Raw genomic sequence first — 72089 nt, 5'->3', positions numbered from 1 at the left:
CACACTCTTTTTTAGATACCTGCAAACTGGCATCTTCGCCAAAACATACTTCCCTTCATTTCCACTCAAGCCCACTAAGTGTCCAGTTTGGAGGTGCTTAGATCTTAACCTGTATCTGAAGGGCACAATCTCCAGATTATATGACATAATACAAAACGTTGATCAGCCTTCCTTTGCAAATAAAACATCCACATGGGATCACGACATGGGTGGCGAGCTACCCGATGATATATGGCAACACAGTATTAAACGTATCCACACCTCATCATTTTGCATAAGGCATGGTCTCCTTCAGTTCAAAGTTTTGCACCATCTCCATTACTCAAATGACAGATTGGCAAAAATATATCCAAATGTTGACCCCAAGTGTTTGAGATGCCACCAGAGTCCAGAGACTGCGGGACACGTTTTGGTCATGCCAATCTTTGAGTGGCTTCTGGGACCCCATTTTTGAGGCACTCTCACATATGTGTAATACAACTGTTAGCCCCAACCCATTCACTGCCATTTTTGGTGTACTTCCCCTAGACCAGAATGCTACCGCACATCAGGCGCATGCAATAGCATCATTGCTAGCTCGCCGCCTTGTCCTCTTTCACTGGAAATCTGCAAAGCTGTTCTCCTTGCAATGGGTCAAGGAGGTCATGTCATCTCTGCCTCTTTTTACATTTTTTATTTACATTCTTTATTTAACCAGGTAGGCCAGTTGAGAACAAGTTCTCATTTACAACTGGGACCTGGCCAAGATAAAGCAAAGCAGTGTAACAAAAACAACAACACAGAGTTACACATAAACAAATGTACAGTCAATAACACAAAAAAAAAAAGAAAAAAAAAAATAAAAACTATGTACAGTGTGTGCAAATGTAGAAGAGTAGGGAGGTAGGAAATAAATAGGCCCTAGAGGCGAAAATAATTACAATTTAGCATTAATACTGGAGTGATAGATGTGCAGATGATGATGTGCACGTAGAGATACTGGTGTGCAAAAGAGCAAGAGGGTAAGTAATAATATGGGGATGAGGTAGTCGGGTGTGCTATTTACAGATGGGCTATGTACAGGTACAGTGATCTGTAAGCTGCTCAGACAGCTGATGCTTAAAGTTAGAGAGGGTGATATAAGACTCCACCTTCAGAGATTTTTGCAATTCGTTCCAGACATTGGCAGCAGAGAACTGTAAGGAAAGGCGGCCAAAGGAAGTGTTGGCTTTGGGGGTGACCAGTGAAATATACCTGCTGGAGCGCGTGCTACGGGTGGGTGTTGCTATGGTGACCAGTGAGCTGAGATTAGGCGGGGCTTTACCTAGCAAAGACTTATAGATGACCTGGAGCCAGTGGGTTTGGCGACGGATATGTGGTGAGGGCCAGCCAACGAGAGCATACAGGTCGCAGTGGTGGGTAGGATATGGGGCTTTGGTGATAAAACGGATGGCACTGTGATAGACTGCATCCAGTTTGCTGAGAAGAGTGTTGGGGTCTATTTTGTAAATGACATCGCCAAAGTCAAGGATCGTTTTACGAGGGTATGTTTGGCGACATGACTGAAGGAGGCTTTGTTGTGAAATAGGAAGCCGATTCTAGATTTAATTTTGGATTGGAGATGCTTAATGTGAGTCTGAAAGGAGAGTTTACAGTCTAACCAGACACCTAGCTATTATAGTTGTCCACATATTCTAGTTCAGAACCTTCAAGAGTAGTGATGCTAGTCGGGCGGGAGCGTGCGGGCAGCAATCGGTTGAAGAGCAGGGAGGTGTGGAGGGATGGGAGGGAGGTGGAGGGAGCGGTAGAAGGAGGGGTGGAGGTGTGGAGAGAGGGGTGGAGGGAGGGAAGGATAGATGGGAGAAGGAGGGGTTGGGGGTTGGGTGGAGGGATGGGAGGGAGGGGTGGAGGGATGGGAGGGAGGTGTAGAGGTGTGGAGGGAGGGATGGAGGGGTGGAGGGGTGGAGGTGTGGAGGAAGGGGTGGAGGTGTAGAGGGAGGGGTGGAGGGATGTGAGGGAGGGGTGGAGGTGGGGGTGTGGAGGGAGGGGTGGAGTTGTGGAGGGAGGGGTGGAGGTGTCGAGGTGTGGAGGGAGGGGTGGAGGGATGGGAGGGAGGGGTGGGGGTGTGGGAGGGAGGAGTAGAGGGATGGATGGGAGGGAGGGGTGGAGGGAGGGGTGGAGGTGTGGAGGGAGGGGTGGAGGAAGGGAGGGGTGGAGGGAGTGGAGGGAGGGGTGCAGGGATGGGAGGGAGGTGTGGAGGGAGGGGTAGAGGGAGGGGTGGAGGTGTAGAGAGAGGGGTGGAGGGAGGGAAGGATAGATGGGGAATGAGGGGTTGGGGTTGTACTGTTTTTATGTTCTCATATCTGAAAATCTATAAATAAAGTAAAACATATATCATAATTGGGCCCAGTTTTTTTGTGTGACTTGGGTGTGGACATGATATAAACCACATTTCCTCATATTTGATCATACACAGACATTTAGTATAAAATATTGTATATGTATTTATAAATGAGGCCCCAGGCTTTTGAAGCACCTCAAGGACCTACAGCAACTGTAACTCTAACTTGATTTATTTCTGTCTCTGATGGGCAGGCTGTCTGGTAGCATGCCCAGAAAGACTGTCACTAGAGTGGAGGAAGCCAAAGCCATATACTTTGCTGTGTTATGGGACTTTGGGGGTCATTCATAATTTTTTTCACTTGTGTAATGTGTTCACTGTGTAACGTTACCACTAACATGACTCTTTTAATGTGTGTCCGCCACACAGTGCGCATGCTTTGTTTTTTACGTTGTCGAGAAGTAGTTTCTACTAATTGAAATCTGAATCATAATTGTGTGTCCCAGGGCTACGCCCAGTATTCTGTACTCTTCTATATATGGCTAATACAACAGCCAGGTTACCATCGGCTGGCTCAAGTTCGGCATTCCCCTCTCCTACTTCCTGGTTGCCATGGGAACTGTGGCCTACAGCTACATGGTTGGTGATAAGGAAGTGAGTACCTTTATGATTACTGCTCTCACTGGTCCTCAATGTGGTCCTCAAAAATAAAACAAATGTGCTCATTAAAATAATATATTTAATGAAAACATGTCATCAATCATTTTATTAAATGTTGGCAACCATTTAGCCTAATTATAAAATGGGTTGTTTGGATGCTGGATGCTGATGATTGATAGGAAGGAGTTGTCCATGATAATCCCTGGGTAATGCCTGTTTACAGTTCCTTTTGAATTATTAATGCAAAATGTTCTTACATGTCTCTGTGTTTGAGTGTACATTCATTTATTAATGTATAGAGAGCAATAGTGTCTTTTTGTAGGCACTAACTCCACCATGGTTTGTTGGACAAGGCCTATGGGAAAACATTTTTTGTAGGGTTTTTGGATAAACGCCAAAAATAAGGTCGGTGGTAAACACAGGTTTAGGAGATCTTGTACATTTTGTGCTATGCGATCATTTGAATCAGCTAACATCACTTTTTGTGAATTTTGAAACATTTATGTGATTTTAAAAATCACATAAATCACAAAAAGTCTTCATAATTCATAAAGATCATATTAACTGACTGATATTTTCTCATAGAACAAAACGTATAAGATCTCCTAAACCTGTGTTAACCTCAGACCTTATTTTCAATGTATATCCCAAATCGAGAGTGGTACTCAGTAATGTGTTGTTTTGGATTTTCCCCCAAAATAACACTTTGTGTTCAGGACAAAAAGTACATTTATTTGTCACATTTTTTCCAGTATTTTGTGCCTTGTTGCAAACAGGATGCATGTTTTGGAATATTTTTTATTCTGTACAGGCTTCCTTCTTTTCACACTGCCAATTAGGTTAGTATTGTGGAGTAACTACAATGTTGTTCATCCATTCTCAGTGTAATGCTCCGGGTGTCGTGGGTGTGGAGTCAAATGCAGGAGACAGAGAGTTCAATGCTGCGCGTCTTTTAATCGCACCAATGCACCACAGGGTGCTCACAAAAACGTTACGTTCCCAAAACACAGGGAATCAAAATGTACAATGGGAAACAATCCCGACCGGACACTAACACGTGCCTATACCACAGAGCCGAAGGTTTACATAGAAATAATCCCGCACAACAACCAGGCGGGCCGGCTGTCTAATAAAGACAAACTAATTAAACATTCACAGGTGCTACCACTCAACATACAAGGAGGGGAAGGAAAAACAATCAGTGGCAGCTAATAGGCCGGTGACGACGACCGCCGAGCGCCACCTGCCCGGGAAAGGGAAACACCCTCGGTCGGACTCGTGACACTCAGTTTTCTCCTGTCTCAGTCATTAAACTCTTTAACTGTTTTAAAGTCACAGTTACAGGACGCCTGTATCTTTGTAGTGACTGGGTGTATTGATACACCATCCAAAGTGTAATGACTTCACCATGCTCAAAGGGATATTCAATGTCTGCTGTTTTATTTTTACCCATCTACCAATAGCTGGCTTTCTTTGCGACGCATTGGAAAACCTCCCTGATCTTTGTGTTTGAACCTGTCACTGCTTGACTGAGGGACTTTACAATTATCTGTATGTGTGGGGTACAGAGGTGAGGTAGTCATTCAAAAATCATGTTAAACACTATTATTGCACACAGAGTCCAAGCAACTTATTATGTGACTTGTTAAACTAATGTTTACTCCGTAACTTATTTAGCCTTGGCATACAGATGGGTTGAAAAGTTATCGACTCAAGACATTTCAGCTTTTCATTTTTTATTCATTTTTAAAGTAAAGTACAGATACCCCCAAAACGACTTAAGTAGTACTTTAAAGTATTTTTACATAAGTACTTTACACCCCTGGTTGAGACTGCATGTGTCAATGTACCTGAGGTGCTGGGCCGTCATGTGCTGTAACGTTCCCTAGGAGAGGGTGTTCAAGGCCTCAGGCTACAACAACTTCTACATGGCTATGCTACTGGTCACCTTCTTCTGCTCAACGCTGCCGCCATCTATACCATAGTCACCATCCCCCCTCTTTCCACTGTGGCCCCTTCAGGTAACAGAGAAACACCTGTATTCTGTATATGACAAGACACGCATGTAAACATGCGCGCACACTCACACACATACGCGCGCACACACACACACACACACACACACACACACACACACACACACACACACACACATACATCTGATTTCCCAGCCTGGTTTGGGAAGGTGTTCAGCTACACCTCCAACCCTGGCCTGGTGCTGCCTTTCCTGCTGCTCATGGTTTGAGTAGTCAGGGCTATTGCTTCACATGGCAGTCCCCAGGCTATAGAATGTCTACCTATTCTATGTGGAAAATATACAAGATGCAATATAAAAAATAATATTTGGTGTTTGTCTCCCCCCCACACACACAGAGTTATGCCATTTATTTCAGCAGTCTACATCCAAAAGCTACAAACAAGCCAACCAGGAGTTCAAACTGGTAGTCTTAACAAAAAGGTTCTCACACTGTCTTTATCTATTTTAGCCAGTGTTTGTGGTACTTGCACTGACATAGTCTGTCCACCAGGGAGCAGCAACTGCCAGAGTATTTAATTTCACTGTTCAATAACAAGGGTCCCACAGTTTACCTGCATGCAGTTTACATTATCTGAAAATGTAGTTTATAGTTTACCAAGCTACCAATTACTTCACTCTGGAAGAAGTTAAGCTACACTAAAGCTACCCTTAAGAAAAATATTGTTTAATTAACTGAAGTTACTTTGAATGTCATAGACTACAAATTGCAAGAACAGAGCACTCTGGAGTCAGATGTTAACATAATGTGTAATTTAGCCTATTAAACACAAAAACATTTCAAGTGAGAATTAGGCAGGTCTGATGGCGAAAAAGATAGGAAAATATTGCCTACTTCCCTCATATTTTATTTTTGCCAAAAAAGTAGTGTGTAGTTCCAGTAGTTACAGCTACACCCCTACATGGCAAACAAGTAATTAACTACTGAAAACACTACCTAGATTTGAATAGAGTTAAACTACCACTAAGCTTCTGCAAAATGTAGTTGAATTACTAGTTGAACTACATGTTATAGGGAATAGCCAGGGATTTAGGGTATGACAGTATATCTAAACTACAATATTACAAATATCAAAAACATAAGCAGGAGGCAGACAAGTAGCATTTTGACATGTCTTTTTTTAGGTGGGGAATTGGAGGAAGTTATGTGATCCCTGTAATATCGGTCATAAAGTTTGGTGCCATTCCTGTACAGTAGCTGCTTTTGCCCTCCAGCAAAATAAAGAGAGCAAGAAGAAGAGTAAAATAGCAGCCCTGAAAGGAGGCTTGAAAAGCTGGGTTAGAATCGCCACGGCGACAGAGAAACAACAATGCCTCAGCAATCTCATAGGGTGAAAAGAATAGCTAGCAGTGGACATGTCATAATACCCATAAAAACATGGAAATGGTTCCAATGGTTTTTCCACCATTCATTTTTCACATTGTGAATTCAGCAAAAAATGTGAATTCATTGTGTGTTTGGTGTAGGCTTACCTTGGCGTGACATTTTGATAGCTGTGTAATTCTCTCTCGGACACGGTGACTATTATAAATATATTCGCCTCAATTTACTTTCAAATGTTCGTAATGCTAATTGTGGATAAAAGTTCCCTTGTCTGACAGAGATTTGCATGGTTATCAAAACATCACGCCAGGGTAAGCCTACACAAAACATCACGCCAGGGTAAGCCTGCACAAAACATCACGCCAGGGTAAGCCTGCACAAAACATCACGCCAGGGTAAGCCTACACAAAACATCACGCCAGGGTAAGCCTACACAAAACATTACGCCAGGGTAAGCCTGCACAAAACATCACGCCAGGGTAAGCCTACACAAAACATCACGCCAGGGTAAGCCTACACAAAACATCACGCCAGGGTAAGCCTACACAAAACATCACGCCAGGGTAAGCCTGTACAAAACACCACGCCAGGGTAAGCCTACACAAAACATCACGCCAGGGTAAGCCTACACAAAACACCACGCCAGGGTAAGCCTGTACAAAACACCACGCCAGGGTAAGCCTACACAAAACATCACGCCAGGGTAAGCCTGCACAAAACATCACGCCAGGGTAAGCCTACACAAAACATCACGCCAGGGTAAGCCTGCACAAAACACCACGCCAGGGTAAGCCTACACAAAACATCACGCCAGGGTAAGCCTACACAAAACATCACGCCAGGGTAAACCTACACAAAACATCACGCCAGGGTAAGCCTACACAAAACATCACGCCAGGGTAAGCCTGCACAAAACATCACGCCAGGGTAAGCCTACACAAAACATCACGCCAGGGTAAGCCTGCACAAAACACCACGCCAGGGTAAGCCTACACAAAACATCACGCCAGGGTAAGCCTACACAAAACATCACGCCAGGGTAAACCTACACAAAACATCACGCCAGGGTAAGCCTACACAAAACATCACGCCAGGGTAATCCTACACAAAACATCACGCCAGGGTAAGCCTGTACAAAACATCACGCCAGGGTAAGCCTGTACAAAACATCACGCCAGGGTAAGCCTGTACAAAACATCACGCCAGGGTAAGCCTACACAAAACATCACGCCAGGGTAAGCCTGTACAAAACATCACGCCAGGGTAAGCCTGTACAAAACATCACGCCAGGGTAAGCCTGTACAAAACATCACGCCAGGGTAAGCCTGTACAAAACATCACGCCAGGGTAAGCCTACACAAAACATCACGCCAGGGTAAGCCTACACAAAACATCACGCCAGGGTAAGCCTACACAAAACACCTTGCCAGGGTAAGCCTACACAAAACATCACGCCAGGGTAAGCCTACACAAAACATCACGCCAGGGTAAGCCTGTACAAAACATCACGCCAGGGTAAGCCTACACAAAACATCACGCCAGGGTAAGCCTGTACAAAACATCACGCCAGGGTAAGCCTACACAAAACATCACGCCAGGGTAAGCCTACACAAAACATCACGCCAGGGTAAGCCTGTACAAAACATCACGCCAGGGTAAGCCTGTACAAAACATCACGCCAGGGTAAGCCTGTACAAAACATCACGCCAGGGTAAGCCTACACAAAACATCACGCCAGGGTAAGCCTACACAAAACATCACGCCAGGGTAAGCCTACACAAAACATAATTAAAATACAACATTTAATTATGGATTTTGTAATGCGCGAAGGAGTGAAAATCTCGAACTCTGTTGTAATTAGTGGCCTTAACCAATAGTGAGTTGGATAACGAACTCTCTGAATATCTCAAAACTCACGGGTCAATCAGTCATTTTTTCCGTGTGGATGACCCAATGTCTGAGTTCCACAAACACATGATAGTTGAGTTCACCTACGGCACATCTATGAAATCGTTAGAACCCATATTACTTCTCAACTACAAGAGCCCTAGCCAAGTTGATGTTGTCTACGACGTGAAGGCTTTAGCTAGTGTACACCCCCGCCGCAAGTAGTGGCGCCACCAAGAGCTATCTCCAGGAACTGCAGACAATTTCCAAGTTGAGTGGTCAACCTTTTGACGAGGTACTTCAAGAGGAATTATCCAAACTTAGTAAATCTGCCATATCTCCCTTGCCGAGACAGATCCTGAATCAGAAGACTTAGCACCTGCACAACTGTATGAGAGCGGAACCCTGCCACACTCTGCTCTGCCTACAACCCAAAACCTGACCAATCCCATCTCATCACCAGTTACTCAACCGGCTGATGTAAAAATGAAATCAACATTCACTGTAAGTGACGCCAACCCCCCTGATGTGCAAAGGGTCGTTGTTAGGAATGAGGAAGCTACGTTCCCTCACCATGTATCGTCAAGACTCAGAGCATTCTCTGGTAGATTTCCGCATCCAAACAATGAAGCTGATTTTGACACCTGGGGTGCTAATGTAGAACTCATCTTAAGTGACCCTGGCATGTCAGACCTTCATCATACTAGAATCATCCTTGATAGTCTTCTGCCACCCGCTGCAGACCGTACAAAGCATTTGAGTCCTCAAGCATCAGCCACTGATTACCTTCAGCTGTTAGACTCAGCTTATGGCACAGTTGAAGATGGAAACAAGCTATTTGCCAAATTCATGGGCACTCTGCAAAAAAATGGTGAGAAGCCGTCCAGCTACCTGCAAAGGTTACAGGTTACGCGGAGCATGGCCATGAGAAGAGGCAGTGTTCCAGGTGATGAACTCGATTGTCATCTTCTGAGGCAGTTCTGTCGAGTTTGCTGGGACAATGCTCTGATAACGGACCTCCAGCTGGAACAGAAGAAAAGCAAACCATCTTAATTTGCTGAACTGTTGCTCCTCCTTCGCATTGAAGAGGATAAGCACGAAGTAAAAGTAACTTGCATGAAGCAACACCTTGGTCCTTCCTCTGAGGATACCAGTGAAACTGAGCATTTAAAAAAACAGATAGCTGAACTCAAAAGTCAGCTCACAAACCTCAAGACACAAAATCGAAACCCCCCAAAAGACCTACTACCAATGTAGCTCCTAGTAAAGCCAACACAAAACAAAATAACGGGAAGCCTGTGAAGCTACCAAGTTCAAGCAACAAGCCTAACAGCAAGCCCCAGCCTTGGTATTGCTTTCAGTGCGGTGAAGATGGCCACATCACAGCAACCCGTGAAAGTGAATCCAACCCCTCATTGGTTGCAGCTAAAAATAAACAACTTAGAGAAAGACAGCTCCAGTGGGAAGCTCAAAATTCCTCTTCAGATACCGAACAGTTAAACTGAGGCCAGCTCCTGTTGAGGGACAAACAGGAGCAGAGGATACCAAACCGCATCCCACTGTAACCAGAAGAGCCTCACTCAAACGTGTCTGCACCAATGAGCACACAGTCAAACTTCCCAAAGGGCTAGTTGGTACCAAGAGCACAGCACAAGTTACTATTGCTGGAAAGGAATCAAACTGGGCAGAAGAGAGCAATAGCATTCGCTAGCAGAGGGTTGACCTCTAGAGAATCGAAGTATCCAGCCCACAAGCTGGAATTCCTAGCACTTAAATGGGCATTTACAGAAAAGTACAGTGACTATCTGTATGGGAATGATTTCACAGCTATAACTGATAGTTATCCACTGACATATATCTTGACTTCTACCAAACTAGACGCCACAAGCTACAGGTGGTTGTCTGCCCTCTCCACCTACTGATTTAAGCTGCAGTACCGTGCAGGCAAGCAAAATTGAGATGCCGATGCACTTTCAAGACATCCTCATAGCCAGATTTCAGACGATTTCACCTTTCAGAAGGAGCAGGAAAGAATCCATCAATTTACTCTCCTTCATCTGGAAGAATCAGAATTCCAAAACAAAGTCCACGAAGATGTAGTCAAAGCAGTCTGTGATCGGCACACTGTTCACCTCACTGACCTTGAAAAGAGCTACTATCCGATCGTACTGGTTGAGTCTCTTACCTTCCACCCCAGTGCCATACCAGATGCTTTCCAGGAGGAGGAACATCAAGATGGGTTTCCAGTCATTTCTCATTTGTCAGAGAAGGAGCTGATGGAAAAACAAAGAGCTGACGCCAGCATCAGAGGTCATCACAGTTGGAAACAGGGGAGAAACCTCCTTCCACTGTTAGAGCCAAGCTCTCTGAACTCCCTCTGTTGCTGCGTGAGTGGAACCGGTTGGAGCTAAATAATAGTATTCTTTACATGAGAAGGGAGGAAGGAGCCAACACTACTTTTCAGTTAGTGTTTCCAGAAGAGCTGAGAGCAGTTACATTGAAAAGTCTGCATGATGATATGGGCCATATGGGCATCGAGCGCACAATGGACCTCATACGATCCTGGTTCTATTGGCCCTGATCGTAGTAACACAACGGATATACTGGTAATTACAGATCATTTTACCAAGTACGCAGTGGCCATACTGATTCCCAACCAGAAAGCCCGCACCGTTGCAAAGTCTCTCTGGGATCACTGTCATGAACCGGCTCAAAGCCCGCAACAAAAGGGAGACAACGTGGAGATAAGGAGTAACAAAACATATTTATTAAATAAAGTAAACTAAGTACAGTATACAATGGTGTGTGTAATCAGTAGCGTAAGTGAGTGTTTTGCATGCATGAATGTGATAATGCAGGGTGTTGAAAGGTGCCAAAGCAACCAACCAAAAGGCCACCAAGATACACAATAAAATCTGTAAAGGTGTCTGCATGGAGAGAGTCTCTTCCAGGAATGGGGAAGTGGTGTATTTATCCTGGGACACACCGGCCCCAGGTGTTTCCCATGTAGCTGACGACCCTCCCAACTCCGCCCACCGGCATCCTAATAAGGAAACAAGAACAAAGAGAGAATATGGCAGACAGAGTGGGAGTGTCGTCACACCACTTCATTGTGCATTACGGCTTTCCTGAGCGCCTCCACAGCGACCAAGGTCCTGATTTTGAATCATGAACAATCAAAGAACTGTGTAAGATTGCTGGATTCAAGAAAGTGAGAACAACACCATATCATCCAAGAGGAAATCCTGTCTAGTGTTTTAACAGGACGCTACTCCAGATGCTTGGTACTCTGAGCATGCATGACAAAGCTCACTGGCGTGACTTCATAAACCACTTGTACATGCATACAACTGCACGAAGAATGAGGTCACCGGCTACACTCCATATGAACTCATGTTCGGGAGACAACCTAGACCACCGGTTGACAAAACCTTCAATCTACCTGTTAATGCCCAGAAGAAATTGCATTCACAGTGTGTGCAAGACTTGAAGAGTCACCTGGAAGAAAACTACGGGATAGCCACCGGGAACGCTCTCAAAACAGCTGACCGAAACGAAGCCAGACTTTATAGGCATGTCACAGAGTCCACCCTTGATGTTGTAGACAGAGTTATTGTGAGAAATGTTAAACTGAGAGGGAAACATACGTTGGCTGATAAGTGGGAAACTGACATTTACAGTATGCAGTCACCAAATGTGCAAGTGATATACCAGTATGTACAGTCAAGCCTGAGAGCAAGGATGGTCCACTGCGCACACTGCACCTTGACCTTTTACTGCCTTGTGGATTCTTGTCTGCGACTACACCTGAAAAACATGTTACGTCGCAGCACATCCGAAAATCTCGCACATGCCTTCATCCAGGTGCTGATGTGACCGAAGAGGATGAGACACATTCAGTTTCTGATGACGACTTCTGGGTTGAAAAACCGAAAAGTCAAGAGCCTGTTAGGTATACCAAGGTCTATGATACTCACAGGTTGAGCAACCCTCCTTGTCGTTCCATCGAGGAAAAGCCTGATGAAGTTACAGCAGACCAAGAAGTCCTTGCAGAAGAAGATGGAACAGTACATCAGACGAACAACTTACCTGAAGAACCTGAAACACCTGACAGCGAGACAAACAACTTACCTGAACAAGACTACCTACCTAAACAAGCAACTTAATTGAATTTTCTGCAGATCCTCTCGAATAAGTTTCTCTCATCATAGACAAAGAGTTACCTGTTTTCCCTGATGTCTGAAAGTGCTGAAGAGACAAATAACACACGGGATAATGTCCCTGTTGAACACGCTCCAGTTGACAAAATAATAGTAAATAGCAATATGAGGAAACTGCCAGCACTGTCCGGCGTTCTTTCAGGCAGCAAGAGACCAGAAATGCTTCAGTACTCTCAGTTTGGAAAACCCCTATCCTTTGTTATTCAGTCCTTGTTCAAAGGGTTAAATGCAGCCCTCACAAGTTCACTGATTGGATTTGATCACTCAGAAGTTAAACAAAAAGTTTTCCCCGTGCAAGCACATCAAGTGACCATGCAGCAAACAAGATGATGCAGCGGGACGTGCATACCTTCAAGAGGGGAGTGTGTAACGCAGGTCAACTACTGTTGAATACTTATCGTTACTAGTGAGATACCAGTAACCAATCATATTGTACTGTATTGCTATTGATATGTTTAAGTTGATAGCTATTACAAATCAGCTGTCAGAAGCTGCATGACGAGCAGTTTATTTTGAGCCAATCAAAATAGTGGCTTCGGGACAAGTCTCTGAATGTCCTTGAGTGACCCAGCCAGAGCCCGGACTTGAACCTGATTGAACATCTCTGGAGAGACCTGAAAATAGCTTGGCAGCAATGCTCCCCATCCAACCTGACAAGCTGGAGAGGATCTGCAGAGAAGAATGGGAGAAATTCCCCATATACAAGTGTGCCAAGCTTGTAGCGTCGTAGCCAAGAAGACTTAAGGCTGTAATCACTGCCAAATGTGCTTCAACAAAGTACTGAGTAAAGGGTCTGAATATTTATGTAAATGTTATATTTCAGTTTTTTGTTTTTAATACATTTGCAAAAAAAATCTAAAAACCTGTTTTTGCTTTGTCATTATGGGGTATTGGGTGTAGATTGAGGAGGGGAAAAACAAAGCTTTAATGTGACAAAATGTGGAAAAAGTCAAGGGGTCTGAATACTTTCCAAATGCACTGTATTATGCTAGCTCAATCTTGCTCACTCAGAGAGATAATTTAGGCTCAAGATGTCAACCCTGTGAGGTTCCACCCTGTTAGGATTTAGGCACCTAACAACTTGGAAAATGTACCCAAAAAACGTTTTGGCCAAACTCAGTTTTCTGATAGAATACAAAGAAATAAAACATATTTTGAGATCCAAATGGCACCGCATTGTAGGGACGACCTGGCAAATGAACACATGTAAAAAAAAAACTAAATGCACAATTTAAAAAGAAATGCTGCATACAACCCACAATTCTATGCAAAATGAGAGTTGTTGTTCAATGTTTTGTTTATCAATACATGATTGTGTTTCTATCTCCGGCCTTGGTATTGTTACGGTGAGTGAATGAGGACCCAAAAGCGAACTAACTTAAACAGAGCTTCTTTAATAACCAAACATAGGTAGGCTCAGATAGACCGGCAGATTCCGACAGGACAGGACAAGGTTACAGCAAACATGACGATAGTCTGGCTCAGGCATGAAACACAACAAACAAGAATCCGACAAGGACAGGAACAAAAACAGAGAGAGATATAGGGACCTAATCAGAGGGAAAAAGGGAACAGGTGGGAAACGGGGTGAATGGGTAGTTAGGAGGAGACAAGGCACAGCTGGGGGAAAGAGGAGGAGAAAAGGTAACCTAACAACGACCAGCAGAGGGAGACAGGGTGAAGGGAAAGGACAGAGACAAGACACAACATGACAGTACATGACAGTACCCCCCCACTCACCGAGCGCCTCCTGGCGCACTCGAGGAGGAAACCTGGCGGCAACGGAGGAAATCCTCGATCAGCGCACGGTCCAGCACGTCCCGAGAGGGAACCCAACTCCTCTCCTCAGGACCGTACCCCTCCCAATCTACGAGGTACTGGTGACCACGGCCCCGAGGACGCATGTCCAAAATCCTGCGGACCCTGTAGATGGGTGCGCCCTCGACAAGGATGGGGGGGGGGGGGGAAGACGAGCGGGGGCGCGAAGAACGGGCTTAATACAAGAGACATGGAAGACCGGGTGGACGCGACGACGGTATCGCGGAAGAAGAAGTCGAACTGCGACAGGATTAATGACCCGAGAAATACGGAACGGACCAATGAACCGCGGGGTCAACTTGCGAGAAGCCGTCTTAAGGGGAAGGTTCTGAGTGGAGAGCCAAACTCTCTGACCGCGACAATATCTAGGACTCTTAGTTCTACGCTTATTAGCAGCCCTCACAGTCTGCGTCCTATAACGGCAAAGTGCAGACCTGACCCTCTTCCAGGTGCGCTCGCAACGTTGGACAAAAGCCTGAGCGGAGGGGACGCTGGACTCGGCGAACTGAGATGAGAACAGCGGAGGCTGGTACCCGAGGCTACTCTGAAAAGGAGATAGCCCGGTCGCAGACGAAGGAAGCGAGTTGTGGGCGTATTCTGCCCAGGGGAGCTGTTCTGACCAAGACGCAGGGTTACGAAAAGAAAGACTGCGTAAGATGCGACCAATAGTCTGATTGGCCCGTTCTGCTTGACCGTTAGACTGGGGGTGAAAGCCGGAAGAGAGACTGACGGAAGCCCCAATCAAACGGCAAAACTCCCTCCAAAATTGAGACGTGAATTGCGGACCTCTGTCCGAAACGACGTCTGACGGAAGGCCATGAATTCTGAAAACATTCTCGATGATGATTTGTGCCGTCTCTTTAGCAGAAGGAAGCTTAGCAAGGGGAATGAAATGAGCCGCCTTAGAGAACCTATCGACAACCGTAAGAATAACAGTCTTCCCCGCTGACGAAGGCAGTCCGGTGACAAAATCTAAGGCGATGTGAGACCACGGTCGAGAGGGAATAGGAAGCGGCCTGAGACGGCCGGCAGGAGGAGAGTTACCGGACTTAGTCTGCGCGCAGACCGAACAAGCAGCCACGAAACGACGCGTGTCATGCTCCCGGGTGGGCCACCAAAAACGCTGGCGAATGGAAGCAAGCGTACCCCGAACGCCAGGGTGGCCGGCTAACTTGGCAGAGTGAGCCCACTGAAGAACGGCCAGACGAGTAGGAACGGGAACGAAAAGAAGGTTCCTAGGACAAGCGCGCGGCGACGGAGTGTGAGTGAGCGCTTGTTTTACCTGCCTCTCAATTCCCCAGACAGTCAACCCGACAACACGCCCCTCAGGGAGAATCCCCTCGGGGTCAGTGGAGGCTACTGAAGAACTGAAGAGACGAGACAAAGCATCAGGCTTGGTGTTCTTAGAGCCCGGACGATAAGAAATCACGAACTCGAAACGAGCGAAAAACAGCGCCCAACGCGCCTGACGCGCATTAAGTCGTTTGGCAGAACGGATGTACTCAAGGTTCCTATGGTCAGTCCAAACGACAAAAGGAACGGTCGCCCCCTCCAACCACTGTCGCCATTCGCCTAGGGCTAACCGGATGGCGAGCAGTTCGCGGTTACCCACATCATAGTTACGTTCCGACGGCGACAGGCGATGAGAAAAATACGCGCATGGGTGGACCTTGTCGTCAGAGAGGGAGCACTGAGAAAGAATGGCTCCCACGCCCACTTCTGACGCGTCAACCTCGACAACGAACTGTCTAGAGACGTCAGGTGTAACAAGGATAGGAGCGGATGTAAAACGATTCTTGAGGAGATCAAAAGCTCCCTGGGCGGAATCGGACCACTTAAAGCACGTCTTGACAGAAGTAAGGGCTGTGAGAGGAGCTGCCACCTGACCGAAATTACGGATGAAACGACGATAGAAGTTCGCGAAGCCGAGAAAGCGCTGCAGCTCGACGCGTGACTTAGGGACGGGCCAATCAATGACAGCTTGGACCTTAGCGGGATCCATCTTAATGCCTTCAGCGGAAATAACAGAACCGAGAAATGTGACGGAGGAGGCATGAAAAGTGCACTTCTCAGCCTTCACAAAAAGACAATTCTCTAAAAGGCGCTGGAGGACACGTCGAACGTGCTGAACATGAATCTGGAGTGACGGTGAAAAAATCAGGATATCGTCAAGGTAAACGAAAACAAAGATGTTCAGCATGTCTCTCAGGACATCATTGACTAATGCCTGAAAGACAGCTGGAGCGTTAGCGAGGCCGAAAGGAAGAACCCGGTATTCAAAGTGCCCTAACGGAGTGTTAAACGCCGTCTTCCACTCGTCCCCCTCCCTGATGCGCACGAGATGGTAAGCGTTACGAAGGTCCAACTTAGTGAAAAACCTGGCTCCCTGCAGGATCTCGAAGGCTGAAGACATAAGAGGAAGCGGATAACGATTCTTCACTGTTATGTCATTCAGCCCTCGATAATCTATGCAGGGGCGCAGAGACCCGTCCTTCTTCTTGACAAAAAAAAACCCCGCTCCGGCGGGAGAGGAGGAGGGGACTATGGTACCGGCGTCAAGAGCTACAGACAAATAATCTTCGAGAGCCTTACGTTCGGGAGCCGACAGAGAGTATAGTCTACCCCGGGGGGGGGGGTGGTTCCCGGAAGGAGATCAATACTACAATCATACGACCGGTGTGGAGGAAGAGAGGTGGCCCTGGACCGACTGAACACCGTGCGCAGATCGTGATATTCCTCCGGCACCCCTGTCAAATCACCAGGCTCCTCCTGTGAAGAAGAGACAGAGGAAACAGGAGGGATAGCAGACATTAAACATTTCACATGACAAGAGACGTTCCAGGAGAGGATAGAATTACTAGACCAATTAATGGAAGGATTATGACAAACTAGCCAGGGATGGCCCAAAACAACAGGTGTAAAAGGTGAACGAAAAATTAAAAAAGAAATGGTTTCACTATGATTACCAGAAACAGTGAGGGTTAAAGGTAGCGTCTCACGCTGAATCCTGGGGAGAGGACTACCATCCAGGGCGAACAAGGCCGTGGGCTCCTTCAACTGTCTGAGAGGAATGTCATGTTCCCGAGCCCAGGTCTCGTCCATAAAACAGCCCTCCGCCCCAGAGTCTATTAAGGCACTGCAGGAAGCTGACGAACCGGTCCAGCGTAGATGGACCGACAAGGTAGTGCAGGATCTTGAAGGAGAGACAGGAGTAGTAGCGCTCACCAGTAGCCCTCCGCTTACTGACGAGCTCTGGCCCTTTACTGGACATGAAGTGACAAAATGACCAGCGGAACCGCAATAGAGACAGAGGCGGTTGGTGATTCTCCGTTCCCTCTCCTTAGTCGAGATGCGGATACCTCCCAGCTGCATGGGCTCAGCACCCGAGCCGGCAGAGGAAGATGGTAGTGATGCGGAGAGGGGGGCGACGGAGAGCGCGAGCTCCTTTCCACGAGCTCGGTGACGAAGATCAACCCGTCGCTCAATGCGAATAGCGAGTTCAATCAAGGAATCCACGCTGGAAGGAACCTCCCGGGAGAGAATCTCATCCTTTACCTCTGCGCGGAGACCCTCCAGAAGACGAGCGAGCAAGGCCGGCTCGTTCCAGCCACTGGAGACAGCAAGAGTGCGAAACTCAATAGAGTAGTCTGTTATGGATCGATTGCCTTGACATAGGGAAGACAGGGCCCTGGAAGCCTCCTCCCCAAAAACAGATCGATCAAAAACCCGTATCATCTCCTCCTTAAAGTCCTGATACTGGTTAGTACACTCAGCCCTTGCCTCCCAGATTGCCGTGCCCCACTCACGAGCCCGTCCAATAAGGAGAGATATGACGTAGGCGACACGAGCAGTGCTCCTGGAGTAAGTGTTGGGCTGGAGAGAAAACACAATATCACACTGGGTGAGGAACGAGCGGCATTCAGTGGGCTCCCCAGAGTAACACGGCGGGTTATTGATTCTGGGCTCCGGAGATTCGAAAGCCCTGGAAGTGGCCAGTGGATCGAGGCGGAGATGGTGAACCTGTTCTGTGAGGTTGGAGACTTGGGTGGCCAGGGTCTCAACGGCATGTCGAGCAGCAGACACTTCCTGCTCGTGTCTGCCTAGCATCGCTCCCTGGATCCCGACGGCTGAGTGGAGAGGATCCGAAGTCGCTGGGTCCATTCTTGGTCGGATTCTTCTGTTACGGTGAGTGAATGAGGACCCAAAAGCGAACTAACTTAAACAGAGCTTCTTTAATAACCAAACATAGGTAGGCTCAGATAGACCGGCAGATTCCGACAGGACAGGACAAGGTTACAGCAAACATGACGATAGTCTGGCTCAGGCATGAAACACAACAAACAAGAATCCGACAAGGACAGGAACAAAAACAGAGAGAGATATAGGGACCTAATCAGAGGGAAAAAGGGAACAGGTGGGAAACGGGGTGAATGGGTAGTTAGGAGGAGACAAGGCACAGCTGGGGGAAAGAGGAGGAGAAAAGGTAACCTAACAACGACCAGCAGAGGGAGACAGGGTGAAGGGAAAGGACAGAGACAAGACACAACATGACAGTACATGACAGGTATAGCCTCTGAGATGAAATACCTTAAAACTTCAATTAATAGAATGGGGTGTTTATTTGCTTAAATCACTGAACACAACAGGCGCTTATTTTGGGGATCCCGAGTGGCTCAGCGGTCTAAGGCATTGCATCTCAGTGTTTAGACTGCTAATCTTTACTAATGACATGCCACTGCCTTTGAGTAAAGCCAGAGTGTCTATGAATGCGGATGACTCAACACTATACACGTCTGCTACTACAGTGACTGAAATGACTGCAACACATAACAAAGAGTTGCAGTTAGAGTGGGTGGCAAGAAATAGGTTAGCCCTAAATATTTCTAAAACTAAAAGCATTGTATTTTGGACAAATCATTCACTAAACCCTAAACCTCAACAAAATCTTAATGTATGTGCAAAGTTTTAGACTGAGCCAATGAACCATTGCATTTCTGTTCAAAATTTAGTGTCAAGACTGCCCAAATGTGCCTTAATAACTTTTCATGTTCAAAATTGTGCACTCTCCTCAAACAATAGCATGGTATTATTTCACTGTAATAGCTACTGTAAATTGGACAGTGCAGTTAGATTAACAATAATGTAAGCTTTCTGCCAATATCAGATATGTCTATGTCCTGGGAATTTTTTTATATACATTTTTTTTATTTTTTTATTTCACCTTTAATTTATTAGGTAGGCAAGTTGAGAACAAGTTCTCATTTACAACTGATTTTTGCAATTCGTTCCAGTCATTGGCAGCAGAGAACTGTAAGGAAAGGCAGCCAAATGAGGAATATGCTTTGTGGGTGACCAGTGAAATATACCTTCTGGAGCGCATGCTACAGGTGGATGCTGCTATGGTGACCAGTGAGCTGAGATAAGGTGGGGTTTTACCTAGCAAAGACTTATAGATGACCTGGAGCCAGTGGGTTTGGCGACGAATATGAAGCAAGGGCATTTAAGAGCAGTTGTAGGCCATGGAATGAGAGTTGTATGGCATTGAAGCTCGTCTGGAGGTTTGTTAACACAGTGTCCAAAGAAGGGCCAGAAGTATACAGAATGGTGTCGTCTGCATAGAGGTGGATCAGATAATCACCAGCAGCAAGCACGACATCGTTGATGTATACAGAGAAAAGAGTCGGCCCGAGAATTTAACCCTGTGACACCCCCATAGAGACTGCCAGAAATCCGGACAACAGGCCCTCCGATTTGACACACTGAACTCTGTCTGAGAAGTAGTTGGTGAACCAGGCGAGGCAGTCATTTGGGAAACCAAGGCTGTTGAGTCTGCCGATGAGAATGTGGTGATTGACAGAGTAGAAAGCCTTGGCCAGGTCGATGAAGACGGCTGCACAGTATTGTCTTTTACCGATGGCGGTTATGATGTCGTTTAGAACCTTGAGCGTTGCTGATGTTCTTGTTACTTACAGGCATCACATATCAACCACCCGTAAAGAAGGGTGACGTGATATGTCAGAGCATCACAGGCACTGATATTTCTCTCACACGTTTTCTTGCTCAATTGGATATTATCAGAGGCTGTGTGTAGAATTTCATACATTCTCAACAGGTCCATGAAAAGCAGTTTTAAAGAACTTCTGGTAAATGGAACCATGATCCCCAGATCAAGTGGTCCTGGAAAGCATGTTGACCTTCTCAATCGAACCATAATGAACTGAAACGACTTTTAGAGTCCAATCCACTGACTTCAACGAACACTGGCAAACACCTTAGTTTTTTCCCCGCTCGTTGTCATCATCCTCATCATCCACATCATCCACATCATCATCATCATCATCATCAGTACTTGATAGATACTGTCCTTAATAATAAAGGATATAATCATAAACACAGTAACTAATTTCCCCCATTAAATATGCTTTGCTGTCCTCTTTGATCTTATAGGGGCATAAGTCACTGTGTGTACTGTTCAGCTACAGTGGCGTCTTGAAGGGAACTTGAGAAGGACAGAGGGTGGGAGAAGAAGAGCTACTCAGAGGAGGAGGGATACAGAGGGGCTTGGGTTTCAGCATCATGCCCTTATAATTGCAGGAAGTGTGGCGTTAGCTGTGTTAACTACATAGAGCCCATGTCTCTGGTTACCTTGCATTATTCAGAAGGTCAGCCCTGAGAAGGAAATTAGGCTCTGGCATTTCAGCCACACTGGCACACTACTGCTGTACCACCCCAGCTCTAGCCCCAGCCCCAGCCCCAGCCACCTCCCCCACCCTCATGCTACCATCCTAGCGTTATGGCAATAACATTACAAACACCTTGTGATTACTGATTGCTTCAAAATGTAAGCAGTATTTGCTACTGAGACATAAGACATATGCAATAGGCTGTATAGTAGACAGCGCTAGAACACACAAACTGAGAAAGTAGACGGCAATAAAACACCACAAATTGAAACACTTTCCATCATCCCACCCTAGTCTGAATATGCTTAATCAGTTAGAACCTAGGCCTACATTGATTTATTCATAGCCAAGGTTTAACAATTTTTTCAGTTTGTAACGCTCAAAATTACACCTTCTTTAAATTATAGATGAACAAAATTTGATGTTCTTTGGGTCCATGTTAATGCAAAACAACAGAAAAAAAAACTACATTTTTAAGGTCTGGAAACTGTTAGATTTTTGAGTGTAATTCCCCTTGAATTGTTCGCCTAGTGAGAGAGGACTGTGTTTGCCTTGGACAGGATATCCGAACAATGACCGCATGGTTTTCGATTACCGGATATCTCAATGTTATAGTACTACAGACAGGCATCACTTATTAACCACCTGCAATGAAGGGCACTGATTTCTCTCTCCCACCTTGCCACCAGTCAACTTTATTTTCTTGCCCAATTTGATATTATCAGAGGTTGTGTGTAGAATTGTATACATTCTCAACAAGTCCATGACTCAACAGGTCCATGAATAGTAGTTGTGAAGAACTTGTAAATGGTAAATGTAACACTGGTCTCCAGATCAACTAGTCTAGGAAAGCATTTTCAACTTCTCAATCAAATCATAATGAACCATGATCCAACTTGGGAGTTGGAACCACTTTTAGAGATCAATCCGCAGACTTCAACAAACACTGGCAAACACCAAACTTTGTTTCCCACTCATGCTGGATGCTGGACTTATATTTTGGACGAACGTGAGCAGGTAGCCTACAAGAGACTTTTGAAGTAGCCTAATTGGATTAAAACGTTCAGCCTAGAGACACATTTTGTACTCACTTGAAAACAATAATGTAATTATTCATTACAGTGTGGTGTTGTAGGGTAGTCTTGTCTAGATAGGATAATTGCATTGTCCCAAAAGAAGATCAATAGGGAAGCTGTGTCTCATCTTCACTGTTCTTTCATGCCCAATGACACACCTGGTCTCTCCGCTTATATTGAAAATTGATGCAACTTGAATGATTTTATGTCTGGTATGATGCTAATTATACTATCGCAGATTTTGGCAAATTAGTGTCTGATATGCCCCCAATCCTCGCTCACTTTGGCTTCTTGAGTTCAGCAGCTAGTGCTCGCATCAGCAGAACTTTATTTATTTGGTAGCCAACATTTTGCTGCATCGGCCTCAGTAGTTATTTTTTTTGTTCTTAGCACCAACATTTGATATTTTTCTGTTCATTTTGGCAACTTCCATAGGAATATAAACTGGCTCACTGATGACGCTTTCTACGTTGAATTTAACCGAGCCGGACCATTTTGGTAGGGGGGCTGTTCCCCACTGTATAGGCCCAATAGAGAAAGCTGATAGATGAAGTAAACACATTAAAAGGGAGGCTACTACTAAATAAATACAGGCCAATGGCCCGCCGGCTCCGTCACTCTCTTTTCCCCCAAATTCTTTCAATTTCGCCCACCCACCTAAAAATTGCATCTGCTAAATCTGAATATAAGTACACTTGGAGGATTAACCTAAATTATCTCCCCATGAAGCATGTTGTGTGAGTGAATGTGTGAATGCATTGTGTATTCTTCATTTACAAGCTTACTTAACACTTCATAGAATTTTTTGAGAATTTTTATTTCACCTTTCCTCCTGGCTACCGCAACCCCGGCCAACAGCTCCGCACCCCACGCAGCTACTTGCCCGAGCCTCTCCTTAACCCAAATCCAGAAAGCAGATGTTCTGAAAGAGCTTCAAAACCTCGACCCGTACAAATCAGCTGGGCTAGACAATCTGGACCCTCTCTTTCTAAAATTATCCTTCGCCATTGTTGCAACCCCTATTACCAGTCTGTTCAACCTCTCTTTCGTATTGTCCGAGATCCCTAAAGATTGGAAAGCTGCCGCGGTCATCCCCCTCGTCAAAGGGGGCGAGACTCTAAACCCAAACTGTTATAGACCTATATCCATCCTGCCCTGCCTTTCTAAAATCTTCAAAAGCCAAGTTAATAAACAGATCACTGACCATTTCGAATCCCATCGTACCTTCTCTGCTGTGCAATCCGGTTTCCGAGCTGGTCACGGGTGCACCTCAGCCACGCTCAAGGTACTAAACGATATCATAACCGCCATCGATAAAAGACAGTACTGTGCAGCCGTCTTCATCGACCTGGCCAAGGCTTTTGACTCTGTCAATCACCGTATTCTTATCGGCAGACTCAATAGCCTTGGTTTCTCAAATGACTGCCTGGCCTGGTTCACCAAGTACTTCTCAGACAGTTCAGTGTGTCAATTCGGAGGGCCTGTTGTCCAGACCTCTGGCAGTCTCTATGGTGGTACCACAGGGTTCAATTCTCGGGCCGACTCTTTCCTCTGTATATATATCAACGATGTTGCTCTTGCTGCTGGTGATTCCCTGATCCACCTCTATGCAGACGACACCATTCTGTATACATCTGGCCCTTCTTTGGACACTGTGTTAACTAACCTCCAAACAAGCTTCAATGCCATACAACACTCCTTCCGTGGCCTCCAACTGCCCTTAAACGCTAGTAAAACCAAATGCATGCTTTTCAACCGTTCGCTGCCTGCACCCGCCCGCCCGACTTGCATCACTACTCTGGACGGTTCTGACCTAGAATATGTGGACAACTACAAATACCTAGGTGTCTGGCTAGACTGTAAGCTCTCCTTCCAGACTCATATTAACTTCTTATGGCTAGGCTCTACAACATTCCGCTGAAAAGGCAGCGTGTGAAATTCGAAATATTTTTTTAGAAACATGTAACTTTCACACATTAACAAGTGCAATACACCAAATGAAAGATAAACTTCTTGTTAATCTACCCATCATGTCCGATTTCAAAAGGTTTTACAGCGAAAGCACAACATATGATTATGTTTGGTCAGAGCCAAGTCATAAAAACACACACAGCCATTTTTCCAGCCAAAGAGAGGAGTCACAAAAAGCAGAAATATAGATCAAATTAATCACTAACTGTTGATGATCTTCATCAGATGACTCTCATAGGACATCATGTTACACAATACATGTATGTTTTGTTCGATAAAGTGCATATTTATATCCAAAAATCTCAGTTTACATTGGCGTGTTACGTTCAGTAATGTTTTGCTTCCAAAACATCCGGTGATTTTGCAGAGAGCCACATCAATTTCCAGAAATACTCATAATAAACATTGATAAAAGATACAAGTGTTATTCACAGAATTAAAGATAGACTTCTCCTTAATGCAACCGCTGTGTCAGATTTTTTTTTAAATGTACGGAAAAAGCACACCATGCAATAATCTACGACGCTTAGAGACCAAAGCAGCCAAAGAAATATCCGTCATGTTGTGTAGTCAACATTAGTCAGAAATAACATTATAAATATTCACTTACCTTTGATGATCTTCATCAGAATGTACTCCCAGGAATCCCAGTTCCACAATAAATGTTTGATTTGTTCGATAAAGTTCATCATTTATGTCCAAATTCCTCCTTGTTGTTAGTGCGTTCAGCCCAGTAATCCATCTTCATGAGGCGTGAGCACTAGGTCCAGATGAAAAGTCCAAAAGTTCCGTTACAGTCCGTAGAAACATGTCAAACGATGTATAGAATCAATCTTTAGGATGTTTTTAACATAAATCTTCAATAATGTTCCAACTGGAGAATTCCTTTGTCTGTAGAAAAGCAATGGAACGCGAGGTAACTCTCACATGAACGAGTGTCACGAGCTTGTGGTACTCTGCCAGACCACTGATTCAAAGAGCCCATATGAGCCCCTCCTTTACAGTAGAAGCTTCAAACAAGTTTCTAAAGACGGTTGACATCTAGTGGAAACCTTAGGAAGTGCAATTTGACCCTATAGACACTGTGTATTCAACAGGCCAAGCGTTGAAAAACTACAAACCTCAGATTTCCCACTTCCTGGTTGGATTTATCTCAGGTTTTCACCTGCCATATGAGTTATGTTATACTCACAGACATCATTCAAACAGTTTTAGAAACTTCAGAGTGTTTTCTATTAGCAACTGGGACTGAGTAGCAGGCAGTTTACTCTGGGCACGCTTTTTATCCAAACGTGAATATGCTGCCCCCTATCCCAAACAGGTTTTAACATCTCCAATCCAAAATCAAATCTAGAATCGGCTTTCTATTTTGCAACAAAGCCTCCTTCACTCATGCTGCCAAACTCGTAAAACTGACTATCCTACCGATCCTCGACTTCGGCGATGTCATCTACAAAATAGCTTCCAACACTCTACTTAGCAAACTGGATGCAGTCTATCACAGTGCCATCCGTTTTGTTACCAAAGCCCTTTATACCACCCACACTGCGACCTGTATGCTCTAGTCGGCTGGCCCTCAATACATATTCATCGCCAAACCCACTGGCTCCAGGTCATCTATAAGTCTTTGCTAGGTAAAGCTCCGCCTTATCTCAGCTCACTGGTCACCATAGCAACACCCGCCCGTAGCACGTGCTCCAGCAGGAATATCTCCTTGGTCATCCCCAAAGCCAACAACTCCTTTGGCCGCCTTTCCTGCAAAAATCGCTGACACTGGAGACATATATTTCCCTCACTAATTTTAAACATCAGCTATCTGAGCAGCTAACCAATCGCTGCAGCTATACATAGTGCATCTCTAAATAGCCCACCCAATCTATCTACCTCATCCCCATATTGTTTTTATTTACTTTTCTGCTCTTTTGCACACCAGTATCACTACTTGCACATCATCATCTGCTCATCTATCACTTCAGTGTTAAACTGCTCAATTGTAATTACTTTGCTACTATGGCCTATTTATTGCCTTACCTCCTCACGCCATTTGCACACACAGTATATAGACTTTATTTTTTATCTATTGTGTTATTGATTATACGCTTGTTCATTCCATGTGTAACTCTGTGTTGTTTGTGTCGCACTGCTTTGCTTTATCTTGGCCAGGTCGCAGTTGTAAATGTGAACTTGTTCTCAACTAGCTTGCCTGGTTAAATAAAGGTGAATTTTTAAAAATAAATAAAATCAAATAAATAAAAAATAGTGGTCTGGTTTAAAATTTCAGGGTAAGAGTTACGTACGTATATGATGGAATTTATTGGTGTGAGTTTTCCAACTGTTTGTCAAAACTATTTATTGCTGCAAAACAGGTGAATAATGGTTTAAATGTACACATTAACGCACTAATTAAATTGTCTAGGTGTGTGAGTATAAGTGCTTGTGTGTGTGTGTGGGAGTGTGTAGTATCTGTGTCTACATACATGCTGTAAGTCAGAGATCAACTGACTTTTTGATTGACACACTTTTTGTACCACTTTATTATCCCTTTAGATTTAGTCTTTCTTCTTCGGTACTAGATATTATAATCTCTTGAGCAATATCATTGGTGGTTGTCAGGGAGACAGCAAGTCTAGTAGCCCAAACACTGGTGCACCTGTCAGAGTGTGTGAGTACCTGCACAGGTGTGACAGCTGCCTGCTTACCTGAGATCTACATGGCCTGAGAGGGAGAGAGCAGGCTGAACTGAAGAGCTTAATAAGAGGACAACACTGAGCCAAAATGCCTCCTCGGAAGAAAACTGACATTGCAATTAAAATGGAAGAGGGTGGGTAGGATTTATCCTTTTTGTTTTCCAGAGTGGAAATATTTCTTCTTTTGGATTTCCTTCGAATACTGAAGAGTATTCTCTCTCGTTTTTCTCTTTCTTTGATGTGCTTGTAGTAAATATGGAACAGATGTACTACTACAGATCTTACTTTGAGACAGTTTTCTACAACAGGAAAATAATTCTGCATTAACAAGAAATGTCAATTATTATGTGGATTAAAATGAATTTACATTTTTGAAGGGGTTGATACATTTTTCATTAGGTCAAATCAAGTCTGACATTTCTAAGTGGAAATTACAAACATTAAAATACTTTTTAAACCTCAAATACACTACAAGTTTGCATTTCTCAGCAACAAAAGAGTGCTCAAATTAAGATCCTATCTGTAGATGTACTATAACATGGAACATACAATCATACTCTTAAACATGAAACAGTAAGATTGTGAGATTTTTCATGGTTCAAAGACAAAGTACAATATTTGTAGAGCTTTTGACTGACAATGTATATATATATTTTATAGTGGGAATGGATATCGATGGAGAGTTAGACAGTGGGCGTGAGGGTAAGTCATAAGAAGGAGAAAGTGTTTGATGTGTGTGTGTTTATGTGTGTTTGAGCTTATCTGTTTGTTTAATTGTCCAACAGCTGCAAATGTCGAATTTTGGAATAATGTGTTATTCTGAAAAGATGACGTTCTAAATGGGAGACACACTGTGTAAAAAATGATGACATTTACTATTCTAAATGATGAGTTCAAGGACACAATAATCCACCTCAGCTAATTTTGAACTTTTCCTGATGAATAACGATATTCAATATATCAATACAGTAAAGTTCATATGTTTTGAGCAAAATAGTGTTATTTAGACATATTTGCGAGATTGGATTTAGCAGTTCAATGAGTTGGTTTGATGGTACACTCTGATGTCATTGGTGAGCAAGAAAATATTTGCTAAAAAAAAAAAAAAGTAAAATAAAATAAAGTAAGAAAAAAAGTAACACAATAAAATAAAAATAACAATGCTATAGACAGGGCTACCAGTACCGATGTGCAGGGGTACAGGTTAGTCGAGATAATTTAGGTAACATGTACATGTATGTAGGGGTAAAGTGACCATACATAGATAATAAACAGTCAGTAGCAGCAGCATAAAAAAGGGTGTCAATGCAAATAGTTTGCATTTGACTAACTGTTTAGCAGCCTTATGGCTTGGGGGTAGAAGCTGTTAAGGAGCTTTTGGATCTAGACTAGTCATGCGGGTACCCCTTGCCGTGCGATAGCAGAGAGAACAGTCTATGACTAGGGTGGCTGGAGTCTTTGACAATTTTTAGGGCCTTCCTCTGACACCGCCTGGTTGGCAGAAAGCTTGGCCCCAGTGATGTACTGGGCCATACACACCACCCTCTGTAGCGCCTTGTGGTTGGATGCCGAGCAGTGCCCTCTGGTGCAGTTGTAGAACGTTTTGAGGATCTGAGGACCCATGCCAAACCTTTTCAGTCTCCTGAGTGGGATAGGCATTGTCGTGCCCTCTACCCAACTGTCTTGCGTTTACCCTCCATTACACCATTGGCAATAACCATGGGGAGGCTGGCAACCTGGCTGATTTAGATGTTTGTTTAATTGTTCAGGTTCTAATGTAATTTGTGTGTGTGTGTGTGTGTGTGTGTGTGTGCACGTGCGCACATGTGTGTGTGTGTGTGTGTGCGTGTGTGTGTGTGTGTAAATGTGTGTGTGTGTAAATGTGTGTGTGTGTGTGTGTCTCAGATGAGGTCAGGTGGAGAGACAGAAACAGGAAAGTCAAACTCTCTCCACGAGCTGGGGGACGGAATGGCAAACAGGCCACCAGCGAGGAGGAAGAGGAGGAGGAGGACGAGGCACAGAGGAAGAGGGCTCATAAGAAAAAGGCCAAGGTCCAAGACAGCGAGGAAGAGGATGAGGAAGAGGAAGACGAGGCACAGAGGAAGAGGGCTCATAAGAAGAAGGCCAAGGTCCAGGACAGCGAGGAAGAGGATGAGGAAGAGGAGAAGAGCATCAAGCGGAAGGGCCCAAAGGCTGCAGGCAGAAATAAAAAGGCAGTCAAGCAGGTGAGTGAGGAGGAGAGTGAGGAGGAAGAACGAGGGAAGAAAAGGAAAGGCAGAAAATTGACTAGCAAGAACCAGAAAGAAGGGCAGAACAAGGAGAAGAAGAGCGATGCTAAAGGGAAAAGTGACGCCAAAGGCAAAGGAGTGAAGGACAAAGGGAACGAGAAAGACAAGAAAAAGAAGAACGCAAAGTACAGCAGGTGCAGTATCCTTTGAGAGGGCCATCTCTCTCACATATCTCCATGCTCCACACACCATCATGCATGAAGGAGGAGTCTGACAGACTCTGTTCAGATATGCCCCTTCAATGTATTGATTAATTAGTTCAGGGAGTTGAGTCATGAAAATGGGTTATAGGGTTGCACAAAAGTGTTACAAAATAATACGACAATGACCTTAGCTCACTATTTGTGAGCTCCCCTCATCTAGCTACACACAATATCCCATAATGAAAAAGCAAAAACAGGCTTTTAGAATTTTTTGCAAATTTATAAAAAACAACAACAACTGAAATATCACATTTGCATAAGTATTCAGACCCTTTACTCAGTACTTTGTTGAAGCAAATTTGGCAGTGATTACAGCCTTGAGTCTTCTTGGGTATGATGCTACAAGTGTGGCACACCTGTATTTGGAGAGTTTCCCCCATTCTTCTCTGCAGATCCTATCAAGCTCTGTCATGTTGGATGGTGAATGTCGCTGCACAGCTACTTTCAGTTCTCTCCAGAGATGTTAGATCGTGTTCAAATCCTGGCTGGGCTACTCAAGGACATTCAGAGAATTGTTCCTACTCCTGCATTGTCTTGGCTGTGTGCTTAGGGTCGTTGTCCTGTTGGAGGGTGAACCTTCGCCCCAGTCTGAGGTCCTGAGCACTCTGAAACAAGTTTTCATCAAGGATCTCTCTGTACTTTGCTCTGTTCATCTTTCCTTCGATCCTGACTAGTCTCCAAGTCCCTGCCACTGAAAAACATCCCCACAGCATGATGCTGCCACCACTGTGCTTCACGGTAGGGATGGTGACAGGTTTCCTCAAGACGTGACACTTGGCATTCAGGCCAAAGAGTTCAATCTTGGTTTCATCAGACCAGAGAATATGTTTCTCATGATCTGAGAGTCCTTTTGGTAAACTCCAAGTGGGCTGTCATGTACCTTTTACTGAGGAGTGGCTTTTGTCTTGCCACTCTACCATAAAGGCCTGATTGGTGGAGTTTTGCAGAGATGGTTGTCCTTCTGTAAGGTTCTCCCATCTCCACAGAGGAACTCTGGAGCTCTGTCAGAGTAACCATCGGGCGGCAAGCTCTAGGAAGCTCTAGGAAGAGTCTTGGTGGTTGCAAACTTCTTCCATTTAGGAATGGGAAAGGGGGATACCTAGTCAGTTGCACAACTGAATACATTCAACAGAAATGTGTCTTCCGCTTTTAACCCAACCCCCCTTAATCAGAGAGGTGCGGAGGGCTGCCTTAATCGACATCCACGTCTTCGGTGCCCGGGGAAAAGTAGGTTAATTGCCTTGCTCAGTGTTAGAACAACAGATTTTGTAACTTGTCAGCTAGGGGATTTGATCCAGCAACCTTTCGGTTACTGGGCCAACTCACCTACACGCCAGACTGCCTGAATGATGGAGGCCATTGTGTTCTTGGCGACCTTCAATGCTGCAGAATTTTGTTGGTACCCTTCCCCAGATATGTGTCTTGACACAATCCTGTTTCAAAGCTCTATCGACAATTTCTTCAACGTCATGGTTTGGGTTTTGATCTGACATGCACTGTCAACTGTGGGACCTTATTTAGACAGGTGTGTGCCTTTCCAAATCATGTCCAATCAATTGAATTTACGACAGGTGGACTCCAATCAAGTTGTAGAAACATCTCAAGGATGATCAATGGAAACAGGACGCACCTGAGCTTAATTTTGAGTCTCATAGCGTAAGGTTCTGAATATTTACATAAATAAGGTGTTTCTGTGTAAAAATGTCTAAAAACCTGTTTTCGCTTTGTCTTTATGGGGTATTGTGTGTAGATTGATGAGGAAAATGTTTTATTTAATCCATTTTAGAATAAGGCTGTAACGTAACAAAATGTGGAAAAAATCAAGGGGTCTGAATACTTTCCGAATGCACTGTATATATATTTATATATATATATATATATATATATATATATATATATATATATATATATATATATATATATATATATATATATATACATATATATATATATATATATACATATATATATATATACAGTGCCTTGCGAAAGTATTCGGCCCCCTTGAACTTTGCAACCTTTTGCCACATTTCAGGCTTCAAACATAAATATATAAAACTGTATTTTTTTGTGAAGAATCAACAACAAGTGGGACACAATCATGAATTGTCTTGTTGGAAGACAAATCTCCGTCCCGGTCTCAGGTCTTTTGCAGACTCCATCAGGTTTTCTTCCAGAATGGTCCTGTATTTGGCTCCATCCATCTTCCCATCAATTTTAACCATTTTAACTGAAGAAAAGCAGGCCCAAACCATGATGCTGCCACCACCATGTTTGACAATGGGGATGGTGTGTTCAGCTGTGTTGCTTTTACGCCAAACACAACGTTTTGCATTGTTGCCAAAAAGTTCAATTTTGGTTTCATCTGACCAGAGCACCTTCTTCCACATGTTTGGTGTGTCTCCCAGGTGGCTTGTGGCAAACTTTAAACAAAACTTTTTATGGATCTCTTTAACAAATGGCTTTCTTCTTGCCACTTTTCCATAAAGGCCAGATTTGTGCAATATACGACTGATTGTTGTCCTATGGACAGAGTCTCCCACCTCAGCTGTAGATCTCTGCAGTTCATCCAGAGTGATCATGGGCCTCTTGGCTGCATCTCTGATCAGTCTTCTCCTTGTATGAGCTGAAAGTTTAGAGGAACGGCCAGGTCTTGGTAGATTTGCAGTGGCCTGATACTCCTTCCATTTCAATATTATCGCTTGCACAGTGCTCCTTGGGATGTTTAAAGCTTGGGAAATCTTTTTGTATCCAAATCCAGCTTTAAACTTCTTCACAACAGTATCTCGGACCTGCCTGGTGTGTTCCTTGTTCTTAATGATGCTCTCTGCGCTTTTAACGGACCTCTGAGACTATCACAGTGCACGTGCATTTATACGGAGACTTGATTACACACAGGTGGATTGTATTTATCATCATTAGTCATTTAGGTCAACATTGGATCATTCAGAGATCCTCACTGAACTTCTGGAGAGAGTTTGCTGCACTGAAAGTAAAGGGGCTGAATAATTTTGCACGCCCAATTTTTCAGTTTTTGATTTGTTAAAAAAGTTTGAAATATCCAATAAATGTCGTTCCACTTCATGATTGTGTCCCACTTGTTGTTGATTCTTCACAAAAAAATACAGTTTTATATCTTTATGTTTGAAGCCTGAAATGGAAATGTGGCAAAAGGTCGCAAAGTTCAAGGGGGCTGAATACTTTCGCAAGGCACTGTATATATGTATGTGTCATCAGCAAACTTAATGATGGTGTTGGAGTTGTGCCTGGCCGTGCAGTTATAAGTGAACAGGGAGTACAGGAGCACGCACCCCTGAGGGGCCCCCATGTTGAGGATCAGTGTGCAGGATGTGTTGTTACCTACCCTTACCACCTGGGGTCCATAGCTTAGTGCTGAGTTTTGAGGGCACTATGGTGTTGAATGGTGAGTTGTAGTCAATGAATATCATTCTCACATAGGTGTTCCTTTTGTCCAGGTGGGAAAGGACAGTGTGGAGTGCAATAGAGATTGCATCATCTGTGGATCTGTTGGAGCGGTATGCAAATTGGAGTGGGTCTAGGGTTTCTGGGATAATGGTGTTGATGTGAGCCATGACCAGCCTTTCAAAGTATTTCATGGCTACAGACGTGAGTGCTACGGGTCGGTAGTCATTTAAGCAGGTTACCTTAGTGTTCTTGGGCACAGGGACTATGGTGGTCTGCTTGAAACATGTTGGTATTACAGACTCACATGCGCCCAACACTTTCCAGTTGGTTGGGCGCATGTTCTGGCCTAGCAGCCTTGTGAATGTTGACCTGTTTAAAGGTCTTACTCTGATCGGCTGCGGAGAACGTGATCACTCAGTCATCCGGAACAGTTGATGCTCTCATGCATGTTTCAGTGTTACTTGCATCGAAGCGAGCATAGAAGGTATTTAGCTCGTCTGGTAGGCTCGTGTCACTGGGACGCTTTCGGCTGTGCTTCCCTTTGTAGTCTGTAATAGTTCCAAGCCCTTCCACATCCGACGGACGTTGGAGCCCGTGTAGTACGATTCAATCTTAGTCCTGTATTGATGCTTTGCCTGTTTGATGGTTTGTCAGAGGGCATAGCAGGATTTCTTATAAGCTTCCGGGTTAGAGTCCCGCTCCTTGAAAGTGGCAGCTCTACCCTTTAGCTCAGTGTGAATGTTACTTGTAATCCATGGCTTCTGGTTGGGGTATGTACGTACAGTCACTGTGGGGCAGTGAAGTTTCAGCTGTCCGTGGTCTCTCTTCCTCGGAGCACACTGTCACTGTGGGGGTAGAAGCTGTTTAGAAGCCTCTTGGACCTAGACTTGTCCAGCTGTGTATGTAACATTTCACGTAAACCCTGTTTCTTGTCTGCATCGAAGTAACGGTCCTTGTACCTAGCATTGAGCATGGCGGCGACACAGTAAAGAGGCTCAGAGAGAATGCCACCGAATCACTTGTTCACAGCCTTGAGTACTTTTGTAAGTTTTAACCCCATGGTCTGTCGACAGTTTGTTGAGCAGGCATTTCAATACCATGACAGAGGGTGTCACGTCTGCCGCAGACACAGTTGATTAGCTTATTTCTCCAGTCAGTTGTTCAAATGGCGCTAGGAGTGTGTTCATGTTTCCAAGTTTCAAACATGTTCTCAAATGCCATTGAAATGGCAGCAGCGGTATGAGAACCAGCACATTCATGAACATGCAATACGACTTTCCTCAGTAGGAAATCCTCGTTGATCCACTGTGCTGTCAGAATCATAATGCTCATGGGGCTGACATCGCTGGTCCAAATGTCAGTAGTGAAGCTCATGGATGTGAGTTTCAACAATACTGTGTAACTCTGGTAGGGCAACATCTGAAAAATAGTGTGTACCGGGTCTCGACCAGTCGGCAAAAGCCAACATCATCCACAACAGAGGACGGTTGATTGTCAAGGGCAATGAATTCCATTATCTTAGCTTTAAATGATTTTTCCTTTGAGTTGTCTAGCTGAAATGTTCTAACTCTTTCAAATGACTGCTCGACTTGAACTTGTTTAGTTGTTGGAAGTGTGCACTTAGTACTTTTCTGCTTTTGTTCTGTGTAGTGCTGCGTTTTTTGTGGCGTACATATGCACGTCATCTACCTATGTTATATAGGTATGCACGTCAGCTTTGACATCGGTTTTGCACATCGGCGTTAAACTAGACATAGTGTCATGTACTGTCATGTTGTGTCTTGTCTCTGTCCTTTCCCTTCACCCTGTCTCCCTCTGCTGGTCGTTGTTAGGTTACCTTTTCTCCCCCGCTTTCCCCCAGCTGTTCCTTGTCTCCTCTAACTACCCATTCACCCCGTTTCCCACCTGTTCCCTTTTTCCCTCTGATTAGGTCCCTATATCTCTCTCTGTTTCTGTTCCTGTCCTTGTCGGATTCTTGTTTGTTGTGTTTCATGCCTGAGCCAGACTATCGTCATGTTTGCTGTAACCTTGTCCTGTCCTGTCGGAATCTGCCAGTCTATCTGAGCCTACCTATGTTTGGTTATTAAAGAAGCTCTGTTTAAGTTAGTTCGCTTTTGGGTCCTCATTCACTCACCATAACAGAAGAATCCGACCAAGAATGGACCCAGCGACTTCGGATCCTCTCCACTCAGCCGTCGGGATCCAGGGAGCGATGCTAGGCAGACACGAGCAGGAAGTGTCTGCTGCTCGACATGCCGTTGAGACCCTGGCCACCCAAGTCTCCAACCTCACAGAACAGGTTCACCATCTCCGCCTCGATCCACCGGCCACTTCCAGGGCTTTCGAATCTCCGGAGCCCAGAATCAATAACCCGCCGTGTTACTCTGGGGAGCCCACTGAATGCCGCTCGTTCCTCACCCAGTGTGATATTGTGTTTTCTCTCCAGCCCAACACTTACTCCAGGAGCACTGCTCGTGTCGCCTACGTCATATCTCTCCTTATTGGACGGGCTCGTGAGTGGGGCACGGCAATCTGGGAGGCAAGGGCTGAGTGTACTAACCAGTATCAAGACTTTAAGGAGGAGATGATACGGGTTTTTGATCGATCTGTTTTTGGGGAGGAGGCTTCCAGGGCCCTGTCTTCCCTATGTCAAGGCAATCGATCCATAACAGACTACTCTATTGAGTTTCGCACTCTTGCTGTCTCCAGTGGCTGGAACGAGCCGGCCTTGCTCGCTCGTCTTCTGGAGGGTTTCCGCGCAGAGGTAAAGGATGAGATTCTCTCCCGGGAGGTTCCTTCCAGCGTGGATTCCTTGATTGAACTCGCTATTCGCATTGAGCGACGGGTTGATCTTCGTCACCGAGCTCGTGGAAAGGAGCTCGCGCTCTCCGTCGCCTCCCTCTCCGCATCACTACCATCTTCCTCTGCCGGCTCGGGTGCTGAGCCCATGCAGCTGGGAGGTATCCGCATCTCGACTAAGGAGAGGGAACGGAGAATCACCAACCGCCTCTGTCTCTATTGCGGTTCCGCTGGTCATTTTGTCACTTCATGTCCAGTAAAAGGCCAGAGCTCGTCAGTAAGCGGAGGGCTACTGGTGAGCGCTACTACTCCTGTCTCTCCTTCAAGATCCTGCACTACCTTGTCGGTCCATCTACGCTGGACCGGTTCGTCAGCTTCCTGCAGTGCCTTAATAGACTCTGGGGCGGAGGGCTGTTTTATGGACGAGACCTGGGCTCGGGAACATGACATTCCTCTCAGACAGTTAAAGGAGCCCACGGCCTTGTTCGCCCTGGATGGTAGTCCTCTCCCCAGGATTCAGCGTGAGACGCTACCTTTAACCCTCACTGTTTCTGGTAATCATAGTGAAACCATTTCTTTTTTAATTTTTCGTTCACCTTTTACACCTGTTGTTTTGGGCCATCCCTGGCTAGTTTGTCATAATCCTTCCATTAATTGGTCTAGTAATTCTATCCTCTCCTGGAACGTCTCTTGTCATGTGAAATGTTTAATGTCTGCTATCCCTCCTGTTTCCTCTGTCTCTTCTTCACAGGAGGAGCCTGGTGATTTGACAGGGGTGCCGGAGGAATATCACGATCTGCGCACGGTGTTCAGTCGGTCCAGGGCCACCTCTCTTCCTCCACACCGGTCGTATGATTGTAGTATTGATCTCCTTCCGGGAACCACCCCCCCCCCCGGGGTAGACTATACTCTCTGTCGGCTCTCGAACGTAAGGCTCTCGAAGATTATTTGTCTGTAGCTCTTGACGCCGGTACCATAGTCCCCTCCTCCTCTCCCGCCGGAGCGGGGTTTTTTTTTGTCAAGAAGAAGGACGGGTCTCTGCGCCCCTGCATAGATTATCGAGGGCTGAATGACATAACAGTGAAGAATCGTTATCCGCTTCCTCTTATGTCTTCAGCCTTCGAGATCCTGCAGGGAGCCAGGTTTTTCACTAAGTTGGACCTTCGTAACGCTTACCATCTCGTGCGCATCAGGGAGGGGGACGAGTGGAAGACGGCGTTTAACACTCCGTTAGGGCACTTTGAATACCGGGTTCTTCCTTTCGGCCTCGCTAACGCTCCAGCTGTCTTTCAGGCATTAGTCAATGATGTCCTGAGAGACATGCTGAACATCTTTGTTTTCGTTTACCTTGACGATATCCTGATTTTTTCACCGTCACTCCAGATTCATGTTCAGCACGTTCGACGTGTCCTCCAGCGCCTTTTAGAGAATTGTCTTTTTGTGAAGGCTGAGAAGTGCACTTTTCATGCCTCCTCCGTCACATTTCTCGGTTCTGTTATTTCCGCTGAAGGCATTAAGATGGATCCCGCTAAGGTCCAAGCTGTCATTGATTGGCCCGTCCCTAAGTCACGCGTCGAGCTGCAGCGCTTTCTCGGCTTCGCGAACTTCTATCGTCGTTTCATCCGTAATTTCGGTCAGGTGGCAGCTCCTCTCACAGCCCTTACTTCTGTCAAGACGTGCTTTAAGTGGTCCGTTTCCGCCCAGGGAGCTTTTGATCTCCTCAAGAATCGTTTTACATCCGCTCCTATCCTTGTTACACCTGACGTCTCTAGACAGTTCGTTGTCGAGGTTGACGCGTCAGAGGTGGGCGTGGGAGCCATCCTTTCTCAGCGCTCCCTCTCTGACGACAAGGTCCACCCATGCGCGTATTTTTCTCATCGCCTGTCGCCGTCGGAACGTAACTATGATGTGGGTAACCGCGAACTGCTCGCCATCCGGTTAGCCCTAGGCGAATGGCGACAGTGGTTGGAGGGGGCGACCGTTCCTTTTGTCGTTTGGACTGACCATAGGAACCTTGAGTACATCCGTTCTGCCAAACGACTTAATGCGCGTCAGGCGCGTTGGGCGCTGTTTTTCGCTCGTTTCGAGTTCGTGATTTCTTATCGTCCGGGCTCTAAGAACACCAAGCCTGATGCTTTGTCTCGTCTCTTCAGTTCTTCAGTAGCCTCCACTGACCCCGAGGGGATTCTCCCTGAGGGGCGTGTTGTCGGGTTGACTGTCTGGGGAATTGAGAGGCAGGTAAAACAAGCGCTCACTCACACTCCGTCGCCGCGCGCTTGTCCTAGGAACCTTCTTTTCGTTCCCGTTCCTACTCGTCTGGCCGTTCTTCAGTGGGCTCACTCTGCCAAGTTAGCCGGCCACCCTGGCGTTCGGGGTACGCTTGCTTCCATTCGCCAGCGTTTTTGGTGGCCCACCCGGGAGCATGACACGCGTCGTTTCGTGGCTGCTTGTTCGGTCTGCGCGCAGACTAAGTCCGGTAACTCTCCTCCTGCCGGCCGTCTCAGGCCGCTTCCTATTCCCTCTCGACCGTGGTCTCACATCGCCTTAGATTTTGTCACCGGACTGCCTTCGTCAGCGGGGAAGACTGTTATTCTTACGGTTGTCGATAGGTTCTCTAAGGCGGCTCATTTCATTCCCCTTGCTAAGCTTCCTTCTGCTAAAGAGACGGCACAAATCATCATCGAGAATGTTTTCAGAATTCATGGCCTTCCGTCAGACGTCGTTTCGGACAGAGGTCCGCAATTCACGTCTCAATTTTGGAGGGAGTTTTGCCGTTTGATTGGGGCTTCCGTCAGTCTCTCTTCCGGCTTTCACCCCCAGTCTAACGGTCAAGCAGAACGGGCCAATCAGACTATTGGTCGCATCTTACGCAGTCTTTCTTTTCGTAACCCTGCGTCTTGGTCAGAACAGCTCCCCTGGGCAGAATACGCCCACAACTCGCTTCCTTCGTCTGCGACCGGGCTATCTCCTTTTCAGAGTAGCCTCGGGTACCAGCCTCCGCTGTTCTCATCTCAGTTCGCCGAGTCCAGCGTCCCCTCCGCTCAGGCTTTTGTCCAACGTTGCGAGCGCACCTGGAAGAGGGTCAGGTCTGCACTTTGCCGTTATAGGATGCAGACTGTGAGGGCTGCTAATAAACGTAGAACTAAGAGTCCTAGATATTGTCGCGGTCAGAGAGTTTGGCTCTCCACTCAGAACCTTCCCCTTAAGACGGCTTCTCGCAAGTTGACCCCGCGGTTCATTGGTCCGTTCCGTATTTCTCGGGTCATTAATCCTGTCGCAGTTCGACTTCTTCTTCCGCGATACCTTCGTCGCGTCCACCCGGTCTTCCATGTCTCCTGCATCAAGCCCGTCCTTCGCGCCCCCGCTCGTCTTCCCCCCCCCCCCCCATCCTTGTCGAGGGCGCACCCATCTACAGGGTCCGCAGGATTTTGGACATGCGTCCTCGGGGCCGTGGTCACCAGTACCTCGTAGATTGGGAGGGGTACGGTCCTGAGGAGAGGAGTTGGGTTCCCTCTCGGGACGTGCTGGACCGTGCGCTGATCGAGGATTTCCTCCGTTGCCGCCAGGTTTCCTCCTCGAGTGCGCCAGGAGGCGCTCGGTGAGTGGGGGGGTACTGTCATGTACTGTCATGTTGTGTCTTGTCTCTGTCCTTTCCCTTCACCCTGTCTCCCTCTGCTGGTCGTTGTTAGGTTACCTTTTCTCCCCCGCTTTCCCCCAGCTGTTCCTTGTCTCCTCTAACTACCCATTCACCCCGTTTCCCACCTGTTCCCTTTTTCCCTCTGATTAGGTCCCTATATCTCTCTCTGTTTCTGTTCCTGTCCTTGTCGGATTCTTGTTTGTTGTGTTTCATGCCTGAGCCAGACTATCGTCATGTTTGCTGTAACCTTGTCCTGTCCTGTCGGAATCTGCCAGTCTATCTGAGCCTACCTATGTTTGGTTATTAAAGAAGCTCTGTTTAAGTTAGTTCGCTTTTGGGTCCTCATTCACTCACCATAACACATAGAGACGATGCCGATGTTGGCATTTTTAGCTAATATCGGCCGATTTCGAAATATAGTGCATCCCTACTTTAAACTAATAAAATATCTATAAACCACTTAGAAACCTTCTACAAACTTTTACAATCCCCTTTTAAACTCTAAACATATTTTTATTTCAAAACATAAACCCACATTTGACATGATTCTGGATATTAGGCTATTGAGCTATGGAGATATTAAAACTTGATACTTTGAGAAATATGTCTCATCCCAGCAAACAGTGAACGATCCTATAATGCTGGGTAACATTCCAATTGAGTCACAGTTAAGTCCTAACTTTAGCATGACAACATTCCAGATTTTTTTTTTTAACCCAGAAAAAACGATTTGATAAACATTAGTAGAAGGACATGCTGTAATGGTTATGAGAACGTTTGGGGAAATAATCCAATTACGTTGTTTTTCAACGTTTCTAGAATGTGTTAACTTAATGTTAATGGAGAAAACGTATAGTCATGTGATGGGACATCCCTTGGGTCATCCCTGGGAACCTCTTTCAAAAGTGTCCAACCATTTTAACATTCTCAAAATGTCCCCACTAAAGTTTTGGTAATGCATAACCAGTATTTTTCACCAGAATAGAGTTGGGTTGTAGTGGTATTTGTGCTGGCTCAATCATGGGGTAGTGTTGGTTCATGACATTGAGTTGAGGGATTACATGGTCGGAATGGGGTTTGTTCGTGTCTGGTTGGGTCGATGGGAGAACCAGGTTACTGGACTATTCTAGGATATGTTATTTGACTTGCATGTGTCCCCTCTTGTCCCCTCATTTCAATTCAATTCAATTACATTTAAGGGCTTTATTGGCATGGGAAACATATGCTTACATTGCCAAAGCAATGTTCACTTTTTGTATTTTCTGTTGGTCTGCCAGATGCGTTTCAACATAATGTGACAAGTTCAACATTTGTACCATGATAATTGGGCACTGTGTAAAGCCTCTGGCCATACTGCCCACTCTTAGCAAAGACAGTCTGACCGGAACTATAACTCTACTCTGGTTGACACATGGTTGACCCTGACTTGACCCCTGGCCCTGGTAACAGCTCTTTCTTCTGATAGCTCTTCTTCTTCGGGCGAGTCAGGGGACGAGGATTCTCTGTCAGAAGGGGAGATTGCTGCTCAGAAGGAAGAGGTGGAGGAGAAGAAGAAGCTGATCGCCACTCTAAGGAACAAACCGTGGCGCATGAAGAGGAGGCTTAAACTCCTCAAGTAAACAAAATGGCCACCATCATGTGTATTCCTCCACTGATTTCCCATTGGCTGATTGCCTTCACATAGGGACTTGCTCTTGCTGTGCTGTTTTCTCTTTTTTCTATAACTACAGTACTTTACACATTCCTTAAGGCTTACACAATAATAATGTATTACTTGTGATGTCATCTTATTTATTTTTTAATTCAATTTAAATATAATTGTGCCTGATCAAATGTCAATTTATTTTGTGAAATACTTTAATTACTTTATGGAACGACAAAGTAGATAGATTGTCCATTACCCTTTGCTGATTGATGTTCTTTGACCAGCTTCTCACTGATTTATTGGTGGGTGGTTTATAAAACCAGTGATTGATACTTTTTGTTGGTTGATTAGTCATTCTTTTTTGTGGGTTTGAATTGTAGGGAATGCCAGGCGTTTGTGGAGAAGTTTGAGGGGGCTCTGGGAAAGGGCAAAGGGAGGAAGCTCTACGCCTACAAAGTCATAATGGCTAAGGTAACTTTTCCTAGGCCAAGTGTTAACTTTACAACTGAGTCCACAGTCTTAAAGATGAGTTATGTCCTACTGAATCATTATGAATAATTCAAACAAATTATGCATTTATAACTTCAATATGTTAAGACTTAAGTTAGCTGCCCAGTGACACGAGCCTGCTAGACGAGCTAAATTACTTCTATGCTCGCCTCGAGGCAAGCAACACTGAAGCGTGCATGAGAGCATCAGCTGTTCCGGATGACTGTGTGATTACGCTCTCCATAGCCGATGTGAGTAAATCCTTTAAACAGGTCAACATTCACAAGGCCGCAGGGCCAGACGGATTACCAGGACATGAAATCCGAGCATGAGCTGACCAACTGGCAAGTGTCTTCACTGACATTTTCAACCTGTCCCTGACTGAGTCTGTAATACCAACATGTTTCAAGCAGACCAACATAGTCCCTGTCCCCCAAAACACTAAGGTAACCTGACTAAATGACTACCAACCCGTAGCACTCACTTCTGTAGCCATGGAGTGATTTGAAAGGCTGGTCATGGCTCACATAAACACCATTATCCCAGAAACCCTAGACCCACTCCAATTTGCATACCGCCCCAACAGATCAACACCATAGTGCCCTCAAAGCTCATCACTAAGCTAAGGACTAAACAGCTACCTCTGAAACTGGATCCTGGACTTCCTGATTGGCCTCCCCCAGGTGGGGACTAGGTAACCTAGTGATTAGAGCGTTGGGCCAGTAACTGAAAGGTTGCTGGCTCGGTACCCCGAGCTGACAAAGTAGAAATCTGTCATTCTGCCCCTGAACAAGGCAGTTAACCCACTGTTCCCTGGTATGCCATCATTGTAAATAAGAATTTGTTCTTAACTGGCTTGCATAGTTAAATAAAGGTTAAATAAAAAATTAAAAAATAACAACACATCTGCCACGCTGATCCTCAACACGGGGACCCCTCAGGTGTGCGTGCTCAGTCCTCTGCTGTAGGCATGACTCCAACAGCGTCATTAAGTTTGCCGACGACACAACAGTGGTAGGCCTGATCACCGACAACGATGAGACAGCCTATAGGGAGGAGTTCAGGGACCTGGCTGTGTGATGCCAGGATAGCAACCTCTCCCTCAACGTGATCAAGACAAAGGAGATGATTGTGGACTACATTAAAACGAGGACTGAGCACACCCCCATTCTCATCGAAGGGGCTGTTGTGGAGCAGTTTGAGAGCTTTAAGTTCCTTGGTGTCCAAATCACCAACAAACTAACATGGTCCAAGCACACCAAGACAGTCATGAAGAGGGCACAACAAAGCCTATTTCCCCTCAGGAGAATGAACAGATTTGGCATGGGTCCTCAGATCCTCAAAAAGTTATACAGCTGCACCATCGAGAGCATCCTAACTCGTTGCATCACTGCCTGGTATGGCAACTGCTCGGCCTCCGGCCACAAGGCACTGCAGAGGGTAGTGCGTATTGCCCAGTACATCTCCTGGGCAAGTTTCCTGCCATCCAGGATATCTTACCAGGAGTTGTCAGGGGAAGGCCCTAAAAATGGTCAAAGACTCCAGCCACCCTAGTCATAGACTGTTCTCTCTACTACCACACTGCAAGCGGTACTGGAGAGCCAAGTCTAGGTCCAAAAGGCTTCTTAAGAGCTTCTATCCCCAAGCCATGAGTCTGCTGAACAGCTAACCAAATGGCTACCCAGACTATTTACATTACCCCTGCCCCCCTATTTTTACGCTGCTGCTACTCTCTGTTTATTATCTATGCATAGTCACTTTAACTTTACTTACATGTACATAATTACCTCAATTACCTCGACTAACCTGTGCCCCAGCACGTTGACTCTGTACCAGTACCCCTTGTATATAGCCTCGCTACTGTTATTTTACTGCTGCTCTTTAATTATTTTCTATTTAGTTTTTTACGTATCTATTATTTACTTAACACTTATTTTTCTTAAAACTACATTGTTGGTTAAGGGCTTGTAAGTAATTGTACTGTAAGGTCTACATTTGATGTTTGATGTTATTTGATATGGCATGTAAAATACACATTTAACCCTCTAGAGTCTAAGCCCTGTCTAAATCAGGGGACGGGGATGGGGGTCTACACTAACATATGGAATTGTTTTAAGATGGTTATACCAACAATCATTTAGCTATTTATTTGTTTTTTTAATTACAAATATATGTATGTATTGGATGAAACATTGAAAAAACATTATCGAAAGGAAGTATGTTTTGAAGTTTCGGGATGTCACATGGTCTAACAAACACCACTCTATCTCTGCCACCTTTCACTGAAGATGCGGAACGGTTATATCGGCAGATGTGGGGGATTGAGACGCAGCCCATGCAAAAACTGATATCTCTAGCTTAAAGAGATGGGGATTTTTTTATTATGTTAATTTGATTTCCGCTGGAGCACAGAAATTGTATGCTAAGGGTTAAATCATAAGTGCAACATAATCTTCATGATTTTTTCTTATCAGGAACTACACAGTACGTCTGTGATAAACTTTTATTTTCAAATATTCTCTCTTAACCTTTTCTGTTTCAGAAAATGATCAAGTTCAACCGTGACTTTGACAATTTCAAAACAGCCTGTATTCCATGGGAAAGAAAGATTAAAGAGGTTGAGAGTGGGTACCATTATTTAAAGCTATGAGTTTCTGTCTTGTTCATGTAATGTAGTTCTATCTATTCATTATGTAACTTTGGAGTTTGAACTCTAACCCTCAGGTCACTTTGGGTCATCTGTGGCTTCCTACTTCATCTTCTTGCGGTGGATGTACGGTCTAAACCTGGTCCTGTTTGGGTTAATGTTTGGTCTTGTTGTTCTCCCAGAGGTGAGCAGCTTTTTACCTTAAGCACATAGTCCATTGTCTTGCAAAATATTTGCAGTTCATTTGGTCAGCATATGGAGAGATATCGTAGGAGGGACTCACTGTCTCATTCTTACAGTCTTTTCCCCACTTCCGTTTCATTTTTCTTTTCTTTCTGTCCGGAGGTGATGATGGGTCTTCCGTATGGGTCTATACCCAGGAAAACTGTTCCCAGAGCGCAGCAGGCCAAAGCCATGGACTACTCCGTCCTCCTTGATTTTGGAGTGAGGATCTTTGGAGTGATGCCATATTTAAGCACCTTGTTAAGTTTACTTAAGGTTCAGGTTTACTTCATATGATTGTACATATGAAACAAACATACATAAAATGTGATGTCATACAGTACTTTTAAATTACTGGTAAAAAAAGGGTAAAAAGTAGATTTTAAGACATTAGGGGTCATACATGTTCATTAATAACATCATCATATTGCATTGTACCTGCATTGTAATTAAACACCCACACCGGTAGAAATACACTGTTTCAAGCTGAAAGACGATGGCCAGAACTTACCCATGATGTTGCACAGCGATTTAAGTCAATAAGCCATCGTTTTATTCAAAGTATTATATATTCAGGCACTTGAAGTGACAAATCCGAACTGCCAACTTCGGATCCTATATGACAATCAAATTATTTTCAGCCTATGTTTAGTTTCAGGGCTGGGTTTTACTTGAATGTTACCACCCACCAGCGTGGCATTATTTATTCATCAGAAACAGCTGCAAAGTTATTCCTCTTCGCGACTGAGCTGAGCCAAACAGCCTTGTGTCCACTTGGCTGCCTGAGCCATGGAGCAAATTAAAATAGGCGGTGCAAATGTGTGTTTTTGCAAGTCTACTTTTTAAAATCTTTTTTCAGAAAATTATCATAATCCATTGAATAATTTGTCCATTTTCACTTTTCTTTGGTGGTCTATATAAACAACAAAACAAAACAAATATATATATATAATACCATTTATAAAATGGTTATATATACAGAACCAGTCAAATGTTTGGAAACACCTACTCATTCAAGGATTTTCATTATTTTTTTTACAATTTTCTACATTTTAGAAAAATAGTGAAGCCATCAAAACTATGAAATAACACATATGGAATCATGTAGTAACCAAAAATGTTTTAAACAAATCAAAATATATTTGATATGAGTTATTATTCAAAGTAGCCACCCAATGCCTTGATGACAGCTTTGCACACTCTTGGCATTTTCTCAACCAGCTTCATGCATTTCAGGTGTGCCTTGTTAAAAGTTAATTTGTGGAATTTCTTTCCATCTTAATGCATTTCAGCCAATCAGTTGTGTTGTTACAAGCTAGGGTGGTATACAGAAGATAGCCCTATTTGGTAAAATACCAAGTTCATATTATGGCAAGAACAGCTCAAATAAGCAAAGAGAAATGACAGTCCATCATTACTTTAAGACATGAAGGTCATTCAATCCGGAATTTTTCAAGAACTTTTAAAGTTTCTTCATGTGCAGTTGCAAAAACCATCAAGAGCTATTATAAAACTGTCTCTCATGAGGACCGCCAAAGGAAAGGAAGACCCAGAGTTACCTCTGCTGCAGAGGATAAGTTCATTAGAGTTAACTGCACCTCAGATTGCAGCCCAAATAAATGCTTCAAAGAGTTCAGGTAACAGACACATCTCAACATCAACTGTTCAGAGGAGACTGAATGAATCAGGCTTTCATGGTCGAATTGCTGCAAAGAAACTACTACTAAAGGACACCAACAAGAAGAAGAGACTTGCTTGGGCCAACAAACATGAACAATGGACATTAGACCGGTGGAAATGTGTCCTTTGGTCTGATGAGTCCAAATTTGATATTTTTGGTTCCAACTGCCGTGTCTTTGTGAGACGCAGAGTAGGTGAACGGATGATCTCCGCATGTGTGGTTCCCACCATGAAGCATGGAGGAGGTGGTGTGATGGTGTGGGGGTGCTTTTCTGGTGATGCTGTCAGTGATTTATTTAGAATTCAAGGCACACTTAACCAGCATGGCTACAACAGCATTCTGCAATAATACGCCATCCCATCTGGTTTGTGCTTAATGGGACTATCATTTATTTTTCAACAGGACAATGACCAACACACCTCCAGGATGTGTAAGGGCTCTTTGAGCAAGAAGGAGAGTGATGGAGTGTTGTGTCAGATGACCTGGCCTCCACAATCACCTGACCTCAACCCAATTGAGATGGTTTGGGATGAGTTGGACCGCAGAGTGAAGGAAAAGCAGCCAACAAGTGCTCAGCATATGTGAGAACTCCTTTAAGACGGTTGAAAAATCATTCCAGGTGAAGCTGGTTGAGAGAATGCCAAGAGTGTGAAAAGTTGTCATGAAGGCCAAGCGTGGCTACTTTGAACAATCTAAAATCTAAAATATATTTTGATTTGTTTAACACTTTTTTGGTTACTACATGATTCCATATGTATTATTTCATAGTTTTGATGTCTTCGCCCCCCCTCTCCTAAAGATTAATGCTTTGATTGGTGTAATGATAGCTAGAACCCACACGTGTCTATTCAGATAATGCAAAGGAACCAGCAAAAGAAAATTCAAGGAACTTATAGTTAGTTACATGTTACATGATTATGAGCAAAGCTATTGTAGCCTATCATTTCATTGAATATGTATATTTAAATTTGTGAATATGTGTAAGTAGCCTTCATCATTCTTCGGGCAGGAAATGGCATCGAAATAGTGGCTGCAACTTATGGGTGGGTCCTTTAAGTGTTACACATTTTCAGTACATCAATTGTACTTGTCACTGTCAGCTTAATTTCAGATGAATGACTTGCATATGAACATGATTATTTTTCTTAATTTCACCAGGGCTACTGCAAGTACTCTGTTCTGTTCTATGGCTACTATAATGACGAACGCACCATCGGACTCCTCCAGTTCAGACTGCCACTGTCCTACCTACTGGTCGGTGTTGGCATCTTCGGCTACAGCCTGATGGTGGTCATTAGAACGTGGGTTAAACACACACGTGAACATACACATATGCACACAGTAAATACATACTAATCCACATACACACAAACAGTATCCGAAATATTGATGCCAGCAACCCTCCCCCCCAGGATGGCCCGTAACTCGGATGAGGGAGGAGATGGTGGGGACGATGGACAGTTTACATTCACCTTTAAGATGTTCACCAGCTGGGATTACCTCATTGGGAACCCAGAGACAGCTGACAACAAGTATGCCTCCATCACCACCAGCTTTAAGGTAAACACAGCAGCAGCTAACACTTAGGCCTATCCATAGCTAATAGACCGACCTACCACTAGCTTGGCACAATAAACTGTTGTTTATGCATAACTTTGTTCTACAAATATCCATATCTCTTATCTTTAAAAATCTTCAATCTCCCAAGAATCATATACATGTAAAAATGTACTACATGTACGGGCCTAGACACTTACTATCTTCATCCATAGTATCCACTGTGTTTCTCACTAATCGACTGTTCTCGGTAGGAATCCATAGTAGACGAACAGGAGAACCAGAAGGATGAGAACATCCACTTGCGGAGGTTCCTGCGGGTTCTAGCCAATCTTTTCATTCTCTGCAGCCTGGGGGGCAGTGGCTTCCTCATCTATTTTGTGGTCAAGAGGTCTCAGGACTTTGCAAAACTAGATCAGAATACGCTCTCCTGGTATGAAAAGAATGAGGCAGGTTGAGTTGTTATGATCAGATACATGCTGTGCTATGGTACATCTAGTCAAAAGGAGTGAGCCAGAAATGTACATTTGGTGTTTGTCCTGTTTTCTTCAGTTGTAGGTTGTTGTGCTATTATCTGGGTTGTCATGACAGTCAAACATTTATAAAATATATATATCATACCACACTTGGGTTACACTTAACTTTCATGAGTAAGCCACTAAAAATTATTACATGTTTATAAATTATATGATACATGTTATACATGTTTATGAATGTAATGCTTATAATGCTTATAAATGCTAATACATCTTTATAAAGAAATACTAATTTAATAATAGTATGTTCAGTATTTAATGGTTATTCATTAAAGTATTTTTTTAGTCTTCATCCTGGTGATTGGTTGTGTTTTGTTTTCCAGGTGGAGGTTGTGATGTCACTGCTGGGGCTGGTGTGCCCCCCTCTCTTTGAGACTATCGCTGAGCTGGAGGAGTACCACCCTCGTATCGCCCTCAAGTGGCAGCTGGGCCGCATCTTTGCCCTGTTCCTTGGGAACCTCTACACCTTCCTGTTCGCCCTGTTTGATGATGTCAATGAAAAGGTACCAGACAATGTGTCAGTGTTATGTACCTGCAAATGCATGTTTGTGTGTTTATTCACCTGTGTGTGTGTGTGTGTGTGTGTGTGTGTGTGTGTGTGTGTGTGTGTGTGTGTGTGTGTGTTCCGTACATATTGTATGAATGTATATTTTACTAACTCACTTATATTTTACTTACTTACTGAACCTGTCTTTGTGTGTTAACATGTGTACAGTTGGAACAGGAGAAGTATATTAAGAATGCCACTATCTGGGGTCTGAAGGAGTACTATGCCAACTACAGCACCTTCCACAACACTACTGACATCCCCCCTCCGGAGATCCCTCCTGCTGATGTCATCAGAGGGCCGTGCTGGGAGACCGACGTTGGCATAGTGAGGATTACCCGCGTTCTTCCTCCGTTTTCCCTTTATTACTAAACATAGCAGACCACCGTTTTTTATTCTTTTGTTGTTCCTCCTGGGTTTTCCTCCACCTGACCTTGGCAGCCCATAAAGTTTCTGTCATTGTGCATCAGTGATGAGACTGAGGTTGTGTGACCTGCTGGGCGTTTCATGTTTAGTTTCCCTTCTGTGCTGCCCTCTAGGAGTTTGTGAAGCTCACCGTCTCTGACATCCAGGTGACATATCTGACCATCCTCATTGGTGACTTTGTGCGAGCCGTGATTGTGCGTTTCCTCAACTACTGTTGGTGCTGGGACCTGGAGGCTGGATTTGTACGTGCTAGGCTTCTGAAGAATAACATAACTACTGTTCTACTGTGTGTGTGTTCCCATTCTATCGTAAGACATTTTGGTAGCACTTTACATTACAGTATGGGATAAAGTGGTAATAACATGTATGGTAGTATGGTAACAAGGTATACTTACTCACTATCAATACAATCCAGCACTACTATATTGCTCTTTACTTTGTTTTATCTTTGCTTATTGTATGTGTGAGAACAAGTAAACTTGATACCACACAGCAACATCTGGCACGATAGGTGATCCTTCGCATTCACCAAGACACAGGACACTGCCCTAGGAAGTTAATTACTGAGAGAGAGAAAGAGGGAGAGAGAAAGGGGGGACAATGAACAGAATTATGTTTACATTATTTATCTCATGCATTGCACCAATTCAAATATTTATATGTGATTCTAGCCGTCTTATGGAGAGTTTGACATCAGCGGCAACGTGCTTGGATTAATCTTCAATCAAGGAATGATTTGGTGAGTAAATATGAGACATCACATAAACTATCAACACATTTCCAATCAACCTGTAAGTTGTGTTTATCACATATTTCTGTTTCTGTGTTTGTTTCAGGATGGGTGCGTTCTACGCACCTGGCCTGGTAGGGCTGAACGTCCTGCGTCTCCTCTCCTCGATGTACTACCAGTGCTGGGCCGTGATGAGCTGTAACGTTCCCCATGAGAGGGTCTTCAAGGCCTCCAAATCCAACAACTTCTACATGGGCCTCCTCCTCCTGGTGCTCTTCCTCAGCCTTCTGCCAGTGGTTTACACCATAATGACCCTGCCGCCCTCCTCTGACTGTGGCCCCTTCAGGTGTCTCTCATGCACACACACACACACACACACACACGCACACATACACACTGGGCACACAACTAATGCTGGTCTCTTGTCTACTAGTGGAAGGGCGCAAATGTATGACGTTGTCATGGAAACTATAGAGAAGGACCTACCAGCGTTCATTGGTAATATCTTCACCTACGCAACTAATCCTGGGCTGATCATACCAGCTGTGCTGCTGATGGTGTATGTACACACACACACACGCACATGCACACGCACACACACACACACACACACACACACACACACACACACACACACACACACACACACACACACACACACACACACACACACACACACACACACACTAAAGCAAACATGCATATGGTCATAGTAACACACACATGCTCATCATATCAATAGTTCTGTGATCCTGTGTCAGGTTGGCCATCTACTATCTGAATGCGACCTCCAAAAACTATCAAAATGCCAACCTGGAACTGAAGAGGAAGATGCAAATGGTAAATGACCATGAGCACCTGAGCTGCCGTCTCTCAGGACTTAAATCCTATGCTGTAAATAATGACATGTTATTCAGTACTGTTAAATGCATGTACGTAATGCTGAAGGGTGTGTAAATATGAATGCAGCAACACCAACAGTATAATCTGCGGTTGTGTTTAGGCTAGAGATGAGGAGAAGAACAGGAGGAACAACAAGGAGAGTACCAACCAGGTGATGCATGACCTGGTTGGCCTTCTTCCCAATCGTTCTCTAATCCCCCCTCCTGCTGAAGAAGCACCCCCACCAGGTCAGTTCACATAGCCTACTCTACCTTCCTACCATCTCCACTCAGCACCACTTGGTGGTTAGATGTTTTTTTGGCATTAAGAAAAAAATGTGAACCCACTTCAAAGATCAATAGAAGAAACAGTTTGTTTTGAGTGAATTGTATCATAATATCGCTCCGAAGCAGAGCTGTCAAAAAGTATTCACACAATTTGACTTTTTCCACATTTTGTTGTGTTACAGCCTGAATTTAAAATGGATTAAATTTAGATTTTGTGTCACTGATCTACACACAATACCCCATAATGTTAAAGTGGAATTATGTTTTACATTTTTTAAAGCAAATGAATTAATAACGAAAAGCTGAAATGTCTCACTTCAGTAAGTATTCAACCCCTTTGTTTTGGAAAGCCTAAATCAATTCAGGAGTAAACATTTGCTTAACAAGTCACATAATAAGTTGCATGGACTCACTCTCTGTGCAATAATAGTGTTTAACATGATTTTTGAATGACTACCTCATCTCTATACACCACACATACAATTATCTGTAAGGTCTCTCAGTCGAGCAGTGAATTTCAAACACAGATTAAACCCCAATGACCAGGAAGGTTTTCCAATGCCGCGCAAAGAAGGACAGATATTGGTAGATTAGTACTAATAAAAAGCAGATGTTGAATATTTTGAGCATGTTGAAGTTATTAATTACACTTTCGATGGTGTAGCAATACACCCAGTCTCTACAAACATGCAGGCGTCCTTCCTAACTCAGTTGCCGGAGAAGAAGGAAACCGCTCAGAGATCTCACCATGGTGACTTTAAACAGACAGAGGAAGGCTCAACAACATTGTGGTTACTCCACAATACTAACCTAGATGACTGAGTGAAAAGAAGGAAACCTGTACAGAATATAAATATTCCAAAACATGGATCCTGTTTGCAATAAGCCACTAAAGTAAAACTGTAAAGAATGTGGCAAATAAATTAACTTTATGTCCTGAACACAAAGCATTATGTTTGGGGCAAATCCAAAGCAAGGCAAAGACAGAAAAAAAGCCATATTGCAACCTATGGGTTGTGATAATGGCATGGTTTGCTCTATCACCTGTTAGTTTATATAGTGCAGAAAGTTTATACAGAAAGTATTCAGACCCCTTGACTTTTTTCCATATTTTGTTACATTACATCCTTTTTCTAAAATAGATTACATGTTTTTTATCCTCATCAATCCACACACAATACCCCATAATGACAAAGCAAAAACGGGTTTTTAGAAATTTGTGCAAATGTATTAAAAATAAAAACTTAAATTGTACATTTACATAAGTATTCAGACCCTTTAAACAGTACTTTGTTGAAGCTGCTTTGGTAGCAATTACAGCATTGAGTCTTCTTGGGTATGATGCTATAAGATTGGCAGCCCCTGTATTTGGGGAGTTTCTCTCATTCTGCTCTGCAGAACCTCTCAAGCTCTGTCAGGTTGGATGGGGAATGTTGCTGCACAGCTATTTTCAGGTCTCTCTAGAGATGTTTGATCGGGTTCAACTCTAGGCTCTGACTGGCCACTCAAGGACATGCAGAGACTTGTCCCAAAGCCACTCCTGCGTTGTCTTAGCTGTGTGCTTAGGGTTCACCTTTCTGTTGGAAGGTGAACCTTCACCCCAGTCTGAGGTCCTGAGCACTCTGGAGCAGATTTTCATCAAGGATCTCTCTGTACTTTGCTCCTTTAATTTTTCACTCAATCTTGACTAGTCTCCGAGTCCCTAAAAAACATCCCCACAGCATGATGTTGCCACCACCAAGCTTCACCATAGGGATGGTGCCAGACGTGGCACTTGGCATTCAGGCCAAAGAGTTCAATCTTGGTTTCATCAGACCAGAGAATCTTGTTTCTCATGGTCTGAGAGTCTTTAGGTGCCTTTTGGCAAACTCCAAGCAGGCTGTCACGTGCCTTTTACTGAAGAGTGGCTTCTGTCTGGCCACTCAACCATAAAGGCCTGATTGGTGGAGTGCTGCAGAGATGGTTGTCCTTCTGGAAGCTTCCCCCATCTCCACAGAGGAACTCTGGAGCTCTGTCAGAGTGACCATCGGGTTCTTGGTCACCTCCCTGACCAAAGCCCTTCTCCCTCAATTGCTCAGTTTGGGCGGGCGGCCAGCTCTAGGAAGAGTCTTGGTGGTTCCAAACTTCTTCCATTTTGGAATGATGGCCACTGTGTTCTTGGGCACCTTCAATGCAGAAGAAATGTTTTGGTACCCTTCCCCAGATCTTTGCCTCGACACAATCCTCTTTCGAAGATTTTCGGACAATTCCTTCGACCTCATGGCTTGGTTTTTACTCTGACATGCACTGTCAGCTGTGGAACCTTATATAGACAGGTGTGTGCCTTTCCAAATCATGTCCAATCAATTGAGTTTACCACAGGTGGACTCCCATCAAATTGTAGAAACAGGATGCACCAATTTCGAGTCTCATGGCAAAGGGCCTGAATACTTATGTTTCTGTTTATTTTTTTTACAAATTTGCAAAAATGTCTAAAAACCTGTTTTCACTTTGTCATTATGGGGTATTGTGTGTAGATTGCTGAGGATTTTATTTATTTAAGCAATTTTAGAATAAGCTGTAACTTAACAAAATTTAGAAAAGGTCAAGGGGTCTGAATACTTTCTGAAGGCACTGTATGCCTTGCCACCGTGATATTTAGGTCTAAGCTCGAGAAAGTAAGAAGATACAGAGGGAGAATGAATTCAACAACACCTTTGTTTAATCACAAAAAGGAGCGCAACATCGTTCAGGTGGAGTCCACAATGCACATGCAGATTGCATGTTACAAACAGTTACATGGCCTACAGGAAGGTCAATCAAGTTAATGTTTCCGAAATTTTCAGACTAAATAACTATTGATTTAGAACAGTGTTATCACAAGTCGCAAAGAATATAGCACTATTTCAACTTCAACATCATCAATTAAATCACTTATGCTTAGTCTAATACAGTGACAACTAGATTCCCAAAACAATTTAGTCCAATCGATGTAAGCTAAGTATCAGGTGGCTGTCCATGTTACTGATTTCTGTGTGTGTGTGTGGTGTGTGTGTGTGTGTGTGTGTGTGTGTGTGTGTGTGTGTGTGTGTGTGTGTGTGTGTGTGTGTGTGTGTGCATAAGTAGAAAAAACATGTTGACTCACCTAACTTGTTGAGAAATGCCAATGCCATCCTCCTTTCCTTCATGTTGCCAAAACCTAGACTCCCTGACTAAAATGTTTGCTCGCAAGCCTAACTTTCTTTCATGAGCGAAGATGAGCCAGCTAGTTAACATTAGCTTACTACATCTAGCTACATATTGAACTTCTATCCTCTCAGGCTGGGGCATAATGTATAATTTTATAGTTGGTTCCCAATCGCCGTTATAATCATTTGCCATTATGGAGAATTAAGTAAAACTACAAGTCCAAATCTCTATCTCCATCCATGGCTAATTTAGGAAAGTGCCAATTTGAACTAGCTAGCTATCCACCAGAGTACAACAACACAATGAGATGCAACAATTCAAGTTTTTTTCTGTCAATGATGTTTGGCTTTTGATGTTTTACATTTGTAATATGATTGGTGTGAAGCCAAATCCAAACGGATTTCCCATGACACTTTTTTTTGGTGCGCCAAGACCGTTCACAGTTGAGCTTGCTCAGTTTAGCTAAATGCTGATTGGCTATTGAGTTTATTTAGTTTAGTTTATTTTTACAGGGACAGTGCACATTAATCAACGTTTCAGTAAAAGTGCCAGTTTTAGCCAGCCGGCTAATTTTCAAGGGCAGGTTATTAAAAACAATTACAATATAGACAATCATTGAGCAGTCAGCACATGCAGAGCAACATAGGACAAGCAAGACATAGCATACAGACAGAGCAACATAGAACAAGCAAGACGTAGCATACAGACAGAGAAACATAGAACAAAAAGCAGCAAGACAAAATTCATAAAAGCAACAAAGTGTTCCCACACTTCACAAGCTACAGACAACAGACAACGTGGAAAGCGGCAATACACAGCTAGGGACCATGTTCACAAATCTGATTGACCTATAGCCATGTCTTCATGCATTTTGGGAAAGTGTGATACGTGGTGCAGTTATGTGTGTCTGATGGCAGTGTATTTCAGACATGGGAAGCTATCACAGAGAAAGCGAATTTACTAAAGGTGCTTTTCCTTAATGGATCTATACAGTCACCTCTCATGGCAGACCTTGTGGATCTGCAGCCGTATGTTTGGGTTTTCTGTTTAACAAAAATACTGAGTGGAGGGGGAGCCAGGCCATTTAGGATCTTGAATACAAGACATGCGTTGGTGTATTGCACAAGATTTTCCCAACTCAGGAGCTCATGCTTTCTGAGGATGTAACAGTGATGATTCCTATTGGGCTTCCTATCAAGCACTTTGAGAGCCTGTTTGTAGACAGACTGAATAGGTTTTAATGTTCTACAGCAAGCTTGGGCCCAACTAGTCAAGCAGTATGTTAAGTGGGGGAGTATCATAGATTTGAAGTACAGTTTTGCTACCTCTGTAGTCAAACAATTTCGTATACATCGGAAATTAGCTAGGTTGAATTTGGTTATCTGAATTATTTTCACATGCTTTTTAAAAGAGAGGTTGGAATCAAGTATGATGCCAAGGTACTTCAAATTAGATACCACCTGGAGCTTCTCCCCTGACACATAGACATCTGGCTCAGTAGCATCTGTTGCCCTCGTTGTGAAGAACATGCAAACAGTTTTTTCACATTGAGATGCAAACACGAGGCTGAGCCACTTTGTAACCTGGACCATTACAGTAGTGAGTTCTTGTGCAGCTTGTTGTTTGCTCTTTGCATGCACATATATCACTGTATCATCTGCATACATTTGAACTTCAGACCCAGTACAGACAGAAGGGAGATCATTAATGTACAGGCTGAACAGGAGGGGCCCCAGTATTGACTGTTGGGGCACACCCACATCATAGCTAAGAGTGGGCGACAGCTCATTGCTCATTCTGACACACTGAGTTCTGCCTTCAAGGTATGATTTCATCCATCTCAAGGCATCGGGGGAAAAGTTAAACTTGGACAATTTTGTGATGAGAATCTCATGGTTAACAGTATCAATAGCCTTCCTTAGGTCCAGAAACACAGCCCCAACAACGCCCCCTTTGTCCAACTTGGACTTCACATTTTCCAGAAGAAAGCAGTTGGCCGTATCTGTGGAGTGTTTTGCTCTGAAGCCAAACTGTATGGAGTGTAATGTGAAGGGGCTGTTGCTGAGGTGGGCAATCAGTTGTTCTGCTACACACTTTTCAACAACCTTTGACACCACAGGTAGTATACTAATGGGCCTGTAGTTACTCACGTCAGCAGGGTCGCCCGATTTAAAGATGGCCGTTATTATGGCCGACTTTCATACCCTTGGAAACACCCCCAGACCAATAGATGTGTTGGTGACCTTAGTAATGGGGCCAATGAGTGACTCTTTGTAGTTTTTAAGAAAGGTAGAGTCCAGCCCAAACACATATTTGGCTTTAGAGTTCTTTAGTGAGCTAATCACCTTGTTCACCTTTGTCTCAGAAACCTCCCTTATGATGAAGACAGGTTGAGTGTAATTTACTAGCACTGAGCCCAAGAAAACAGTGGAGGGGTTCTGTGTCAGTACCCTGACAGAGTCAATAAAGTAGGAACTGAAGGCTATTGCTATTTTGACTGCATCCTGTGTTACATTGTTATTCATCATGATTTCTAGTCTTTTTGCAGTGTTACTATGGTCTTTCCCTGTTAACTTGTTTAGCTTCACCAATTATGTTAATAAAAAGGTTTGCCTTGGCCTGTCTGATTTCTTTCATCACCTTATTTCTCAACATGGTAAACCTACATCTGTCATGCTCTAATTTGGATCGTAGGGCTATTTTTAGAGCATAATATCGTTCTTTCATCAATTTCCAGATTTCTCCATTTAGCCAAGGAAGAGTGTTAGTGAACAGGTAGTTTAAAAGTTTCCGATAAATGTTGGACTTGTATTTGTTACGCCTAAGCGGTTCAGTGGAATAGGGAGCGAGGTAGACTTGGTCATTATTCAGAACATTATGGTATGCTGTGTACTGTTCGTTCCGTGGAATGGTGAACCAATGTGTTTGGTGTTGATATTCTCCGGTAGTAGACTGATTGTGTCATCCCAGCAAGGATGCACTGACATTATCACTAGAGCAGCTACATAACTGACAATCATGGCAAAGTACTGGAGATAAAACACATAATTGCGCTTTAACTCTTTGCATGAGTTACTTAGCTGGGGTCGGCGTACACCTGATGTTTTACATAAAATAACAGCATTCGTATGAGAAGCGGCACCTGCCGTACCACCCTGTTTTCCATCCGTCATTATCCGCCATTATTAGTTTATACTTTTTTAATCAAGGGAGGCCACATGCTTGCTGACTCCCCTTGCATTCAATGCTACTGGTGGCAACAATATCCTACTCTTTTTGACCAGACAGCATCAGATAGATGGGCTACACATACAGAGACAAAGGGGAGATGTTTGCTCACTTGGATGCTTTCTCCGATGAGATACATTCAGCCTCTTACGAATTGAAGGGAAATTTTGAAACACAGAGAGACAAAAGGTACATCATTTTATTTTTTTATTTTTTCATTTTGGTGGTGGCTGCATTATGTTATGGGTATGCTTGTCATTGGCAAGGACTAGGGAGTTAAAATAAAAAATACATGGAATAGAGCCAAGCACAGGCAAAATCCTATAGGAAAACCTGGTTCAGTCTGCTTTCCAACAGACACTGGGAGACAAATTAACATTAAAGCATGGCAATAACCTAAAACACAAGGCCAAATATACACTGGAGTTGCTTACCAAGACAACATTTAATGTTCCTGAGTGGCCTAATTACAGTTTTGACTTAAATCAGCTTGAAACTCTATGGCAAGTAGGGTTTTTTTCTCTTTTTTTTATGCAAAAAAATCTAAGAACATGTTTTCACTTTTTCATTTTGGGGTACTATGTGTAGGTGGGTAAGAAAAATATATATTTGATCCATTTTCAATTCAGGTTGTAACACAATAATATGTGGAATAAGTAGCTGTACATCCACCCCATTTTTCTCTTTTGCTTTTTCAGACAGCATGAGCGAGAAGGGCAGCAAATTTCCCAAGGTGGCAAAACGTCCAGGAGCAGCTGACAATGTCAAGGGGGTTAACCTTCAGAAGGATGTTTCATTGGCTGCACCAAACTCCCGAGCGGCTGTGACCCGCCCCCCAGGCCCAAGGGTTCCGCCTGGAAACGCCAGAGGACCACCCCCAGGGCCGGGAAGGGGCAGAGGGAGGGGTGCACCTCCTCCTAAATGCTAATTAGGTGAAATTCAGGGTGCTAAGATGTCCACACCACCCTCACGACTCTTGTGGCGGGCCGGGCGCAGTGCACGCCAGCCAAGGTGCTTCCTCCGATACATTGGTGCGGCTGGCTTCCGGGTTGGATGCGCGCTGTGTTAAGAAGCAGTGCGGCTAGGTTGGGTTGTGTTTCGGAGGACGCATGGCTTTTGACCTTCATCTCTCCTGAGCCCATACGGGAGTTGTAGCGATGAGACAAGATAGTAATTACTAACAATTGGATACCATGAAATTGGGGAGAAAATGGGGTAAAATAAAATTAAAATATTTTTTTTTTTTTTTTTTTTAAAGCATGATTTTCAGAAATGTTAATTTAATTAAATATAACTGCAACATCTGAACGATTATTTGAGTCAAAACTACAACAAAGGAAATTGACATATTCATAATATATCTATCAACTTAAGAATTCTACGTTTTTGCAACAACTTACCATTTGGTTCCGTTTGTGTTTGAAGCATATTTCTACATTAGTGTTAAATGTTGAACTGAAACGCTCAAATCAACATGCAACATTGATTTACATGGCGATGTTGGGTAACCTTGTTGAACATGATGTTCTGAAAATGCTTTTAGAACTTAATATTATACTTTTTTCCAACGCCTAGCACAAGGGCCGTTCCATGTCATTTCAGCAACCCATGACACCCACCATCTCAGATTGTCCTGTCGTTAGAAACAGATAAGATTAACATTCCTGCAACATTATTTGGTTGAAATATAATTAGATCTCTGAGAAATTAAGCTAATTGATTACACCCAAATTGGCCATTTTAACTGATAGGATTCATATAATATTCAATAAATATAGTACCTTACACCCGATACACCCAAAACTTGTTTCTAACATTGAGTAAGACATGAGGAATCCAAATAAATTGTCAAAAGCCACCCACGGACCCTCCACACCAATCCCACCCTAACAATGAGTATACAGTATCAGTTCGCTATGCCTGACAAGTAGTATGGAGCTGTGGCTTGGAGTATTGTTTCTTCATCCTATTTAGTGTATTCTCTGTGATTTTGGTGAAGTTTTTTTTCCCTTGTTTCCGAGAAAATAGTAATTGAAGTTGTTACATCCTGATTTTACCAGGTGCTGACCTAGGAGAGGCTAGCTAACGAGCTGGGCTAGAAACAACTGGCTAAACTAGTATTCAGTTGATGTTAGCTAGCTATCTAGGTGTCTGTTCTAAAAGAGTTAGCTACAGACATGTAGGGTTGATAACAGTGCCCACTAATATCAAATCAATTGCAGCTAGTAAATCCTGCACTGTAGCAAGCTCTTCCGGTAATGTCACTAGCTAATCACACAGCACAGTTGTTGATCACACAGCACAGTTGATCTTATTTTGTAAATGTATACTTCATGCCATGTTACCTGGCTAGACTTGAACAGAATAGTCTTCTAAAAAGGCACTTATTTTAATATTTGTTTTATTAGTACCCTTGAAAACATTCTCAAGGCTACTAACGTGCATTGTAACATAAATATTATTTTCAGCAGTTGTAAGGGTAGGAATGTTGTGGGGACATTCTTGTACAGGGACACTCGAAGTCAATAAATTAATCATTGTTTATTGTCAGCACACTGGAGAGGTTCCAACCAACTCAATGCACCGTTTTGTTTCATTCATGCTATCGAACAACTCTGTTTCATAATATGTGACAGACCAACACCTCACGAGGCTTCTCCTCTCTAAGCTGAGACCTTGAAAAACAAGGTCTGGGTGTACTGCCAAATTTCAGCTGCTGATAAGAGGAGGATTTGTTCAGTCAACCACTTGCATGAACACAGAAATTGGTTTATAGAACAGAACATGAATAGAACACAGAAATTGTAACGGCTTTCTTCCTGGGAAAGAGAGGACCAAAGCGCAGCGTGGTGAGTGTTCATCTTCTTTAATAATAAATCCCAACTGAACACTTCAAATTACAAAACAACAAATGTGAAAACCGAAAACAGTCCTATCTGGTACATAGACACAAAGACAGGAAACAATCACCCATCAACCCCAACACAAAACAAGCTACCTAAATATGGTTCCCAATCAGAGACAATGACTAACACGTGCCTCTGATTGAGAACCATATCAGGCCAAAACACAGAAACAGACAAACTAGACACACAACATAGAATGCCCACCCAGCTCATGTCCTGACCAACACTAAAACAAGGAAAACACACAAGAACTATGGTCAGAACGTGACAGAAATGAGTTATACAAAAAGCACAAACATTAAAATTCCCATTACATTCCATCCTCTTATCACTATGTGCGATATTAATCATTACATTTTAATGTAAGCATTTTGATTTTAGCTTCTATATCAAAATATTCTATACTCTATTAAAGTAAGGGAAATCAACACAGAAAAAACCCGGACACTTCATAATTTCAAACCCTTCATTCTGGGTTCGACAATCCACTTAGTATGGTAATACTATAATGATAATAAAGGCTATAATTTATTAATTGGATAGAGAATCAAAAATACACAATGGATCTGTAGATTCAGAGGAGAATAAATCTCTCAATGTTAACCATTGTTTCCATATTTCTTAGCACAATCGGATTGCATTGACCTATGTTTTCACTAACTGTCCCTGGGACATCCACCTAGTCAAAATATAAAACCCAGTTGTTTAACTTGCTCATCAGCTCAGTGTTCCATATAATGTATACAGGTTAAGGGTTTAGATGACCTTACCCTGAACTTGTTAAAATAAAACAACCTTCAATCAATACTCAGTGTCCGCATCTACAGGGGGAAATTGGGGCTCATCCAGAATTGGCTTCTAACTGTTTTACCATCCTCTGGAAGAGTAGAAAACAAGATAGCTGCCAAAATCCTATCAGCCAGAGAGGCACATAAACTTACAACATGGTAAGGAGGTGCTACTCTCAGATAGTAGCATTGTTTGCTTTCGCCGAAAAGCCTTTTTGAAATCTGACATGTTGGCTGGATTCACAACAAGTGTAGCTTTAATTTGGTATCTTATGTGTGATTTCATGAAAGTTTGATTTTTATAGTAAGTTATTCAAATTTGGCGCTCTGCATTTTCTCTGGCTTTTGGCCAGGTGGGACGCTACATATCCCAGAGAGGTTTTAAACAAAGAGAGAAAACATATTTCAACCCTGCAGGCGCAACACAAAACTCAGAAATAAAAATATAATTAATGTCTTACCTTTGACGAGCTTCTTCTGTTGGCACTCCAATATGTCCCATAAACATCACAAATGGTCCTTTTGTTCGATTAATTCCGTCGATATATATCCAAAATGTCAATTTATTTGGCGCGTTTGATCCAGAAAAACACCGGTTCCAACTTACGTTGCGTGACTACAAAATATCTCAAAAGTTACCTGTAATCTTTGCCAAAACATTTCAAACTACTTTTGTAATACAAACTTAGGTATTCTTTAGTAAATAATCAATCAAATTTGAGACGGGATGATCTGTGTTCAATACAGGAAGAAAACAATCTGTCGCTACCTTTCTGGTCATGCGCCTCTAACAAACAGCACACTTGAAGTGACCCTCGTTTTGAACAGGGCTACTTCTTCATTACACAAAGGAAAAACCTCAATCAATTTCTAAAGACTGGTGACATCCAGTGGAAGTGGTAGGAACTGCAAGAATTTGCTTTAGAAATCTGGATTCCCAATGAAAGTTAATTGAAAAGAGAGTGACCTCAAAAAAAGAGATCTGAATGGTTTTTCCTCTGGGTTTCGCCTGCTACATAAGTTCTGTTATACTCACAGACATTATTCAAACAGTTTTAGAAACTTCAGAGTGTTTTCTATCCACATCTACTAATAATATGCATATCTTATCTTCTGGGGATGAGAAGGAGGCAGTTGAATTTGGGCATGTATTTCATCCGGACGTGAAAATACTGCCCCCTGTCACCAAGAAGTTAATAACATTTCACAGGGATAAGAGAGAGAACACATGTTATAACAGTTTCACACCAACCTTACTAAGAATGAGATTGGGGCAAGGTTAGCCCAAGCTACAATCTAGTGTCTCTCCTCACATATTTAGGACACAGCTCTGTCTCTAGAAGCCTTGCCTTTCCAAATCATAATTGTAATTATTGATATATTATCCAACCCAAATTTAGAATGACAGTCCTTAGTGCTTCATGTTGGTTCTATCCCTTTAATTTAAGACCCTCACTTTTCTCATCACTTGTGGTAATGACAGATTGACTGATTTTGCAGTGTGCAGACCTCCACAATCAACCTGATACCCTAAATAAACAATTTTGGTCAAGCCTAAATCAATTACGGGCACGGTTGACCACCCCCCTGGGTCCCCTGCACTCATCCTTCCTGGCATTTCTTCATGTTTTTCTTCAGATAGTGTTTCAGTTTGTCCTTTTAAGTGGATGGCCCTTGATAATGTCTCTCACCTGAGCCGCCACTGTCCTTTACAGTCCATTATGTCTTTGTCCATTTTCCTATGAGTACAGCAGCCGCATGAAAGAAGTCAGGACTGGATCTCTCTCCATGTTCACTCCACCCCATGTTGCACTTCTGAGAGAAAAATCAGTTGATAACTTTGACTTCTGTGTACAGGTTGCTGGCTTCGACTCAGGTCTCACGGTAAAAGTGGTGAAGGACCATGCTGAATGCAATTTTCTACATATTTAGCCGGTTAGAGGCGGTGTTGAGGTTCACACTGTTCATCGGCCGAATTATCTTCCATGCATCTAGATATCATCTGTTTTCACCATTCCCCATTCACCATAACATCAAGGGATGAAAGATCAGAACAGTTTAGTTTTGAATAACAACACACAGTTGAAGCACCCCCCCCCCCCCCCCCAAATTGGCTTATACTCCCCTATCACCTTGGAGATCTCACTGAGGCATTACAGGTCAGGGAATCAGAGGGCTAATTCTTAGGGGAAAATCCTGACCATGCAGCAGACCCAATCTGGTGAGACTTGTTATTGAAGCAGGACATAAACAAAGTAAAGAAAACAACAACAGCAATACACATGTATCATTCGAGATGGGGGGAATCTTCATTCATTTGAAGTAACTTTCATCCATTACCAACATTTCTTTTTCCCTTTTACAGGCAGGCATGTGAATAAAATCAATTTACATATTTACCAAAGGGCCCCAGGGGACCGGTAATTCCCCCTTTGGACACATGACTCACATCATGAATCACGTGTCTGAAAAAAAAACAACACTGGCTGTTGAATCAAAAATAAACAAATGAGAATAAATCAAATTGAATTATCTATTGATAACTCCATCAGGAAATAATTGTATCCCATAAGGTAATGGTAAAATAGACTAGAGACAGCTTTCTCTCTCTGTACTTCTTGCAGTTCGAATCACACATAGGACTATTGATAAATTATAAACATCTTCTTAATTATTTGTTTTTACATAGCCCATAAAAAACATATCCTGTCTTCCTAGTAGGGGTGATCAGGCCTCACCAGGAAGTCAAAACAGAGGTCAGAGGTCAGTCAGCCCTTGTAAGTGAGAGTTTGTTTCCCTGTAACTCAGACATTATATAAAGATATTTCAAACATTTCAAACATTGTGTGTATCAGGTTTACATTGGGTTTTTCAGTACATTTCTTCTAATCAAGAGAATTTACATGCACGCAACCAAAACTCTGACAATAGAAACTTTCAGTTGTATACAGCATCCTTTCTAACCCGTGAAAAACCCACTAAAACAAAATAAAAAGACCCCATACTAACCCTAAATCAAACAGAGTACGAACCACTAACAAATATACATTAACGGGTGGGTTGTGTGTGGATGCTGGCATGTGTGTGGCAAAAATTGTAGGGTAAACACAAACAACATGGCCAGGCCTTGCTTCATTTTGGAGGACCCTTAAAACTTTTAACTGCTCTCCCAAGGCACCTGCCACAGGAAGTCCTTTCAAAGGGAGAGATACAGAATCATTGATAAACATGAAAATAAAACTTGGTAGCGGACATTCCATCAGTCCTGGAAGAAATCAAATAAACATGTACTTAGTTTTCACTGTGCAACATTTTAATCAGTCCTAAAAATTCTTAATCATTAATCGAATTTACTGCTCTCTTGTAATCTTAATATTTTTGACCTGTTGCGTTGACATACAATTATTTACAAACTGTCCCAAATTTCCCCACTGTGCCTCTCACAGCCTTTTTGAGTTCAGTGTGTACTGGCAGCGATCTATTGTTCCACAGGAATGTTATCTCTAATCCAAACAACAGATGACGTAAACACGAGAGCAATGGACCAAGCCTTGAAGAGTGAGCAGCCTCTAATTTGATATCAGGCCCAATGTTCAATCCCTCTGTTTTACTCCTTCAAATTACTCAATTATTATATTATTGGATTGCTATCTGAAAGCCAATAACCAGTCTTTGTTACTTTCACTAGTCTCCATCTGTCTCCAATCTGTTTTCTTCAACTAGGACTCCCTTCTTCCCAATAGGAATACCTCATCACTACTGCTTAAACACACAGATCACTCTCAAACCACATTTAGCTTTTCCCCCTATTGCAAGGGTTAAGACAAAACAAAAACATTTTCATTTCAGTATACCTTCAAAATGTTACTCTATATTGTTATTTCCAATCTATGTTGGATATTCTTCAATATTTATTAAATGTCTATTATTTTAAGACTCATATGTAATTCCTTGGAGGGATCATTTTGTATTAACTGGGTTGCACTGTCTCCGTCCCCAGGAGATGTCGCACTTGGTCCATAATAAATTTGGCACCTGAGATAACAGGGAAACAGATGCAGTATCCATTTTTCCTACTCACAAATTGGTTTAGAATGTCATCATTTGGGATATTAAAAAAACTCCATCGGGAGTACAATAGATTGGAGCCTTTTAAGTTTAGTTAACAGAAAATCATGTTCAACATTAATTGGTTCTATTTGACAGGGTATGGTTGTATTTCAAAATACATTACCAGGGTGGAGGAAATCTTCTAAGCGTTTATTAGCTCTATTGGTTAGGGGTAAGTCAATGCCTTAAATCTTATAATTTCTCAAATATTCCATAAAGGGACCACTCTGAACATTCCTCAGAATACTTTGTCTCTCAGAACTTAGGATAAGACCAAGATGTAGACAGCTAGAGTCCCAGATGTTTATTGACCCAAACAGGGGGCAGGCAAAAGACAGGTCAAAGGCAGGCAGAGGTCCGTAATCCAGGGCAAAATCAATAAGGTACAGAACGGCAGGCAGGCTCGGGCTTAGGACAGGCAGAAACAGGAGACAAAGGGCTGTGAGACATAGGTTTATTCCTAGAGACATGAAAAGTGGAATAGATACGGATGGTATGGGGCAACAGAAGAGAAACAGCAGAGGGGCTAATGATCTTGGAGATGGTGAAAGAGACAATGAAGCAGGGGTGACGTTTGCGGGACTCCACCCGGCCGTTGGACTGGTGGTGGAACCCGGAGGACAGGCTAGCCAACGACCCAATGAGTGTGCAGAATGCCTTCCAGAACCGGGACGAGAACTGAGGACCCTGGTCGTAGACCACATCCACTGGCAGTCCATGGATCCGGATTACGTGCTGGCCAGTTCGTACTATCACGTTTCAGGTAAGACCCAGATGCAGACCGTGTCGCAGTAACAAAAGATGATTACTAGTACAGGGACAGGCAAAACGACAGGTCAAGGGCAGGCAGAGGTCAGTAATCCAGATAGGATGCAAAAGGTCCAGAACGGCAGGCAGTCTCAGGGTAGAATGGTAGAATGGTCAAAAGGCAGAATGGTCAAAACCGGGAAAAACTAGTAAACAGAAACTAGAACAGACAGGAGCAAGGGGGGAAATGCCGGTAGGTTTCACAAAACAAAACGAACTGGCAACAGACAAATAGAGAACACAGGTATAAATACACTGGGGATAATGGGGAAGATAGACAACACCTGGAGGGGGGTGGAGACAAGCACAAAGACAGGTGAAACAGATCAGGGTGTGACACCTTAGGTATAAAATAGTAAATAATGCTAGTTCTCAGAAAGTTGGAAACTGTCAAAAGGAGTAAAACTATCGGCATATCTATTTATTATGGCCATCGAAATGTTAGCTATTAAAATCATATCCAACAATAATTTCAAGAGATTAGAAATACATGGCTTAAAAACAAAGGTGTCATTGTACGCTGATTATTCATGTTTTCTTTTAAATCCACAACTTGGATCCCACCACAGCTTCATAGAGGATCTAGATAAATGTTCTAACCTCTCTGGATATATTTCATATTGGGTCACAAAAAAATAAAACTTTTACATTGTCATGTAGTTTACCAATAAAATGGCGTGATGGTGATGTGGATATACTTGGTATACATACCCCGAAAGAAAGAAATGATCTCATTCAAAACATTTCAATAGAAAGTTAGCAAAAATAGATAAGATCTTGCTCTGTGGAAAGGCAAATACCTTTCTATTTGTTTTAAAAAATCACCCTGATAAACTCTAGTCATATCCTAGTTTAACAATTTGCTTATGGTCTTGCCTCCACCTAGTGAACAGTTTTTAAAATTATATGAGAAAAAAAATATTCAATTTTATTTGGAATGGCAAGCCAGACAAAATTAAACGGGCCTATTTATATAATGAATATGAATTCGGAGGGCAGAAAAGCATTGGTCCTCTCACTAAAGGCTTCAGTCATACAAAAGTTATACTTAAATCCAAACTTGTTCTCTAGAAAATTTGTAAGAATGTCTCACCCTATGTTCAAGAAATACCTTTTCCCCTTTATTCAGTTTACAACCTCTGACTATCAGTTATTTGAAAAAGGAAATAATCTCCCAAATATCGCTAATTTTAAAACAATCCATAGAAAGTTGGTTGCAATTTCAATTTAATCCACCAATAAAGACAGACAAATAATACAAAAATATTGTTGATTAAAAAAAACATTATTCTTTAAAAAAATGTTTAAAAAAGGTATAATCTTCGCAAATTATATCATAATTAGAACTGGTGGAGTTATGTCATACATGCAGCTAACAAAAAAAAAATGGAAATGTCTGCTCTACCCAAAATTACAACCAACTAATTGCAGCATTACTGGAAAAATGGAAGAGGGAAGTGGACAGGGGAAAAGGGAAGGAACTTGGCCCTGCATTAAAGACCATAATTGGTTAAAGAAAATCATGACCAATAAGAAAGTATACCAGCTTAATTTAAAGACCAAAAGAATTGACAGCCATGCCACATAGATTGCAAAATATTTGGGAAGAGATTTTTGACACGGTTCATGAACTGATACGCAAAACGACGCCGGATTTAAAACTTAGAATTTGTAAATTATTATACAACATTTTTGCAACCAATAGAATGTTATTTATATGGGGGATACAACTTTCCCAGCTATGCAGATTTTGCTGCGAAGAGGCAGAATCATTAGATCATTTTGGTACTGTCCATATGCAGCTTGTTTTTGGTCACAGGTCCAGGAATCGCTGAAGAATTGCAATATTTACCTGGAGCTAACCCTGCAGATAGCACTACTGGGCGATTTGAAAATTCATAGTCAATCAATCAATATATGATATAATAATATTTTATATTTTAAATTTACAATCTGTAGAAACAATGAGAATAGAAAGGTTCAGAACTTTTGTGAAACATCACAGCACAGGTGAAAAATATATGGCAAATAGAAATCACAACATGGATGGTGTGAAGAAAGAGATGGGAGGCGTTGAAGGGAGCTGAAGGTTAGGACTATTAACAACAAGCTAACTAATGTAAAATATACTGTGCCCGTAAAACGTATACAGGTAGAGGAAGGACAGGAGTAAAAACCAACCAAATTGAACTATTGTAAAAAAAAATACTCTGCCCATAAAATGTATACACAGTTGAAGTCGGAAGTTTGCATACACTTAGGTTGGAGTCATTAAAACTTGTTTTTCAAACACTCCACAAATATCTTGTTAACAAACTGTAGTTTTGAGAAGTCGGTTAGGACATCTACTTTGTGCATGACACAAGTAATTTTTTCCAACAATTGTTTACAGACAGATCATTTCACTTATAATTCACTGTATCACAAGTCCAGTGGGTCAGAAGTTTACATACACTAAGTTGACTGTGCCTTTAAACAGCTATGAAAATTCCAGAAAATTATGTCTTGGCTTTAGAAGCTTCAGATAGGCTAATTGACATCATTTGAGTCAATTGGAGGTGTACCTGTGGATGTATTTCAAGGTCTACCTTCAAACGCAGTGCCTCTTTGCTGGACATCATGAGAAAATCAAAAGAAATCAGCCAAGACCTCAGAATTTTTTTTTTGTAGACCTTCATCCTTGGGAGCAATTTCCAAATGCCTGAAGGTACCTCGTTCATCTGTACAAACAATAGTATGCAAGCATAAACACCATGGGACTACGCAGCCGTCATACCGCTCAGGAAGGAGTTGCGTTCTGTCTAATAGAGATGAACGTACTTTGGTACGAAAAGTGCAAATCAATCCAAGAACAACAGCAAAGAACCTTGTGAAGATGCTGGAGGAAACAGGTCCAAAAGTATCTATATCCACAGTGAAACGAGTCCTATATTGACAAAACCTGAAAGGCCGCTCAGCAAGGAAGAAGCCACTGCTCCAAAACCGCCATAAAATGCCAGACTACGGTTTGCATTTGCACATGGGGACAAAGATCATACTTTTTGGAGAAGTGTACTCTGGTCTGATGAAACAAAAATAGAGCTGTTTGGCCATAATGACCATTGTTATGTTTGGAGGAAAAAGGGGGATGCTTGCAAGCCAAAGAACACCATCCCAACCGTGAAGCATGGGGGTGGCAGCATCATGTTGTGGGGGTGCTTTGCTGCAGGAGGGACTGGTGCACACACAAAATAGATGGTTTCATGAGAAGGAAAACTATGTGGATATATTGAAGCAACATCTCAAGACATCAGTCAGTAAGTTAAAGCTTGGTTGCAAATGGGTCTTCCAAATGGACAATGACCCCAAGCATACTTCCAATGTTGTGGCAAAATGGCTTAAGGACAACAAAGTCAAGGTATTGGGCTGCACAGCTATTTTCAGGTCTCTAAAGAGATGTTTGTTCGGGTTCATGTCCGGGCTCTAGCTGGGTCACTGAAGGACAATCAGAGACTTGTCCCGAAGCCACTCCTGCATCGTCTTGGCTGTGTGCTTAGGGTCATTGTCCTTTTGGAAGGTGAACCTTCGCACCAGTCTGAGGTGCTGAGCGCTCTGGAGCAGGTTTCATCAAGGATCTCTCTGTACTTTGCTCTGTTCATCTTTCCCTTGATCCTGACTAGATTCCCAGTCCCTGCCACTGACAAACATTCTCATAGCATGACGCTGCCACCACCATGCTTCACTGTACGGATGGTGCCAGGTTTCCTCCAGACCTGACTCTTGGCATTCAGGCCAAAGAGTTCAATCTTGGTTTCATCAGACCAGAGAATCTTGTTTCTCATGGTCTGAAAGTCCTTTAGGTTCCTTTTGGCAAAGTCTAAGTGGGCTGTCATGTGCCTTTTACTAAGGAGTGACTTTTGTCTAGCCACTCAACCATAAAGGCCTGATTGGTGGAGTGCTGCAGACATTGTTTGGTACCCTTCCCAAGATCTTTGCCTCGACACAATGATGTCTCAGAGCTCTACTGACAATTCCTTCGACCTCATGGCTTGGTTTTGGCACTGACATGCACTGTCAACTGTGGGACCTTTCCAAATCATGTCCAATCATTTGAATTTGCCACAGGTGAAATCCAATCAAGTTGTAGAAACATCTCAAGGATGGGTGCACCCGAGCTCAATTTTGAGTCTCATAGCAAAGGGTCTGAATACTTATGTAAATAAGGTATTTCTGTTTTTATTTTCTAAAAACCTGTTTTGGCTTTGTCATTACGGGCTATTGTGTGTAGTAGATTCATGAGGGGAAATGTATTTATTCAATTTTAGATTAAGGCTGAAACGTAACAAAATGTGGAACAAGGGACGGTGTCTGAATACTTTCCGAATGCACTTTATGGTCTAATTCCCTTGTGGCATATCTATGCCTGAATATCCTGTCTGTGGAAGTGGGGAAGTGGAGAGAGAGGTGGAGTTGGGAGAGAGAAGAGGGAGACAGAGGGAGAGAGAGGAGGTTAAAGGGAAGGGGAAAATATGAAGACAGGTTTAATGGAGGGGGGAGAGAGAGGGGAGAGACAGAGGGAGAGGTTGAAGGAGGGAGGTGGAAAGAGAGAGATAGACAGGAGGGAAAAAGAGATTAAAAAGAGAGAGACAGAGCAAGAGAGGAGTGTATCTTTTCTGTGAGGCCTTTCTCTATGTATCCATATTGTGATGCTAATCTTCTCCCATTGAATGCAATGTTTTCACTTAGGCATCAACTCCTTAAAGCTCATATTTTCCCATTGACTGCAATTTATTGACATAAGATTAAATTGGCTGATGCTTATCTTTTCCCATTGGAAGCAATGTACTGAGATAAACATCCTCCCTGGTGAGACTCATCTTTTTCCATTAACTGCATTGTATTTAGGAAACATCAGCTACTGTGACATTTTATCTTTTTGCAAAAACGTGCCAGGGTGACATTTTCAGGCTGATAATGGGCTGGGATGCTAGATCAAGCTCTACGGAGTTGTTCAATTGAATGCTCACCAGTTTGCAGTGTCTGCTTAAATAGGCTGATCTTGTCGCTGCCTCTCATGGCACTTGGCCCTGCCTAGCGCCAGTCCTCTTGCAAAGTGTATCCAGTTTTGCGTCCTCCGGCAATTTGCATTGCGGTAGGTCAAACTGAACTCATTAGAAGAGTCTCCAATTTAAGAGAACTTTCATTGCTCGCGTCTGGTGAGTAACATATCATTGTCTTTTGGTTGTTATCAAATTTATGCATTGACTACTTGTTCAACAAAAGTAGGCTACATGTTGGTAGTTCATTGGGAGATACCACATTATTTTCTTACTGCCATAAAATCATAGATTGTTATTTCTGTGAAATTAAAACCTAAGCAGTTGTGTTCTCATACAGGACTAATCTGAACAGATTATCTTTCTTTCTTTTTCTTTCATGTTTATGAAAGTGATAAAGTATTTGTTTTCACTCTCTCTTCCAGATTCTAGTTTGTGTCTTAGTGCTTCTGTCCTGGCTGGCTCACAGCTCTCAGACGGCAATATGAGGCTGACATTTGGGATATTCCCCAAGGATGGCCTCAGTATGTCCCTCTCCGGAGTCACCATGGCTCTCTGTACCCTCACCCTGCTTCTAGTGGCTCTCAGGGGCCGCAAGCGAGAGGGTGCGGGACACTCCAAAGGCACCCTGCCACCGGGGCCGACCCCCTGGCCCCTGGTGGGTAACCTGTTCCAGATGGGCGACCAGATCCACCTGTCCCTGACGCAGCTCCGGATGCAGTACGGAGACGTCTTCCAGATGCGTATGGGCTCCCTTGTTGTGGTGGTGCTCAGCGGCTATGCCACCATTAGGCAGGCGCTGGTTCGGCAGGGCGAGGCTTTCGCTGGACGCCCTGACCTCTTCACCTTCTCTGCCGTGGCCAATGGCACCAGCATGACCTTCAGTGAGAAGTATGGCCCCGCCTGGGTGCTCCACAAGAAGCTCTGCAAGAACGCCCTTCGCTCCTTCTCGCAGGCAATGCCGCGGGGTCCCGACACCACCTGTCTGCTAGAGGAGCACGTGTGCGCTGAGGCAGCTGGGATGGTGGAGGCCATTTGGGAGCTATCAGAGGCGAGCGAGGGGCTAGGTCTGGACCCTGTGGTCCCGCTGGTTACGTCGGTGGCCAATGTGGTGTGTGCTCTGTGTTTCGGGAAGAGGTATGACTACAATGACAAAGAGTTCCTCACTATTGTGCACATCAACAACGAGGTGTTGCGGATCTTCGCTGCAGGCAACATGGCCGACTTCTTCCCTGTGTTCCGCTACCTGCCGAGCCCGTCCCTGCGTAAGATGGTCCAGCACATCAGCAGAATGAACAGCTTCATGGAACACAACATCGAGGAGCACCTGGAGACCTTTGACAAGGTTTGAGCCACACCAGGG

At 43.5% G+C, this 72089-nt stretch overlaps 2 protein-coding genes across 2 annotated transcripts in view; both read left to right on the top strand.

Moving 5' to 3' along the window:
* Positions 1 to 27346: 27346 nt before the first annotated feature.
* LOC110525112 (transmembrane channel-like protein 2-B) lies at positions 27347 to 58065 on the top strand. Its single transcript, XM_036979792.1, has 17 exons — positions 27347 to 27383; positions 28587 to 29103; positions 40500 to 40649; positions 41060 to 41150; positions 44161 to 44319; positions 46877 to 47019; positions 47131 to 47278; positions 47530 to 47724; positions 48135 to 48314; positions 48527 to 48685; positions 48898 to 49026; positions 49456 to 49523; positions 49621 to 49860; positions 49948 to 50073; positions 50276 to 50354; positions 50518 to 50644; positions 57778 to 58065. The coding sequence occupies exons 1-17, from the start codon at positions 27347 to 27349 to the stop codon at positions 58005 to 58007; spliced, it is 2778 nt and encodes a 925-aa protein (XP_036835687.1). The 3' UTR covers positions 58008 to 58065.
* Positions 58066 to 70717: 12652 nt separating this feature from the next.
* Positions 70718 to 72089, top strand: part of LOC110525405 (cytochrome P450 1A1-like) — a 7105-nt gene continuing 5733 nt past the window's right edge. The window contains exons 1-2 of the mRNA XM_021605476.2: positions 70718 to 70885; positions 71152 to 72071. Coding sequence (XP_021461151.2) covers positions 71211 to 72071 — 861 coding nt within the window. The 5' untranslated portion in view covers positions 70718 to 70885; positions 71152 to 71210. The remainder of the gene's footprint in view (positions 70886 to 71151; positions 72072 to 72089) is intronic.

Source organism: Oncorhynchus mykiss, chromosome 6, assembly GCF_013265735.2.
Source record: "Oncorhynchus mykiss isolate Arlee chromosome 6, USDA_OmykA_1.1, whole genome shotgun sequence".
Lineage (NCBI taxonomy): Eukaryota > Metazoa > Chordata > Actinopteri > Salmoniformes > Salmonidae > Oncorhynchus > Oncorhynchus mykiss.
The sequence above is the reverse complement of the archived record's forward strand: the minus strand, read 5'-3'. Positions and strand labels throughout refer to the sequence as shown.

What these genes read in the sequence shown, in the direction of transcription:
- LOC110525112 (XM_036979792.1), top strand. Translation starts at nt 27,347, where the DNA reads ATGGATATCGATGGAGAGTTAGACAGTGGGCGTGAGG. An exon ending in TAAGTTTACTTAAGGTTCAG is followed by an intron (nt 44,320 to 46,876) that starts GTTTACTTCATA and finishes TAATTTCACCAG; the next exon opens with GGCTACTGCAAGTACTCTGT. An exon ending in CCATCACCACCAGCTTTAAG is followed by an intron (nt 47,279 to 47,529) that starts GTAAACACAGCA and finishes TGTTCTCGGTAG; the next exon opens with GAATCCATAGTAGACGAACA.